Source organism: Callospermophilus lateralis, chromosome 5 (genome assembly GCF_048772815.1).
Source record: "Callospermophilus lateralis isolate mCalLat2 chromosome 5, mCalLat2.hap1, whole genome shotgun sequence".
NCBI lineage: Eukaryota > Metazoa > Chordata > Mammalia > Rodentia > Sciuridae > Callospermophilus > Callospermophilus lateralis.
The window spans coordinates 90,025,485-90,097,573 of record NC_135309.1 but is presented as its reverse complement, the minus strand read 5'-3'; the positions used below and the strand labels follow the sequence as shown (position 1 = coordinate 90,097,573).

Below are 72,089 nucleotides of genomic sequence, written 5' to 3'. Positions count from 1 at the left end.
AAACCTTGCTGAACTATTAGCAGTTTCAAGAATGAGTTTTCCCTCTTACCTCAGGCTATCTCACAGATACATCTCTTGACCTAAAATGTTCCTCCTATCCCCTTCATCCACTCATCTTGTTTATTTGTCAGTCAGACCTCAGCTTGAATATAAGCTCATCCGGAATCATCATACATGATAAATCTAAGCTAAAGCTTTCTTAAAACAATGCCCATTTTATAATGCAAACACTGAGACACTAAAAGTTTCACTAACTTTTCCAAGGTCTTGAATTTACTGAGTGGAAGAGTTGGAATTCAAACCTAAGAAGACTCTAGGATATATCAGTACCTTTTTTTTCCCCATCCAACTTAGATATTTCTTTAAAGCAAGGCTACAAGATTAATGCCTACTGACTAACAATTACAACTCATGTCACATGACACACATTATAAATTTACCTTCTGTTAGATTCCTAACAGCATCTTCATATTTTTTGTCTTGTAATGCTCTAATGCCTAAGCCAATGAGGCCTGGACCACTTTTTGAATTCATTTCCACTAGCTTACAACAATAATGCTGTCCCTCATCAGTAAGATTTCCTAGAATTAAAAGAGAAAAGTTATTAGCGTACATATACCAAGTATCTAAGTACCAAATCATATATACTTAAATCGCAAAAGTTACCTAACACGTCCTTTACCGTATCATGATTCTAGGAATTCAGAACTTAAACTGGGAAATACAAAAATATTAATATTTCATTAAAAAAAACTATACTTTCTTCTTAAATAGTAGAAACCACTTTATCCACAGATACTGAATCTGAAGTCATACTAAAGGGTTTCAAACAAAACACCTATTGCTACTTGCTAGAATGCTAAATTACAGAGCATATAGTTTGCCAAGTCTCTCTTTCCTATTCAGCAGTAACAATTTTAGTTGTTAAATGAAGGAACCCCTGTCAAAGGAGGATATCTTCATCAGTTTCCCCCCTGTGGGCAATAATGAACTGACAAAAACATGACAGCCAGATCCAATGGAATTTTCCAGCATCCTAAAATCAAAAGACAGTGGGCTACTCATCTGAACATTGAACAAAAACTTGGAACAAAGACATAATATTCCTAAGTATATAAACTCAGCAGAACATTTCCACATTTTTCTAAAACTATCTTTTTTCTATGTAATAATTAAGCTTATGTAATAATCATCCGATGCCTACATTTATTTTAAAATTTATTTGGGTAAAACAGTTTAGAAAATATTGACTGCCATTTCCAGAACAGCATGCACGTGTGTACGTGCACACACACTCTCTCTCTCTCTCTCTCTCTCTCTCACACACACACACACACACACACACACACACAGTGATTTGTCTTTAGAATTAATAGTAAATAGCATTCACCACTTCAACAAATTGTTCTATCACATATGGGAGTTCTTAAAATAATTAAGACAGACTATAAAAGCAATAAATATGGGAACAAATAGAAATAATTTATCTGAAAAAAATATACGATGCTTTAATATGTACATAAAACATATGCCTTTAAATCATATATGGAACCACTGTTTCAGTCACAGATGTCAAAGGTAAATTATTTGCATAATACCATTTAGTTTATATATTTCAAATTTTTCAAAACCAGATGCACACCAATGTATAATCTGGAATAGGTAACATAATGATTTTTAAGTCCAAATTAGCACCAAAAATAGAATTCATAATGGCTGAAGAATTGACATTTTAGTACTGTTTGGAAAAATAAGAAAACAAATTAGAGCCGGGCACAGTGGTGTACAGTCTATAATCCCAGTGGCCCAGAAGGCTGAGGCAGGAGGATTTCAAGTTCAAAGCTAGTCTCAGCAACTTAGCGAGGTTCTTAGCAACTCAGCGAGACCCTGTCTGTAATAAAATATAAAAAAGGGGCTGGTGATGTAGCTCAGTGGTTAAGCACCTTGGGTTCAATCCCCAGTATGGAAGGAAGGAAGGAAGGAAAGAAGGGAGGGAGGGAGGGAGGGAGGGAGGGAGGGAGGAAGGGAGGAAGGAAGACAAATTGGAAGAATTAGTAGTTTAATCACAAAGCCAGTTTAAAAAAAAAAAAAAACACTTATTATTATGCTTCCAGACATGAATTTCCTCCTGTCAGTATGTTACTTTTATTGCTTCCATAAACATGAACTTCAGGGATAGATATGCCTAGCTCCATACCTTCTATATAAGGCAGTGGCTTTTTCCTTTCTATCCAGTGATTTTACCTAAACTAGATACTGTCTATACCAAGCATCAGAATTACATGAAAGACTTGTTAAAAATACAATATGCTGAGCTCCACTCTTACAGCTTCTTATTCAGTTGGTCTGGTGAAAGACATGAGAATTTGCATTTCTAACATTTTCTTAAGTGCTACTGACCCAGAGAGCATACTTTAATAAGAGCCATGAGTCTAGAATATTTTAATATCATATAAAACCTTTACTACTAGTTTTAAAACAGATATGCCCTGCCTTTGTTGCACATCTGTAACTAAATGGGAACTTTTAGAGAGTAGAGACTAGCGTAGTTTCTTACATGTTGTAGGTACTCATTAAATACGATGATCCTTTAAAAAATCATCATGAATTGATGTTCAAAAAGATTTAATAGGTACTGAGAATTATTAGAGAAGCCATTCTAAAAAAGAAAAACAAATAGCTATAAAAATTTTACCTTTGATTCAAATTCTGAGTCAAAACTTACTCCATAGAAACATAATGTATGATAGACTACCTTTGCAACATAAACTATATTATAGAAAACACAAGGGATGAAAAGAGGAAAAGTCAATCATGCATCTTTCCTATGATCATCTAAGTACCCAAAACTGCACATGTGGGTAGGTAGTTTCCAAAAGGTGAAATGAACAGGTGCCACTTTTAGAACAGGGTAAATCTTCTTGCCACACATTGCTCACGACAAAAACACTCATGAGTCACTCCAGGGGAACTGGGCTGCACGAAATAACCACACAAGAAACAGAAATACCTTTTTCTTTAGGGATGCTATGATGACTCCTCTGACCTTAAAGGTCCACAGAACATGCTGGCCCCTTTTATTGAGGAAAAGCCATTCAAATAAGGCAAGGGGTCAGGTTTCAAGGGGCTGAGTCTGGCTTCAAGATGTCTGCTGTCAGCAGATTGACTGACATCTAGGAAGGCCACACCCAAGGGCAGGTAAGAGAAGGGGACACACAAAGGACGTTTCCATGGAACATTTTATCCTAAACAGGGCAAAGGGTAATATCACAAAGGAACAGATGAGCTATAGCTGGACCCATGGGGCTGTAGGAAGGCACGCCTATGCCTGAAGACACATTTGGTTGCATTATTTCTACCCTCAAGAGTGGGCTACCATCTTCAGCAACTTAAGAGTAGCCAGATCATTGGGGGCGGGGGGGGGGGGGGGGAGGAGGATGACCATCAGTGCCTCAACCTATCAGGAGAGGAAAAACACTGGTCACATGACGTGATGGTCTCCTACACCTTCTTAAGATATTCCTTTGCTAATGCCTAGAAGCACAATTATAGAAACAAAATGAGATTTCAGGAAACTATATGCATGTTTAACTCTGGTAACATATTCTCTATATATGACCAAGTGGCACTGACAGAAATTATCCATAGTGATCTCAAAAACTAGCAACAGTAATAACAACAATAATGAGTCTGTTTGAAGAGACAAGGAATATTCAGCTATTCCAGCTTCAATCCTCGATCCTCCTCTTCTCCATATTAATTCTTGTTGAGAATTCTAGCTAAATAAATATGTTTGGGGAGAGAGAAAATAGACATCATTGTTTTTAAATAGTAAAAATTTATTTAACATATGTACTCTTTTTAATGTTTAGAGGATTTGAAGGTTTTATGAGTATCCATAAAACATTGATTTTTAAAAAATTATAAACAAATGAAAGATCAGTAGAATTGAGGAAGGGAAATAGAGGAAGGAGGGAGAGAAAAAGGAAGTACTAGGGACTGAAGTGGAGCAAATTATATTCCATGCATGTAAAATTATGTCAAAATGTACTCCAATTTTATATATAACTACAATGCACTAATAAAAACATTTCAAAAAATAGTTTAACAATATTATTTTTATTTCTCCAAAAGGCAATCCAGACTTGAAGTTGATGAATACTAAACACCAAGGGTATATAAAGGATATTCTGAAGGTTGGATGCTATGGTAATACCTACAGAATTCTGTTTCCTGAATTTTACTTAAAAAAAAAAAAAGGTAGAATTTCTTAAAAAACTAATTCATTTCTGACATAACGAAGAAATTGACCACTATTACAGAATTTTTCTTTTAAATAAACCTGGCTTGAGAGAGGAAAAAAATTTAAAGTATGTATGTACATTTCTTTATGTTCATCTGCATTTTCTAATATTTCTAGAGCACAAAACCTTAAAGAAGCTTTTTTCTGCTTGTATTTGAATTTGAAGAACCAAAGTTTCTTATGCTTTCTCATTTCAGCAAGAAAGCAAAATTAATCAAAAAGGTCATTTAGTATGAAAGAACATTTCAATAGATGACAACTGTGAAAGCTATTCACCACTTGTTTTATGAAGCTTTACAAACTGACTCAAGCAAGACAAAGGATAATGAAATATATTTGTTTCCAGTGGAAGAGAACCCAATGATTAACTGTAGTGAAGCAAAAAATTCTGTAGATATTGAAATAATCTGGGGGAGGAAGGGCCAGAAATTTAGAGAGTTAAGAGATTTTCAGAAGTTCTTAATTTTCAGAATATATTACATAAAGTTTGACTTAGAGTAACAATAAAAAGAAAACTATGCCTTCCTACTGCCCTGAATTAACAAACTTTCATCCTCAGAATAATGCTTTATCTTAGAATAAACTTGAACTGTACCATTCCAAAAATTCTTGCAACAATTCAGTAGGGAAAGAATTCTCCCTTGATTTTGCCATATGTGTAAATATTTACCTAGTCACTCCTCTTTGCCATGATATAGACCTACTTTCTTTCAATTCTGCAAAATATCCATTCCCAAATCCTCTTTAACAATGATTTTTTTTCATTTAAACCAATACAATTTCTAATAAATTAGAATAATCCCTTTCTCTCTCTTCTCTCTCTCTCCCCGCCCCCTCCCCACCTCCCTCCCTCCCTCCCCCCCCCTCTCTCTCATGGAGCACGTTGTCAGCTACTGCATTCATAAGTAAAACTTTAGGGTATTTGTTAATTTTATTTCTTCTATTATTTTTCAGGCTTTCTGGACTATAAGGGCCATGTTTACCTAACAAATACACGTTAAAGGCACATTCATGATTATTGAGAAAGCATTCCATCAGTTTTCAAAACAGAAATTTCAAAATATTCACTGGTACCATTTGGCATGTAAGCAGTCCAAGAATATGGGAACAGTACAAACCATTAATAGCTTAATGAGATTGGAGAGAAAAAGAATGATCACCAGTCATTAATTTCTCCTTAGCAACTATACCAGGAGAAAAAGGAATGGAGGGATGGGTTCCAAAGGTCATACAATAAGGAAAATCATTCCACTTATCTTTAGAACCCATTGGATCTTATGTTTAAATATGAAAAAACTGGGTGATTTTGGAATTACGTTTCCCAACAGAGGAAAAATACACACAAAAACCCACACACATGACCTTTATGCTGATAATCTCTTAGCACACCTCATCTTCTTTGGCCTCAATACAGCATTTATAATGTCCAGAAACCCTTTCCTCTTGAAATGCTCCTGCAGGTGACACTACTACAATTATTCTCCTACCCCTCTAAAAATTTATTATCCCCTTCTCACAATTCTTCCTCCTGGCCTTAAATGCAGCAAGTTAAATTTCTGAGTTATTTTTCTTCTTATACCTGCTAACTAACCACTTGTTCCTATTTTTCGCCATCATTACAATCTAAGTTCCACTTCAATTACTTTGATTTAAAGACAGTCTTAATAATTAGGTCTCAATTATAAAATTAGTTGCTTAGTCTGTCATGACAGACCTTAGTAAAATCTCCTTTTTCAACTGCTCTTTCCTTCTATTTTGCTTCCCATCTTGGTCTCCCACCTTCCCCTCTGTTCTCTTCTCCCTTTCTCTGTCCTTTTCCTTTCTCTTCAAATCAGCTGGCATTGCTCAGATCAGTCTTTTTCCCTTAGGTTTCTCTGATGTCATCTACTCCAATTCACTTTTACTTACACAAAAGATGTTTCCATTTTCCAACCTATGTGTCTAGCTTTGTTATTGATCTCACATCTCTCACTAACTTACCTTTCATACAAACCATCATTCCATGGTGAGTCAACTTTTCAGGAAAATTGAAAGTTAAAATTGACTTTTCCTTTCTTTTACCTCTAAGAATCACTTTCTTTCTTTTTTTTTCATTCATGGGTTCCTTTCTATGACTCCCTTTTGTGCTCTGAGTTCATTCATTGCTATTATCAATCTACTTGCTCTAGTTTATCTTCTATACAACTTATTCTGTACACCATGTTAGCTTAAGACCTTATACTTCATCAATTAACTCCCGATGATACTGTTTTCTCAAAGTACTAAAAAATACTCTTGCAAGTCTACTACTGTTATTTCCTTCCTTTTATGTCCAGAAACACAGAAACTGTATCTTACATATTGTAAGCACTAAAATATTTGTTGATTGATACAAACATCACTCCCACACAATCACATAGCTCTAGGACACACAAGATAATAAGGAAGAAATTACCTGATTCAATTAAATGCAAACAGAGCACTTCTAATGGATACTGTATGGTGGGATAGATGTTTATCATTCCTTCACAAGCCTTCTTCAACCTAGCAGTCTCATGAGGAAACTTGAAAATACAAAAGCAAAATAAACTAAACTCCAATAGTAGTAAAATGCATTTGTGAACACTTTCCTGATTAGAAATAAAACTCACTTTAAAGATTTTTTAAAAATTTACTTACTTTCGATAAACACTGAATGAAATGCCTATACAGTACTTGATGATCTTCACTAGGAATCTTATCTGATAAGCCCAGGGCATTCTCAAATGCAGTTAAAAGCTGAAACAAACAAAAAAGGTATTCATGTATAAACTTAAATGACAAATGTGATAAACAGTTGAATGTATAAGACTCCCGTATACAAACTTCAAGTAGCTGCAAAACAAAAAAAAACAAAAGTACATACAAATTTTAGAATATATTTTAACTCTAACTGGCCAGCAGACTACACTAAACTAATAAATGATAACTATAATTTAATAACATTTTTAATTAAATTAAATTAAACATTCTTCCATTCTTTGCTGTCTCCTACAAAGAAATCAACCAGAGCAGTCTTATATGCTAGTATAGCTGTTATTGTTCACATCATTTTGAAACCATCTCTTCTGAAATCATTAACATATTCTTTGGAACATCTCCAGTAGTAGCAAATCTTCAACCTTTAAAAAACAATTGTGGGGAGGGAATATACCTCAGTTGACAGAGTTCTTGCCTTGAATGCACAAGACCCTGGATTTAATCCCCAGCATCACAAAAAAATAAAATTAAATTAAAAAAAATAGAAATTGTGAGGGTGGGATTGTGGCTCAGTGATAAGAGCACTTACCTGGCACATGTGAGGCACTGGGTTTGATCCTCAGCACCATATAAAAATAAATAAATAAAATGAAGGTATTTTGTCCATCTACAACTAGAAAACTTTAAAAAATTTTTAAAAACTGTATATAGCACTTTGCTTCTGAACTATAATGAAATAATTTCTTATAAAGTATTATCTGACTTTGAAGAAAATTCCAAGAGGCCTTTTAAATAAGTCTTGCTCAAGAATAGCAATACTAAAACCCAAGGCAAGCACTTTAAAACACTTTGTAATCATTTATATTGGTTATATAAGTTCTACATCTTTTAATAAATATTTTATGACTTAATTTACTAATGAAGTTTACCACCTCAAATTTTCTTTGGTAAATATGATACAAAGTCTTCATGAATAAGTAAAATTTCAATGCTCTGAAAAAGTTAATGATCTTAACAAAAATGAAGATTAACTAAAAGTTAAAGCTAATGGTTTTTCCAAGAAAATAATGAAATTATTCTAAATAGAAAATGATGACTTTTTTGTGAACACTCTTAACTCAAGGTGAAAATAACCCCTCTCCTAACCTTTTAATCTATTTTTAACAGCCAGAAATTCTTTTTTTATTTATTTATTTGTTTTAATTGGATATGATTGGATTGGATATGATCACTGCATGCTATGCACATATATGAAAAGATCACACTGAGCACAAGTTATATGTGTTAATGTATAAAAAGTACAAGTATAATTGAAGCTGGAGATGTAGAGGATGCTCCTAACATGCACAAAGCACTAGGTTTCTTCCCTAGCACACACAAAAAAGGAAACAACCAAACAGACAGACTGGCAGGCAGGCAACAGCTGGGCACAGTGGTAAATGCCAATAGTCTCATCTACTTAGAAGGGCTAAGGCAGTGAGATCACTTGATCCTAGGAGTTCAGAGACAGTCAGGTCAACATAGCGTAACAATTAATTATCTTTTATGGAAGAGTACAGTACATACAAATCAAAAAGACATTTTGTTTTGATACGTGCTTGGATATTCTGGTACCTTATATTATTCTAAGAAAAATATTGAAGCCATATTATAAAGGTGTGATTTAAGAGAAGCTGGTAAGCTACATTTTTCTTTTGTCACTACTCAATTTCTTCTACAACTGCACCTATGCACAGATTAACCACCATTATCACATAGGGTTTGGATCTTAAATGATCCCAAAGGCCATGTATTAAAATCTTATTTGCCAACTTATGGCACTTTTGGAAGATGGAGGAAAATTTAGGAAACAGAATCTAATACAAAGAGGTTAGGTCAATGGGGATGCCTTCAAAGGGTATATCAGGACCACGGTCCCTTCTTTTCCCTCTTTTCTTCCTGGCCACCATGGAGTAAGCAGTTTTGCTCCACCATGTACTCCCCACCATGATGTTCTGTCTTGCCATAGGCCCAAAGCAATGCAGCTACCTGACCATGAACTGTAATCTCTAAAAGAGTAACCCAAAAATAAATAAATAAATAAATAAGACTTTTCTCCTTTTAACTTGATTTTCTCATATATTTTGTCCTAGTAATGGAGAGCTAACAAACCACACAAAAATAGAGAAAGATCTTATTCTTACATTTTATCCTTAGATCTTAGGACACTACCTAACACATCTACTCAATAAATATTTTCTGAATAAAGAAACAAATTAACGAGTGAACAAAAAAGCAAACACAAGGAAATGAATTTTCTATTCCATACAGAGTCTGTAACTATTAAAAATTCCATTTGGTTTAAAAATTCCATTCAAATACATGAATAAATTGAGTAGTTATTTATTATAATAAGAAATTAGGCTGACTTTTAGACTCACAAACAAAAAAAGTATTACAGAGATATTTTCCAAGTATGGTGTAATAATCAATGTTTTTACAGAAAAAAAAATTCTTTTTTTTTAATTACTTGAAAATCTGCTCCCTAAAAAGGAGTATTATATATATTCTCTAACTAGTTAAGTTGTTAATTCTCAAAGTAATTCAGTACTCAGTTCATAAGTTCACACCTTCAAAGTACAATTTTTAGAAATTAAAAAAAAACAATTTTTACAGTTTTTCCCCTAGGGCATAAAGTTATTGATTTATTGTGAATTTTTATGAATACAAGGGAAGGAAATTCTAATGCTATTGAGTACCAATTCCACTCCCTCCAGACTTCATGAGACTGCAAGCCAATAATTCTAACTTTATCAGGAAGAGCCCCTATGAATGTAAAATTACACTTACAAAATACCTCATCTGACAGGTAGTATTATCCTATATATTCATTATGTTTCCATTTTCTAAATTAAATTAAAGGATTAATTTTCATGATACAAACTGTGAAGAATAAATAAGTTAATACCAATTGCTGGGTTTCATTATTCTGATCTTCCATACTCTCAGCCAGCAACTGAGTCAATTTCCTCCATAGCTGATGAAGCTCCTGGTTGTCTGCACCTTCTTCTTGCCGTGTCTTTATCAATCTGTGCCATGTTCGAGCCACCTATTAAAAAGGAGATTTAAAATGATTGTTATCTTAAATACAATAAAAAATAGATAAATGACAAATGAAAATGTAAAATCTGGAAATAAAGAAAAAATACTTCTTATATCCACTAATATATAAAAACAGCGTAAGCAAAGAATTCCATCTATTATGAAACCTATAAAATATATGCTGATTGGGCAAATCCACAGAGCACTTCCATCAGAAATACGATATGAGATACCAGAGCAGATACAAAACTGATGACCACAGTTCCCAACACCTATAGCTTAAATCATCAGCTATAGAGATACCACAGTGGTCACCAAGTTCCACAGATGACACTTTTAGTTATTTAATTTATAACTCACCCTGTTTCAAAAAGATCTAGAAGTTATGATACCTTAAATTTGAATTGTTTATAATTGCCAAAGCATTGTAATTTACCTCTTAAAGTCTTATGATATCATACCACATATTAATTTTTAATTTTCACTTAGACAAAATGATAGCTTTCTTCTAACAATAGTTTTTATTAAAAGATGTCTAAAACATTAGAAAACCATTAACCAACCTCTAGGTGTTTCTTTTCTTGGTAATAGAGATCCACAAGTTTCTTACAGACATCACACCACTTCTGTTTGTCAACACTTAGATCAAAAACAACAGAAAATGACTTTTTAATCTGATAATGAAAATAATCAAGAACTTAAAGCACTAAAAATTAAAATATCTCAATAATATTATCAGGTACTATTTTATTGAAAAATACCACAATAAAATTTTGTAAAAAGAGTCTTTTGTTAAAAAAATTAAAAAATAAAAAATTTAAGAAATGTCATTTTTCATTATATTGACTAAAAGTAATATCAAAATTCTCAAATTAGTCAATCTTCTTACTAGGAATGTTTTGATCCTATTTTAATCATAATCAAGAGATTCTATTATAAACATTTGAAAGAAAAATGCTTCCCAAATCCCAGTAAATGCTTGGCATACTTCTATATAATTTTTAATCAGTTTACTCTAATTTAAGCTTATAAAAAAAAATAGTCATTCCCTATATATCCATTACCTTTCATAAAGATCCAGGAGTTTTTGGTAAACACCCGGTAAGTCATCCTTAGCATTTATGTGATTACACTTCTCATACAAGCTTGCTAAACCCTAAAAAAGAAATAGTAGCAATTATTTTTATCTAAACATCCGATATTCCTACATTCATTTATTTTGCTAAATAATGTGATAACCTCTAAATATTATTTATAATAAAATATTACCATATTTTACACATGAAATGATATGTGTGGAATTTGCCTCCAAATAACTGGGAGTGGGAGAAAGCAGATGAAAGGACAGGTTTGAAAAAATACTGATGTGGGTGGATTTTTGTTGAATCTGAATGAAGGGCATAAAGAGGTTCATTATTCCATTCTCTTCACTTTTCAAAATGTATTTTAAAGTGTTTCACAATAAAAAAAAAATTTCAATGTGGTAAAAAACATGGCACTACTTTTAAAAAATGATTCAGTATGTTTTGAAACAGCTTTATTGAGATATCATTTATATGGAAAAATAATTTAAGATATACAGTCTGATGTTTTTGATATATGTACACATTGTAAAATAAGCACCACAATCAAGCTAATTAATGTATTCATTAACTATGTAGTTACCCTTTTGTGTATTATGTACAGGTATATATGTACAGGTGAGAAGATTTAATTTTAGATGTGTTTTCAATGACACTACTTTTATGATACAAATTGAAAAAATATTCAAGTAGTTTGTGAAATTTTTCACTTTTGCTTCAAATGCAGCCATTTCTCTAAGGGTATACCAGGTACCCTCACCCAAGTTCTTATTCATCTGAACCTGAAACAAGTTCATACTTACCAGAGCCTACTGCTTCCTATTAATTAGCTTCAAAGATGAAATTGACACATGAAACAAATTCATTAAATATGAAAAAGTTAGAGAATCCAACTAAAAAACATTAAGATTGACAAGAATAAAGAATTTAACTTGGACTTTAAGAGAGGGAAATGAGAATTTGACATTATTTTATTTTTAGAAAACATTTATATACAATTCTTTTCCCCCTGGTAAGCATAAAGAATATTCTAGATATCTTTTTAATGTACTTATAATTATGTTAAAGATTTATATAGTCGATCAACTTGGGTCTTTGCTTTCAGAAATAGTCCATTAGGTAGAATGTTAAATAGTGATACATAGTATTCTTTAGCAACACTTTTTTTAAAAAACTAATTATAGGGCTTGAAAGACCAGTAAATTTAATTTTTTTTTCTTATATGGGGCAAATAGACGTTTAAATGTTTAACATTGTTATTTATACTTTGAAAAATACAAAAACAAATTATTTCCCATGTTATAGGGGAAAAAAACATGTCTACATACCTGCCAAGCTAATAATTGGTTTGGTTCTAGTTCAGCAGCTTTCTTATAGGCACCTTGGGCCTGATCAGGTTGTTCTAGCTCTGCTGCAGCAACACCAATAAAAACCCAGGCATTGTAGTTATTTTTCTCTTGTTTTAAGACTGTCTGATTAAAAACAAAATTAAAAGAAAGTCATTTTATTTTTGAAATTATTGAACAAACAACAATAAAGTAACAGTCTATTAAAAATCAGGAAATCTGCGTCTATCACTAACAGAGTGTCCTGGAATGCTATTTAATCTCTCTAGTTTCAGTTTCCTCAGGGAACTGAACTGCATTAGTGATTGTAAAGGGTTTGGAATATGAGGTATAGATAGATAGACAGATAGACAGACAGACAGAGAAAATTTGGGGGGTGGGGTGATACCAGAGATTGAACTCAGAGGCGCTTAACCACATAGCCACATCTCCAGCACCTTTTGTATTTACTTTAAGATAGGCTCTCACTGAGTTGCTTAGGGCCTTGCTAAGTTGCTGAGGCTGGCTTTGAACTCACATCTCCCACCTTCAGCCTCCCGAACTGCTAAGATTACAGGTATGTGCCAACATGCCCAGCTGAAGTATATATTTTTAAAGCTGCCCAAGTGATCCTGATGCCTCCATCAAATGCCCCCTCCTACTCTTTGAGAATACTGGGTAAGTATAAAACAGCTTGAAGTAGAAAGCAAGGAAAGAAAAACAAAACTAGTTCCTAAAATGAAATTAGCTTCTTAAGGTTTTATATATTCTAGAGAAAATAAGAACTTTACTATGAGTTGAACCAACTTAGGTTTATGTGTATCCACCTAACACTTCCAGCAATCTATCATCAATGTGCTGCACAAGTCCCATTCTATCTAATAATGCTGCCTCCTAAAAAACCATAACAATGAGATAACTACCAAAGTTCAGTTCTAAACTCTGGGCCCTTATTAATGTTTATGTCCCCAACATCAGGTCCAAAGGCTCACCCATAACTGTCAAATAAATGATAAATGGCATAGTCATCTAACAATCAGCAATTACTGGTTTTCAAAATCTGAAACAGATTTTTAAACAGATAATTACAACAACGTGGTGAAAGCAGGTATAAGATTCTGAGAGAACATAGAGGAAAAAATACCTAACTCCATCTGCACAAACTGGAAAAGTCTTCTCTAAAGGGATGATCACACCATATTATAAAGCCCCACAGGTAGACAAGGTGATGATCAGACAAAGCCACAGCAAATACACTAAGAAGCAACATTTCTTTTTTAAAAATTCATTTATTGTCAACCAACATTCTAGGTTACTAAATAAGTAATCAGACATCTGTCACTGATTTAGTCTCCATTTGTGTTTTCTAGTTGAGTACTTTCAGTATAAATAATGAACTAGTTGGTAGAATTCATATCTGAATTTTGCATGAAACATACTGAAGAATGCTATGATGCTGCTGTATATAACAGTAGAAACAGGTTCATATGTGCTTTATTAGTTCAATAAGACTACTGCTTAAGGAAATAGTCCTTCTCCCCTTCTTTCATTCAATCTACCACCCTAACCCAGTATAAACAGATTGCCCACCTTCTTCTGTATTAAGATTAGTACTATCATGGCCTCATATCCCTGCTGGCCTCACAGTCACCACTGGAAATGTGAACTTCACAAAGATATTCTTATCCTATATTTCTCCTAATTTTGCCCAATTCCCTCTCTACCACTCTCCTAAATTCATCAGTGTGCCCTTTGGAATGCCCAATCTGGATCAGCCAAGTTCCCTCCATATTTTCAACCTTTTTTTTTAACTGTAGTAAGTTCTGCCTGGACTGAAACCTGGCTATTCCCTTATCAATCTCTTATGCTGCAGCTAACTTCCTATCTCTTATATACTTAATACCACAGTGCCAGAATGAGAAAGAAGTTCTCCTTGCCTACACTGTTACCAACATTCCTCTTCTGTTTCTCCTTCTTCAAAAACACCACTATCTTTGAGGCTCAAGTCATCCAACTATACTGCAAAAAATACTCTCCTTGTTACTATTACCATCAACAAACTCGTAGGAACTATTCTGTTCTCAAATATTTAAGCAAAAATTTTCTATCCATCTTCTCCTCCTCAATTCCCATATTCATTCTAACATTCATGTTGATGTCCCATTGAACTGTAGCCTCTCAGTTACTTAAGCTTCCCACTTTTCCCCACCATCTAAAAATAAGATTTCCAACATGCTACTATTCTCCCCTTCTCCTGTCTTTCCAGTTCAATTACTATAATGGACTCATGGTAACAAACTTCTGATAACTCTAATTTTTTTACACCACCCCCTTTTCTACTACTTATTACCCCACTTTTAATTTCTCATTCCTCCTTACCCAGTCTGGACTCCATAACCCTTGAGTGTCATCACTCCCGTTCACAACTCCCTCAACTCCTCTGACTCTGTTTCCCCTCTTCTTTCTCACCATCCATAGCTGAACCCCACTCCCATCTCCAAAGGTGAGAACAGACAGTAAAAAATAAATAAATAAGACTAAGAAACAAAAAAAGCCCCAAGCCAGACAAAAATTGGCCTATGTAGAACTTACATTCTTGCAGAGTTGGGGTGCAGATAATAAGTAAGATTAAAAAATAGAATATATAGTGTATTAGAGGTATTCCAAGGACCTCAATATGAAGTAAGAAAAACACATTTAAGTTCACTGTTCACTTTTAATAACATGTAACTTTAAATAGACTCTTATTAGAGCCTTGTAATCCTTACAATTCTTACTAGTAGCTTGTTTTGTCAAGCTGCTTCAAGGCTTCTTTTGTCTCAAACCTTCTATAAAAATCCTTTCTCACTATTAGTTTATACTTCATCAAGAAAACAGAGGCCTGCAGAGGGGAATGCTCTTATCTTCAAGAGCCCTCCTCTCAAGCTCTAGATCCCATCCTAACCTTCCCAAGGACTTCACTACACTAGCACCTTTTATTTCTCCCTCACATTCAATTTCTCCCTTTCGCAGGGACATTCCCATCAGCATACAAAAGAGCTTTAGAATCCTGATTCTCCCATCCACAAACAAAATATAACTAGAACGTCAATATACCATTAAAGAATACAAACTTTAAGATATAAAATAACCCATCAAAAGATATTTATGACACATTCATGTTTTAACAATATGTCTTAAATAATTTAACAACAAAGAAAAAGACAAAATGAAGTGTGGCTTAATTTTTCCTACTAAGGAGTTATTAATTCAACCACTCCACTTGTTCTACTAAATGGTCTTATCACATTTGTTGCATGTAGACAGTAAATGATTCACACCATACAACACTTATAAATGAGTAACATACTTTTATTGTGGAAGAAACAAATATCAGATACCTTGCAATGTTTCAAAGCTTCTTTATATTCTTTGTTTCTAATTGCATCTCTTGCACTTTTTAGAGCAGTCTTCACTTCTTTGCTGGACATCTGTCAAGGCAAAAAACCCAGTTGAATCCACAAGAAATCTAACTAACTGTAAGAGTCTCAACAAACTTAAACATATGAAAAAGGGACCTGTGTTTTCTCTCTACTACCATATAGCTTATTCTCTCACCTCTTCAGATTTTTATTCAAATGTCACTTTCTAACTGAAATCTTCCCAAGATATATAATTTAAAATTTTAAATCTTCTATCTCCCTATTCCCATTATATTCCTGTTAGCCCTCCCCTTACTTTTTCTTCAAAACATATTTCTAATACACTATATATTCTATTTTTTATCTTACTTATTATCTGCACCCCCAACTCTTGCAGAATGTAAGTTCTATATAGGCCAGATTTTTGTCTGGTTTGGGGCTTTTTTTGTTTGCTTTTTTTACTGCCTCATTCCCAGAACCTAGTCTTTGACAAATTATAGATGGTTGATAAATAGGTTGAAATTGAGCTATACTTAAATTATACTCACTTTCCATATTTTTTGGCTAAAATAAAGATGATCTTGTAGGTCAGCACCCAAAATACATACGGTTCTCAATCCAATTTTATAAGCAAGATCCAAAAGAATAAGCCCAAACAGAGTAAAATTTAGTCTTACACAGAATAAGATTTAGTAAATTATACAGAGTAATATTCAGTAAATATGATGGGAAAGTTTAAGGAAGTTTAAGAAAGCATTCTGTTTTAATATTAGTTTCTGAAAAATATAAATCAGAATATCAACTGCCTTCACATACGGATTACTATAAGATTATTTTCTCTAAAGAGAAATAAACACAATGCTTATACATGAATGGTAGCATAATGAATATGAAAAAGGATTATACAATAACTTCAGCCATAAGAAGATACTTCAATTGGTAGACAAAGTATTTCTTCATTTAATGTTAAAAAATATGGCACTGGGCATGGAACCCAAGGGTACTTTACCACTGAGTTACTTTTAAGACAGTGTCTCACTCAGTTGCTGAGAGTGTCCAGGCCAGCCTAGAAGTTACAATCCTTCCATTTCAGCTTCCCAATAGCTGAGATTACAAGCATAAACCACCATGCCTAGTAAATTAATTTGATTTTAAGTAAATTAGCCTATTTTAAGTTTTATAACTTATTCTGGCTTACTAGGAGGCAATCAAATCAATCACAATTCAATACTGAAAACAATAGAAACATTTGCATGTTCTGCCAACTTCATTTATTTCTAATTTCATCAGAAAGGAAAAACAAAATTGAATAAATATTAAGTAGTAATAGACTCTAGATGTTTTAATCAACAAAATGAATCAAAAACATGAATTACTAATATATTACTAATCAACAAAATGAATCAAAAACATGAATTACACTAATAATACTTTATATACAAGGAGGGTGATGTACAAGCCCAAATCCAAAGAAATTTGTGAAGTCAGAGGTTAAAAAAAATATATTTTTGACTTAAAGAAAATAATATAATACATAAAATAATATAAAAATTAATATGCCATAAAAGCAACTTCTTTATAGCCAGAACCAGATTCTTCAAATAGGCAAAAAAAAAAAAAAAAATCTTACACCTAATTATAATAATTACATAATTTAAAGCAAAGTATTTCATATGCTCTTATTTGGAAACTACTGCCTCACCTGAAATTATCTTGGTATTAATTTATGGGTGAAAACTTGAGAAGGATTCTTTTGTAGTTTACAAATCTCAATGATTAGGTAACAGAGTTCAATGCTGATTTCACAGATTTTCATAAACCTGTTTCCTTTGGTAAAATAACCCACAGACTAAAAAAGAGAGAGAGAGAACATCAATGATGATAACCAATCTAGATCAATGAAAAGAAACTTTCAAGTAAAAAAATCAAGAACAAAAGCAGCCTCAAAATAAAACCAAACAAACAAACAAACAAAAAAAAAAAAAAACAGAAGACTACCACCTTTTCAGGATGAAGATCACCATCTCTTCTACAACCTACTATTTAAGTGGGAGCATATACATAAACAGCAGAACCAACTGGCATTAAAACTACATGCAGTCCCCAAGCTATTCACTGCACATGATATTAAAAAAGGTCCCTGTTCTAAAGAATACAATATACATCAAGAGAAAGACCTAAGACATATGAATTACTAGAAAACCAAATACTAAACCACAGATGATTAAGTAGAAGTGCAGTACGAATTCAGAGGAAAAAAAGGTTTGTGATGTAATTGATGGCTACTAAAAGAAAACAGGACTTAAGAATGGAAGAAAGAGGGGGGCTGGGGATGTGGTTCAAGCGGTAGCGCGCTCGCCTGGCATGCGTGCGGCCCGGGTTCGATCCTCAGCACCACATACAAACAAAGATGTTGTATCCGCCGATAACTAAAATAAAATAAATATTTAAAAAAAAAAAAAAGAATGGAAGAAAGAGGGCTGGGGTTGTGGCTCAGTGGCAGAGTGCTGGCCTTGCACATGTGAGGCATTGGGCTCGGTCCTTGGCACCACATAAAAGTATATAAACAAAATAAAGATATTGTGTCTATGTATAACTAGAACAATATTTTAAAAAATGGAATAAAGAAAGAAAATCACTCCACATGTGCCTGTACACATATATAATAACAAATCCCATCATTATATACAACTATAATGCACCGATAAAAAATAAATTTTAATTGCAGGGAAATGGAAGGAGACCCTCATTGCTATACAAAAGTACATATAAGAGGAAGTTAGGGGAAAGGGAAAAAAAAAAACAAAACAAGAGAGAGAAATGAGTTACGATAGATGGGGTAGAGAGAGAGGAGGGGAGAGGAGGGGAGGGGAGGGGGAATAGGAAGGGGATAGGAAGGGCAGCAGAATACAACAGACACCAGTATGACAGTATGTAAAAACGTGGATATGTAACCGATGTGATTCTGCAATCTGTATATGGGGTAAAAATAGGAGTTCATAATCCACTTGAATCAAATGTATGAAATATGATATGTCAAGAGCTTTGTAATGTTTTGAACAACTAACAATAAAAATAAATAAATAAATAAATAAATAAAAATTTTTAAAAAAAAGAAAATTACTCCAGTCAGAAAAAAACTGTATTAGCAAAGAGACAGAAATGACTGTGGCAAGCTTAAGAAACAATAAGAAAATCATGTTGAATGGAATAGAAATGACTCACGAAATAATAGAAGAAACAAGACTGACAGGTAGAGTCTAAGATTACAACTTTTAAAAGTCACACAGACAAATCTGGACTTAAATACAGCAACAAATAGGAAATCATTAAAAACTTTTTAAGTAGATTGTTTCTAAAGATCACTAGAATCAAACTTCACTGTCTCTTGGTAACCCATTCCAGTCTTTCCATATTCATGTGTCTCCATATATAATTACAATTCCTTATGCTGCAGTGCAATTCTCTAGTAGTCTATTCCCATTCCTTCTGTATTTGAAATGACATTTCTCATTGCTTGCACTGAGGCCCTCTCTCTTCATTTAATGCATATATGTATGAGTGTGTGTGTGCACATGCATGCATGCTTATTTAAATTTCAGGAGATTAATTTCTAAAGAAACAAAATATTGGAACCTTAATTACCTAAAAACTACTTCTCTCCTTTTGAGGAGAAAGGAAGCAGATCATTCACTAAGTTTTCAAGCAAACCTTTATTGAGGACTAACCATCCACTGGGTACTATTCAAACCCATTTCCTTTTTTTCTTAATTCTAATTTGTTATATATGACAGCAGAATGCATTACAATTCATATTACACATATAGAGCACAATTTTTCGTATCTGTTGTACACAAAGTATATTCACACATTTGTGTCTTCATACATGTACTTAGGGTAATGCTATCCATCTCATTCCACCATCTTTTTTACCGCCTTCTCCCTTTCCTTCCCACCCCTTTGCCCTATCTAGAGTTCATCTACTCCTCCCATGCTCCCCCTCCCAATCCCATTATGAATCAGCCTCCTTATATCAGAGAAAATATTCAGCATTTGGTTTTTTTGTATTGGCTAACTTCACTTAGCATTATGTTCTCCGACTCCATCCTATGAATACCATGATTTTATTCTCTTTTGTTGCTGAGTAATAGTCCATTGTGTATATATACCACATTTTCTTTATCCATTCATCTACTGAAGAATATCTAGGTTGGTTTAACAGTTCAGCTATTGTGAACTGTGCTGATATAAACATTGATGTGACTGTGTCCCTGCAGTATGCTGTTTTTAAGTCCTTTGTGTACAGACCAAGAATTTTTCTACTACCAACCTAAAACATTTTTATCCAATATAAATCAAGATTAAAAAGTAGCAACTATATTTAAGAAGAATTAGTGATAGTCATGCCAAAAAGGCAATGATATAAATATCCTCAAAACTATCAGCCATAGATAAATTGATTGATATGTCCTAAAGTCCCCAGCTGAGGGGCTGGATTATTTCACTTAGATGATAGTCTCCAGTTCCATTCATTTACCAGCAAATGCCATAAAGTCATTCTTCTTTATGGCTGAGTAATATTCTATTATGATATATACCACATTTTCTTTATCCATTCATCTGTTGAAAGGCACCTCAGTTTCCTCCATAGGTTGGCTATTGTGAACTGTACTGCTATAAACATTGATATGGCTGTTTCACTGTAGTATGCTAATTATCTTTCGGATATATATAGGAGACGAATAGCTAGGTCATATGGTGGTTCCATTCCTAGATTTTTGAGGAATCTCCATATTGCTTTTCAGAGCGTTACAACAATTTGCAGTCCCACCAACAATGTATGAGTATACCTTTTCCCCCACAAACTTCACCAACATTTATTGTTACTTGTATTCTTGATAACTGCTTTCTGACTGGAGTTAGATGAAATCTCAATGTAGCTTTAATTTGCATTTCTCTAATTACTAGAGATGTTGAACATTTTTTTCATATACTTGTTGACCATTCATTCTTCTTTTGAAAACTGCCTATTTTGTTCCTTTGCCCATTTATTATTTTTGTTTTTGATTTTATTTTTGTTTTGTGTGTGTGCATGTGTGCTAAGTTTTTTCAGTTCCTTGTATATGCCCACTTTGAGGAGGAGGTGGAAAAGATTTTCTCCCATTCTATTGGCTCTCTTTTCATGCTCTTAATTGTTTCCTTTGCTGTGAAGAAGCTTTTCAATTTGATGCTATTCCACTTATTGATTTTACTTCTTGTGTTTTGGAGTCTTTTAAGGAAGTCAGTTCCTGAGTTGACATAATACTCTGAAATCTAGTAACAAAAATTACTTTGACCTTGTTCAACCTTACCATTTCCTCGCTGTATTATGATTTACAAAATCTATGCCATTAAATCTTTCTTCTGAAAGGAACCAGTAATAGCAATCATTAAGTAAATATAGACTCTAGATGCTTATCAATAAGCATTTTAGACACTTACCTTTTACCTATTATCACCACCTCTTTCTTCTTCTTGAATTGCAGATTGTTCTTTACCTGTTTTTCATCTGAATTAAATAAAAACAAATAAGAAATAATAATATAAAAGGGATAACATCCATAACCCCAAATATGAATTTTTTAAATATCATATTCACATTAAATTAATAATTTAAAACATGAGAAGTAATCATATACAATTTTTAATCTTCTTTCTCAGTGTGACACTAATCTTAATCTTCAAATGTCTGAATTGGCATAAACTGCATTCCTACAGTCTCAGGTAATGAAAACAAAAGTCTATAGGAGATCAGAAAGATTCTGGAAAAAAAAAAAAATCAGAAACTCAATAAACACCAAGTCAAAATAAAGACTTAAGCCAAAAAAGAATATTAACTATTTCTATGCTATATTGTTTTGAATCTAGGGAAACTGAGGGCACTTATTTACTACAAACTTTCAGCCTAACCATGCTAAAGTGAACCTCATTCTAAGCTATATAAAGGGTTATAAGTATGTAAAAAGCTATCCACATCATGCAACTATATTAGTTTGAAAACTAAGGAAAACATTACCTCATGTGAACATGTCATCAGAAATATTTAAATAGCCATCAAAATATTACTACAAATACACAACTACAAATTCTAAAGATATTTTGATGACATTCTGAAATAGCGTATGTCAAACAAAACTACCTAAAATGCTTCATGGAAAGAATGAAGGTGGTTTGAAAAGCTGAATGAAGTGGAAAATAAACATGCTACTTCAGAATTAGGAAGTGCAAAATGTTAGGAGACACAGATACAGGTGAACAAGGACCAGAAAGTAAGTTTACAAGACCAAAACATGTATTAAAATTTACCTAATACAATGGTCAGTTCAGCAGTAAAGGGTCTTACTGGTAAGAAAACAAAGTATGGTATTCCACACAACAGATGTTGAACATTTTTTCATGTTTTTATTTATGTTATTTCATGTTTTTTATGTTATTATTTTTCATGTTTAGGAAACTAAGATAAAAGTTAAAAACAGACAAAGTAAAATCCTGGGTTTATTCTACTGATTCCTTTAGCCTCCATCCAACAACTGATTACCCACCCCACCCTTGAATTTAATGTGTTACTCAGTCACTTCAACTCAGTTCTTATGAAGTACCACAGATTCTGTCAATCCTACGACTCTGTCATATTTACCTACCATGACTTAACCTGGTTGAGAAGGAGCTTAAGAAATCAACCCCTTTGACCTTGTTCAACCTTACCATTTCCTCGCTGGTAAAGTGAGGATATCACTTACCTGATATGCACATAGATGGAATGCCCGAACACAAGTATATTAATTCTGTTCACCTGATCTGTTATCCTCTCAAGTAACTTCACTACTTTCCTGCCATTCCTAAAATGATTAGTATGATGGTAACCCAGTAGTTATCATAAATTTTTCTCTATATGTTCAAAATTCCCAAACCCTCTGCCACTTTCCTATACCTAGTTCAAGAAGTAATCTTCTTGTTTATCTTACTTAAAAGACAGCTGTCCCCAAACATGAGTATCCTCTTCAAATTAAGTTACTACACAAATACTAGGGCAAAGCCTGCCACCAGGATCACTCCCTCCTCTGAACCACACTTAGCTGAGCCTGGAATTTAAAAGATACTTTAAATTATCCTACATATATATGGCCTGTGTTTCAATTCAATAAATCCATAAATGCAATTCATAAATCTTTGGAGTCTCTTAATATTCAATACCTATTGAGCAATACAATAAAAACACAACAAATAGCTGATGATCTAGCTACAAAACCCTACTACCAAATGACATTGTAATGTTTCAATATTATCTCACATTACTTTTTTTAATCACCCCCAGAGTTTTATACCTGTACATCTTTGCTCATCCCATTCAGCCTGTCCACTGTTTATATTTTCATGCTACACAGAATTCAAGTTCACGAGCTAAGCACGTAACCTTCCCAGACCAATCACACACTAGTTTGAACTTGTATATTTATTACCTATAGGAGCATTTCCAAAAATGTATTCTAAGAAACATTAGCATGCTTAAAGGTATCAATAAATGGCCTAGGAACTTTGTGACTACCATACATAATATATCTCACTCTTTCAAAGTCACAATATATATTAGCACTTTTAAAGTCTCTGAGATGTCCTAAATACCCAAAAATAGTTTAATCAAGCAATTCTGAAACTTCTGTGATCATGGGACTTTTTTTTCCAGTGAAAACCAGATGACATTTTAAAAATGTTAGCATTCTCCAAAAGCATTTGGAATGTCTTGGTTTTCATTTTTTTATTTAGCAATTAATTTGATAACTTTATGTTATTATTAAATTTATGTGTGTATAAATGTGTCCCCCAAAACTAGACCAGAAGTTCCTAGGATAACTGCTATAGGCAGCACACACAGTACTAATGAGAATTTGGACATTAAAAATAAGTACAGGGAATCAAAAATTAGACTAAGACTCTTCAATTGAAAACTTTTCTGAAAAGGAGAGTAATTTACTAAAGCAAGCAATCCCTAACCTAGTAACCTTTAATTGATGATTTTAAGATATATACATATGACAGAGACTATTATGGGCTGAAACATACCCAAAATTCATATCTTGAAGCCCTAACACCAGTACTTCAGAATGTGAAAGTACTTAGAGATAACAAAGGTAATGAAGGCTAAGTGAACTCATAAAAGTGAACCCTAATCCAGACTATCATCTTTTGAAGAAATCTGGACACACCAGTGATACAAATGTATAGAAGGAAAGACCATATAAAGACACAGAAAAAAAGCTGGCCATTTGCAAACTAAGAAAAGCAACCTCAAAAGTAACTAAACCTGCCAACTCCTTGATATTTGACTTCTAAACTCCAGTTATGAGAAAATTAATTTCTGTTGTTTAAACCAACCAATCTAATGTTTTATTATGACAGCCCTTGCAAACTAAAACAGAACCCCTATCCTCACTGCAACATAAATATACACACATGTGCACCTACAAAGTACATTTTCTGACCGTGTGAGTTAGTGATAAGTAAAAATGTTCCATGTTCAGAGGAGAGTGATCAAAACAATGAAGAAATCTAAAATTATATAACTAGCTGAAGAAACTGAGGGAAAGACTAAGAAAAGAAAATTAGTGGAATGGAGGTAAAGACAGTTCAAAGGGAGAGATTACCCATATAAAAGTGGAGAGTAATGAATGAGTGGTTAAAAGTAGAGGCAGACTGACTGCAGTGCAAAAGAATAACTTAAAAAAATTTTTAGTTGTAGATGGACATAATATCTTTATTTTTTTTAATGTGGTGCTGAATGTGGTGCCTCACATGTGCTAGGCAAGCACTCTATCACTGAATTACAACCCTCAAAATAATAACTTTTAATACTTAGACCTACACAAATGTGGAATGGACTGCTCAAAGGAAGTATGCTTCCCATCACTGGAGATGACAAAGCACAAGCTAGATAATCCAATCATCAAGAATGTTGTAAGGAAAGCTGAATGGTCAGTTCAGCAGTAAAGGGTCTTACTGGTCAGAAAACAAAGGACTATAAATCAAGACTATAAATCTTAAAAGATTTTTTCCAGCACTATGTCTCTAGATCCCTGAAACATCTATCTTGTTTGAACCCACTGCAGCATCTGCTTTCACTCAGGCTGCCAAGAGAAGAAAGAGGAAGAATAAGATGTGTTCTTGTAATCCTGTCATCAGAATAAAGGCCTGTATATACAAAGCCATAGAAAGTAAATATACCTCACAGAACCATTACTATGCCATGAAAAGAAGTTAAACAAAAATTTTATGAATCTTAAATTTCAGCAGATATTGTTTCTATGATAATGTTCTACATTCCAAATTAGCCCAAAACAATTTTGGAAACATATTATGTTCTTGAGGGAGTCTACTTGTAATAACTTCCATAATGTACTATTATTTTAGGTATGTTAGGTTTGCTAACAATGTAAGCTCCTTGTGGAAAAATCTAAAGTTTTGAATTTCTGCATGTTCCCAGATCTGATTAGCATGATGCTTAACAATTCTGCTTCATAATACAAAACAAACTTAGTAGGTTGTCAGGAAAATTTGTAATTAATGGTGACAGAGTAGTGAGTTAAGGCACAATTTCCAGTCCTGCTCAGGCTGACTCCCAGTGTGACCTTAAATCCACTCATTTAACCTCTCTGAATCTGCTTTCCTATCAGCAAAATGGTCAAAGTAAGAAAACATTCCTTGTAAAAGCACCTGGCACACAGTAGATATTAAGTATATGCTTAGTATAATACTCAGCACAAAATGCTATGTGAGTTATTAAATATTTAAGGTCTGACTCCTGTCACAATTATTCTATGCAAAAAAAAAAGTTGCAGGATTTTAAAATTGCGTTGGCTTTTCTTAAAAAAAAAAATAAGCTGTACAATTCCTCCTTTTCCTGAAAAAGATTAAAAACAATCGGTGTGATGTGCAATTATATACCTGAAACTATGATAATGAAATGAAGAATCTGGCTCTGAATCAGAAATCTGCTTCTTCCAGAATTCTCCAAAAGATTTAAACAATTAAAAGAGAATAGCTGATTACTCTGTAGCAAAACAACAGTATTTGGAACCTACGTCAATCAACTGAACACGTCACACAGCCCAACATTTGTTCCTTTCAGCTTCTGCTTGTTTTTCTCCTTTACACTCAGAAGACAAGGAACAAGCTAAGCTTTTCCCCGCCTAGAACCTGAAACTTCTTACCAGGCCCCACTTTTCACAATAAATCCTACTGCATAGGCAAAGAGAGGTAACCAGATGAGGTAGGCTAGAATTTTCCTTCAAAAGGGAATGCAGGTGCCCTAAAGTATCCGCACCGCATCTGAACGCGTCCAGGCAAAGCCCCATAAGGAACCGCCCCACCCAACTTAAGTGACAGACGCGCCGCCACCTCATCAACGCCCGGTTCACGCTCTCGCGGAACACTAAGCCACGCATGTTCGGCACAAATCGAACAGCACCGGCCCCGATCCTTTCTCAAAATACCATTTCAACTGCCTTTAGGCTCCAATTTATGCAAAAACGACCACGAACCAAACCCACCTGGGACAGATTCAGCTCCCACACAAACGCCAAGTCTGAAGTGAAGGCGCATGCGCCTTTCCCAGGCATCGCTCACGTGACTGGGAGGGGCTGGGTTAGTATGCTCGGCATTTGATTAAAAGGACTTAACGTGGGTTAAGGAAAGGCGGGGTGTTCCTTCTTTGCGCATGTGCCCGCTTTGAGCCCGATGGAAGTAGTAGTTCAGCGGGTGGAGTTTTGCTTTACTGTGTAGTATGTGGAAACCAAATTGCAAGTTCTGGGAGTTGTTGGACGTCTCCACCCTCTCACACCTGCAGGGAGTTCCAGGAGAGGCGGGCCCAGCAGCCGGCTCTTGGAACCGCTATGCCCATGCTGCTGCTGTGGGTGTCTGTGGTCGCAGCCTCTGCGCTGGCAGCGCCAGCCCCCGGGACAGACGGGCAGAGGCGGCGAGCAGCCCCGGCGCCTAACGTGGTGCTAGTTGTGAGCGATTCCTTCGTAAGTACGGAGAGGGCCGGGTGGACGCGCCGCTCCAGATCTGCGACCTGCTCTAGCCTTGAAGGCTTTGGGGAGCAGTTTGAGACGCTTTCGAACATGTTTATCCCGATGCACAGTTAAGTACATTTTATTGTGAGGCCACGTATATGTACGCACCTACATCACATACATATGCATGTATTTAAAACAATACTTTAGTGAAATGCACTCTAATAGCATCTTTACAATTTTTATTTTTAATGCTGACCTCTACCCACTAAATTATTTTACCACTGTTAATGAATTTTTCGTCCACACCGTTTGATTCATTTGGGGGAAATAACATTCTGCAAATCCATAAAAGAATGTTAGCTTTCCTCTTCGCAGGAATTAATGTTTGGATGAGAAATGAAGGAAGTTAACTTTATCACCCAGGTATCTAATAATCCTGTTAATGCTAATTTAAATGTGTTGATATAATTTGATCCATTCTTTTATATTCCAGAGAAATTGTGTTTATGTAAAATAATAATGATAATAATAACATCATCATTTTTTGAGGGAAGAGTACTAGGGATTGAACCCGGTGGCACTTAATCCTGAGCCATATCCCCGGCTCTTTTTTTATATTTTATTTAGAAACGTGGTCTCGCCAAGTTGCTGAAGCTGACTTTGAACTGAGATCCTCCTGCCTCAGCCTCTTATAAACTTAAATTTCAATTGAAAGTATCAGTGCGATCTCACAATTTATTATCCTCTATCTAAAATATATGTAGTTTCTAGATCTGTACACCAGAAATGTCTAGAAGTAATAAAAACCCTGTTATGGTTTGGATATGAAGTTTCCCCCAATGATTCCAGTGTTGACAGCATGATCCCCAATTCAGAAATGTTCAGAAGTGGAGCTTTTAGAAAATGACTGGATCCTCAGGGCTGTAAAACATATCAATGAATTAATCCATTTGATGGATTAATACTTTGGACTCGTGGGAGGTAGTGGAAACTAAAAGGAGTTGAAGGGAGTGATCCCTTGAGGGCATGCTGTTGGGGACTACATGTTGTTCCCAGTTCTCTCCCAGCTATTCCTGCCCTGAGCCTGGGCAGCTTTCCTCTGCTATACCCTTCCTGAAGATGTTCTGCCTCACCTTAGGGCCAAAGCAATGGATCCAGTCCACTATGAACTGATACATCTGAAACCTTAAGCCAAGTTCTTATCAGATATTTGGTTACAGCAACAAAAATCTGATAAAATACTGATAGTTTCACCTCATATCTTAAATTACGAAGATATATATATGAATATATATATATGAAAATGAGATGGTAATATTATTCCAAATAATGGTAGTCCTGAATGCAACTTAGAGTTTCTTTGCAATTTTTGTTTTAGGTGTATTTAACACTATTCTTTAAGCCAATTTGAAATAATAATTCTGTCTATGGTTATACTATATCAGTTTGATATGCGGTCATATTCTTGACAATATGATTTATCATAGGGCAGTTGAACTAATAATAATTGGGATAAGAAAACAGTACTTTGGTTTTTACTTTCAGCATGGCAACAAAAGGACCACTACCCAGCAGAACTAGTAAAACTTACTTTTAAAAAAAAAGTAGAAATAAAACTACTTTTAAAAATGATTAAATAGCATTTAAGTATCTGGAAATCATCCTAAGAGCAAGTACCAAATGAGTAAACATTTATTCAACAAAATCTGCTAAAACTTGGTAATAAGAGCATGAGTCCATGACAGTGAACCATGGCTTGACAGAGGCTTTACTCTAGGCAAATGTGACCAAGAAGACAGGGCTCCCTTTCCTGTCAACTCTCTTATCACAGATTACAGTATCTCACCAGAAGAGACAGCCGTCCGCATTTTTCATCTCCTCCAAATCCAATGTGAATGGGTTCAATTCCAGGTACTTGCAGCCGAGGTGTTGAGGGTTCCCCTCCTCTAGTCCACATTATTATAGGACAGAGACACTATGCCAGATGCAGGAGGTTGAGAATACTAAATCCCCATTCACCCTTGCTGAAGCTCACTAATATTGTAAAGTATCCATACAGGAGAGATAAGCCAAAAAGACCAGTCAAGCTCCTGCAAGGAGAAAATAATAATAAGGAGCATAGCAGAAATTAAGGAAATAGATAATGGAAAAACAAAAGAGAAAAATCGATGAAACCAAAAATTAATTTTTTTAAAAGATCAAGAAAATTGACAAACCTTTGGCTGCATGGCCAAGGGAGGAAAAAAAAAAGAGGCCTGAATTACCAAAATCAGGAAGAAAGAAGGGACATTAACTTACACAAATAAAAGAATTGTAAGGGAGTACTTATATTTACTTATATTCCCTTATGTAATGTGTAACAAAATATGTCAACAAATCAGAAAACTTAGATGACATGGACAGATTGTTACAAATACACAAACTACTAACAAGAAATAGGACAACCTGGATAGACCCATGACAAAAAGATTGAATTGGTAATTTTAAAACTCACCCATGCCCAAAAACCCTGGCCCAGATGGCTTCACTGGTAAATTTTACTAAACATATAAAGGATATTTAAAGAAGAATTAACACTAATTCTTCATAAACTCTTGTGAAACACAAGAAGTTGGGGAATTAAGAATTTGTTCTTAACAAATCAGTATGTGTTTGATTTGCAAGCCACCCAAATACATCACAAGAAAACCATGGGCCACTATCTCTTAGGAATATGGAAACAAAGATCCTTTAAAACTATTAGCAAATCAAATTTGTCTGAATATGAAAAGTATTAAACATCGTAAGCAAATGAACTTATCCCCAAATGCTTGATTGATTTAATATCTGAAAATCAATTGATGTAATATATCATGTTAACTGAGTAAAGAACAGAACCCATGTGATCATCTCAATAGATGCAGAAAAAGCATTTGACAAAATTCAGTAGTCCTTCATGCTAAAAGCATTCCACCAACTAGAAATAAGAGGGTACTTTCTTAACATGGTAAAAAGCATCTACAAAAAAAGTCAGAGCTAACATTGTATGTACTAGTAAGAGACTGAATATTTTCTGCCTAAAATCAGAAAGAAGACAAGTATTGTGTTCTCAACTGTTCTAGTCAGGAAAAACACTTACAAAACTATTAACCTAATAAATTAGTAAGATTGTAGAATACAAGATCAATATACAATAATCAGTTGAATTTCTATACATGTAATTGATCAAAAACTTAAGAAAAGAGGGCTGGGTTTGTGGCTCAGAGCATACGCCTAACACGCATGAGGCACTGGGTTCAATCATCACTACCACATAAAAATAAAGAAAGAAAATAAAGTCATGCTGTCCATCTACAACTAAAAAAAAAATTAAGAAATTTCATTTAAAGTGGCAATGACCCCATTTGATTCAAATGTATGAATTGTCAAGATCATTGTACTGTCATGTGTAACTAATAAAAAATGAAAAAATAAATAAATAAATAAAGTGGCAATGAAAGGAATGAAATAGGAATAAATCTGCCAAAGAAGTACAATTCTTATGCTCTGAAAACTAAAAAACATTGTTGTAAGAAGTTAAAGAACACCTCAATAAATGATAAGGCATCTCATGTTCATGGAGTAGAAGATTTAATATTGTTAATATAGTAATACCAAGTTGTTTTACAAAGTCAATGCTATCCTTATCAATCTCTCCATGGCTACAGTAATCAATATAATGCATAAAGGTACATAAATATGCAAATCAATGAAATAGATTAAAAAGTTCAGGGAAAAAACCCTCCTTTTTATGGTAAAGTGATTTTTAACAATGGAGTTAAGATCACTTAGTAGGGATGGGAGGGGAGGGGAGGGGAAGGGGGGATAGGAAGGGCAGCAGAATAGAATAGACATTATGATTGCTGTATGTATATAGATGACTGTATAACCAATGTGATTCTGCAATCTGTATAATCAGAAAAAAGAAATTGTACCCAAATTGATTCAAATGTATGAATTGCCAAGATCATTGTAATGTCATGTGTAGCTAATAAAAAAAAAAAAAGAATAGGAAAAAATGAGCTTTTAAACAAATGGTGCTGAGGAAACTGAGTATCTATGTGAAAAGAAAGAAAAAGGTTGGATCCTGCCTTCAATCATATACAAAAATTAGCTTGAAATGAATCAATGACTCAAATGTAAAAGGTAACAAGCAAACGTAGGTATAAATCTTCATAATCTTGGATTAAGCAATTATAAAATGGGCCAAACAGCCAGGGATATGGCTCAGTGGTAGAGTGCTTGCCTAGCATGTGTGAGGATCTGGATTCATCCCCTAGCACACACACAAAGAAAGAAAAGGGCCAAAAAGGCATTTCTCCATAGAAGTTATATAGATGGCTAATCCTCAACATCATTAATCAATAGGGAGAGATTAATTCACACCCATGAGCATGGCTGTGATCAAAAAGATAACTAGAGTTGGCAAGAATATGAAGGAATTGGAACCCACAGACACTGCTAGTGAGCATATAAAATGGTGCAGTCATCGTGGAAAACGGTTTGGTAGTTCTTAGAATGGTTAAACACAGGACTGTCATAATCCTACAATTCTACTTCTGGCATATGCTCAAGAGAAATGAAAACAAATGTCTATACAAAAAATTGTACATGGATTTTTTGGCAATATTATACTAATACTGAAAAATGGAAACAACCTTAAGGTCCATAATTGTTAAATAGATAAAATTTGGTAATATATTCAACAATTAAAAAAAGAATTGCAGTACTGATACATACTAAAATATGGTTGAAAATGGAAGATGTTATGCTAAGTAAAAGATATAAGAAAGGGCCACATTTTATAAGTGCTACTTATATGAAATGTCCAGAGAAAACAAATATAGAGAGATGGAAAGTAGATTGGTGATTACCTGAGATTTGAGAGAATCGAGGATGATGGCTAAAGAGTATGCGGTTTCTTTTGGAGATGATGAACATATTCTAAAAGCAATGCAGTGATGGTTGCTGAGCTTCCTGAATATATTAAAACCATTGAATTGTACAATTTAAATGGGTGAGTTTTATGGATATGTGAACTATATCTTTAAAAACCTATTTCTTGAAAATAAACTCCTCTGCCTGGGTATTGAAACATAGGCATCTCTAAACCCCAACTTCCACTTCCCTTCATCTCCTCAGCACTGCACTTATATTGATTTTAGTTTAGTGTGGAGAGTTTCAGGAGTGGGGATTGGGGACAGGAGTGTATACTAGAGTCTGGTGAAAATGTCTTTTAGTGTGATGGACATTACTGGGAAGAACACTATAAACAATCTTGCCATAACAAGTAGTTGGGTACTTTTAAATTCTTTCATTAGGATGATGCACTGAAATCTAAACTTCTCAGGTTCTCTCTAGTCCAGAATCTTGAGGAACTGAGTACCGAGCTATGGTTCAATCTTGATTCAACAATGTTCAGGAGCAACCAAATCACTGTATCTCAGGATTTTTTTAAAGCCCTTCAATTTGTAAATATTCATGTTTTGTTTAGTATATGTTTTGTCTCTCCAACTAGCTCATAATGGCAGAACTCTATTTTAACTCTTCATGAGAGCAGGACTCTATTTTTTTAATGTTTTTTAGTTGTTGATCGACCTTTATTTATTTATATGTGGTGTTTGAACCCAGTGCCTCACACATATTATACAAACACTCTACTACTGAGTTACAACCCCAGCCGCAGCAGGACTCTATTCTATTCATTATGGTATCCTCAACTCTTGCACAGTGCTTGGCACATAGTTACATACTCAATAAACACTTATATTAGTATTAATAGTATTAATACTATTACTATTATTAGTATTAATAAATACTTTCAATTAGCCCATTATCCCTCAAAAGAACTTTCCTAGAAGTCCTTTAGTTTATTTACTATATTCATATGAATTAAAGTGTAATACTGAAGTTGAGATGTTTATACCATAGATTCCTGTAGCACTTGTTTTATATTTTGAGGTTTAATACAGTCATGTTGAAGTCTTCTGCTATTGTGAATTCCATGTGAAATTAAAGGAAATAATTTTCTTTTTTTAATGCAGTCAATGTTGATTAAATTTCTTTTTTTCCAGGACGGAAGGCTAACATTTCATCCAGGAAGTCAGGTAGTGAAACTTCCTTTTATCAACTTCATGAAAACGCATGGCACTTCGTTTCTGAATGCCTACACAAACTCTCCAATCTGTTGTCCATCACGTGCAGGTATAAACATGTTTGATATGATGAAAGAAAGTGATTACACACTGAAAATATTTATATCCAAAAGTTTAAAATATTATACCCAAAAGTACAATAGTAAAGTCATATAAAAATGTTTAAATAAGAAAAGTCGGTTCTAAGGTATGTATTGGTATTGGAGTTATTAGAATTTCTATTTCTGAGAATAGGAATTTTTGCTATCTAAAATACTGTTTAGTTCATGTGTTACTGTTTCATTTCCTCATGATTGGTGACTAAGAATCTTTTGACTATGAAAGCAAAAGAAGAAATATTCATACTTCCTAGAAGATAACTATTTCCAAGGAAATTTTCCAGTAAGTGGATAAGGGAGGACTTCTGTGGACTTTAAAAAATTACCACCAAGTAATTATAACTTCTCATATTCAAGTTTATTTGAAATTTTCCCTGTAATTCCATATTATCTTTCTCTTATCTTAATTCTCTTCTACCTCATATCTAATTGTTCACTTCTATCATAATAATTTAACAGGCATAGTTTTAATGGCAAAATGATAGTGATCTTAGGCCATGAATAATAAGGGAAAAGGGGAAAACTATCATTTTTATAAATCTGTCTCTTGTGTGACAGTCACTTTCCTTGTCCTCTTTCTGGTCTGTGATTGTCTGCCTTGGGACTCAAGTAGTATTCAGCAATTCAGTTTCAGAGATAACCTCCTGAGATGATTTTCTGTGATTTCAGTACAAATTCTTTTATCTATATTTTAAGCACTCTGAGCTATATAATCATCAATGGTTAAAGTAAACCTAAACTATATTAAAATTGATATTTCAATGATGAAGAACCAAGTATATTAAAATTTTTTTTGCTAATTTATATTGTGGGTTAAGTGAAATGAGCACTGGGCTAGGGCAAAGTGATGACCTGGATCCGGACCCTCAGTAGGCCATCAAGTAAGTCACTAAGTTTCCTTCTCAACAAGACACTGTATGTACTATGCCCCTCACAGCATGCAGAGCACCAGTAGAAATAATGAAATGAGAAAGAGGTCAATGAACTCTAAAGGTCTCAAAGCATTTAGATGATGTTTTTCCTGGAAGAAATAATTTAGAGGAGTTTGAACAAAGAGAAGTAATAATAGTCATAAAAATGAACATTTTTACTGTATCTGGCAATATTCTAAGTGCCTTACATATATTAATTTATATAATCCTCATATTGTTTCCATAAGGTAGAGACTGTTACTACCCCATTTTGAAGATGAAAACTAAAGTACAGAAAATTTAAGTAACTTATCAAGGGCCACTCAGTAATGGTGTAACTATAATTCAAACCCAGGTATTTCTCTAAGCTACCTCTCAAAAAGCATTTTGTTAGATGAGACCATAATGTTTATTCCAATCTACTATATAAGTAAACAGAAACTGGAAAAGGAAAAGAAAACTTTATTGAATAAACAGTCATAGAAAATGAGAGAAAAGTCATAGTATACTTAAATTTTTTGTTAAAAGCCAGAAAAAAGACAAGGAATAGAAGAGTCATTAAGAATATTAGGGAAATTCGGTCTGTATTTAAACTGACTGATGTATGATTTTAAAATTAACAAAGAAATACCTAGAGATTGCTTTTTTATGAGACTAAAGCCACATACATAGGCTTTATATTATTTCTAACTATATTTACCTTATGCAGCTTAACCTCTTAGCCTTGGTCAACTCATTTGTAAAATGGAAACATTGATTCCTTGTAGTTTTCCCACTGATAAAGAGAGAGAACAATCGGAAATGTCTACTAAATTTAGCATCTAATGAAGTTATGCCTTATTCCACAACATGCAGTCTAACCTAGAAAGCAATGCTCTCAGAATAATTACCTTAATAGTTAAAACAAATTGTTAAACTTTAGTTTAATCCCAGTGTCTTTTTTTTTTAACCTCAGCAATGTGGAGTGGCCTCTTCACTCACTTAACAGAATCTTGGAACAATTTTAAGGGTCTAGATCCAAATTATACAACATGGATGGATGTCATGGAAGAACATGGCTACCAAACACAAAAATTTGGAAAACTGGACTATACTTCAGGACATCACTCCATTAGGTAAAACATAATCCTGATAGGCTGCACTGTGCTACAGTATACACCTGTACTCATTTTGACTTTAATATTTTTTATTTTCCACAAAGGTGAAACTAAATCTCTTAATCCCTCAATTGTTAATTTCGCTAAACCATTAGCTTTCTTTAATCTTCTTAAAATGTTAAAATTGCTAATATGCTGGTAATTTTGTTTTTCCTAAACACTGAAGGTCTATAAATAGTATTTTTATATTGTTTAGCCCATAATTTATTTTGATAATGTTTTTGTTATATAATGGCCCCTTTGTTATTCATGTTGTAAAAACCATGGCCACCTTGCTAGTGGACTTTATTGGTTCTCTCCAATTTGAGTCTATTGTGACTCTTTTTTTCCATTCATTTTTAGTAAGCCTTTCAAAAATCAGGCAACCAGCTTGGTTGGGGTATAGCTCATTGGTAGAGCTTAGCATGTTGGGTCACTCTCTAGCACCCCCAAAAATGTAAATCAGGTTCCAAGCATAATGGTTAAGAGTAGAAGGTCTAAACTGGGTATGGTGGCACATGCCTATAATCCCAGAAGTTCAGGAGGCTGAAACAGGAGAATCGCAAGTTTAAAGCCAGCCTTAGCAACTTAGCAAGGCCCTAAATACCTTAGTGAGACCCTGTCTCAAAAAAAAAAAAAAAAAGAAAGAAAGAAAGAAAGAAAGAAAGAAAAGAAAAGGACTGGGGATGTGGCTAAGTGGTTAAGTATGCCTGGACTCAATCTCTGGTACCAAAAAAAGAAAAGAGTAGAGGTCTAAAGGCCAGAAATGGTGGTGCATACCTGTTGTCCTAGCACTCAGGAAGCTTAGGTAGGGGAGGAACAATTGAGCCTAGGAATTCAAGACAAGCTGGGGCAACATAGCCAATCTAAATAAATAAGTCAAATAGCTGGGCACAGTGGCATATGTCTGTGACACCAGTGACTTGGGAGCCCGAACAGAAGGATTCCAAGTTCCAGACCAGCCTCAGCAATTTAGCAAAGCCCTGCTTCAGAGTTAAAAATAAAAAGGACTGGGGATGCAGCTCAGTGGTAAAGCACTCCTCAGTTCAGTCCCAGTACAATAAATAAATGAAACCATGTTCTTTTTAAAATTAGAGTATAGGTCTAGAATTATATTGCTTACTTTTGATTTCCAGTTTCTCTATTTACTACTAAACTTGTAGTGGTATAATCTTGGACACATTTAAGCTAACTGAACTTTAGTTTTTTTGATGTGAAGATAAAACAAAATAATTTGTGCAGAAAAGAGCTAATATTATAGCACTGGAACTATAATCCTTAGAAATACCTGCTTGCAAGCTTTGCTCTTGGCTGGCACCTGGGAACTTGGATTTCTGGAGTGTTCCCATTATTCCCTAACTGGTGAGAACAACTTGGAGTGTTTGTATAGTGTTATTTTGCTGAACAAACTGCTTTTTTGTCTGGGAGTCTAGAATTTTGTCACGAACCTAGCAGAGGGTTGCCTACATTATCAGCCCCCAATAAAAACTTGAGTAGCCCATCTCTAGTGAGTAGAGATAGAATTTCACATGTGTTAAGTAGACACATATCACATATTGTTATGTGATTTTCGATGCTGGTAGAATTAAGCAAGAGTCTTTTGTGACTCTGATTAAAATCTTGTGATTAGTTTCCACTGGACTTCTCTCAAGCACATTTTCCTTTTGCTTATTTTCCTGTGTGTCCTTTTGTAATGAATCATAGTAATGAGTGCAACTATATTCTGAGTTCTGCAATTTCTCCTAGCAAACTTGGGTATAATCTTGGAGTCCCCCAGCCTCTGTGACTCCCAACACAATACAATTAAGACATTAGATTAGTACCTCTTACCTACCTAATGTGTATTAATTGAAGGTGCTGATTATACTAATGATGATGGTAAAAAAAAAGAACAAGAATAAATTAATAAAAATAATAGTGTAGTAAACTGAATAGTGCTCCCCAAAACATCATGACCATCTAGAACTTGAGAATGTGACCTTATTTGCAAATAGACCCTTTTTATAGATGTAATTAGTTAAGCATCTCAAGATGACATCACCCTAGATTTATGGTGAGCCCTAAACCCAATGACTGCTATTCTTATTTGAAGAGGAAAAAGGATGTAGATTCTGAGAGAGGACATGAGGACAAGGAGAGACTGGCATGAGGCAGATACAAGACAAAGTATGTGAAAGAGTCCTGAGAGTCACTATAAACTAGGAGGAGACAAAGGGTTCTTCCAGAGAACCTGAAGAAAGAGTGTGTCCCTGCAGACTTCTAGCCCCCAGAGTTGTAAAAAAATACATGGCTGGTGTTTTAAGCCACCCAGTTTGTGATCATATGTTCTGACAGCCCTAGGAAACAATGCAGCATGTTTTGGCGTAATATACTAATACAATCTAGAATGATTTGAACAGGCATCTTTCTCTTCAAGTTAATGTTAAATTTCTTTCCTCTTCTGCCTTCCAGAATCTAAGATGGCAATAATGGAAATTCAGAACTGATGCAGATATCCCCATTCCCCACTCTGTTTTCTAATCTATCACCAAATGTTAATAGTTCTACTTCTAAATATTTGTCTAGTTGTTTCATTTCTTACTGCCTTCACAAAGCTACTAAAATGATCTTCTAGCTGGATTCTTTTGACTCTGTATGATCTATTTTCTCTAGACAGCCACAGTGATCTTATTAAAATACTATCAATCATATGATTTACCTGCCTGAAATCCTTCAACAGTTCTTCTCTTCAGATTTATTAAAATCCCAAATCCACAACATAGACCCTACATGATCTAGCCCCTGCCTACCTCTATCCAGTCTGATTTTTGTACTACACTCACTCTTTTAGTAGGCACCTGATCTTTTTAAAATTCCCTTAATATGCTTTTTGCTATCTCTGGACTATTTTACAAGCTAGTCCCTTTGTGCAGAATCCTTTTCCTGAACTCTGCCTTTGGAATGTAGCAGAAGGAAAGAGAAGAGGTAATACACATAGTGTGAGGAGCACAGGCTCAGCAGCACAGAGCTAGCTGTCCAGCTTCCCTGATTACCATTCTAGTAATCTTGAGCAAATTACTTGCCTTCTCTTGACCCAAGTGTCAATGCTCTTATCTATAAATTGGAATTAACACCATTGGATAACTAAGTTTTATCTGAGTTAATAAAAGATATTATAAAAGGATTAAATAAGATCATAGGAAGCACATAATAGTGTTTGGCACAGAGTACACATTTATTCAGTTGAAAGATTATTACTATAAAATGGCTTAACCAGAATTACAGTTTAACATTTAGGTAACTCTAGTTTTTCTGAAGTGCTTTGCATTTCTAAATATTTCATGGAGTCTCAAAAATTTATCTTCAAAATCTTTCTTCTTTTTAAATTGTATTTATTTTAATTGAAACATAAAAATTGTGAATATTTATAGAGCACCATGAGATGTTTCGTGCATGTATACACACTATATAATGTTCAAATAAGGGTAAGCATAAATCTCCTCAGACATTTATCCTTTCCTTGTGGTGAAAACATTCAAAATCCTTCCTTCTAGCTTCTGAAACATATTATTGTTATCTATAGTCAATTTATTGTGCAATTGAACAACAGAACTTCATCCTTCTGTCCAACTAAGTAACCCTTGGTCACTTTTCACCATTTCATCCTCCTCCTACTCTCCCCAGCCTCTGGTAACCATATTCTACTCTCAACTTCCACAAAAATCAACTTTTTTAGATTCCAGTATGAATGATACCATGCATGTGTTATTTGTCTTCTGTGTCTGGCTTATTTTACTTAATGTTCTCCATTTCCATCCATGTTGTCACAAATGACAGAATTTCATCCTTTTTATGGCCAAATATTATTCCATTGTATATATACACCACATTTTCTTTACCCACTCATCAGTTGTTGGATACCTGGGTTGTTTCCGTTTCTTGACTATTGCAAATAGTGCTGCAGTGAACGGGGGACTGCAGATTCTTTTTAACATTCTTTTCCTTTGAATAGATACCCAATATGGGATTTCTGGATCATATGGTAGTTCTGTTTTTAATTTTGGGATGAACCTCCATACTGTTTTCCATAGTGGCTGTACTAATTTACATTCTCACCAACAGTTTTCTCCACATTCTCACCAGCACTTGTTATCTTGTGGCTTTTTGATAATAACCATTTTAACTGGGGTGAAGTGCTATTACATTGTGGTTTTGGTTTATATTTCCCTGATGATTAGTGTTGTTGAACCTTTTTTTATACACTTGTTGGCCATTTGTACATCTTCTTTTGAGAAATGTCTATTTATATCTATATCTATTGTCCGTGTTTTAATTAGATTATTTGTTTTTTTATTGAGTTCCTTATATATTTGGATATTAACCCCTTGCCTATACATAGTTTGCAAATATTTTATTCCATTCTGTAGGTTATCTCTTTACTCTGTTGTTTCATTTATTGTGCAGAAGCTTTTTAGTTTGATGTATCTGTTTTGCTTTTGTTCCCTGTGCTTTCAGGGTCTCATCCAAAAAAGTCTTTGCTAATGTCCTGAAGTATTTCCCCCTTGTTTTCTTCTCCTAGTTTCACAGGTTCAGGTCTTATATTTAAGTCTTTAATCCATTTTGAGTTGTAAAATCTTTCCTTTTTTTAGAAAGTAAAGTTAATCCAAAGCAGGATACAACTATTCATATTATCCTATTTGAGATTATTTCCTTTCTTTGTTTCCTCAATCCATCCAGTAATAAAAAGAATATAAGATTGAAATGCCTTCTATTCCTTGTAACTTTCATTCTTGTGTGTGGAATTGTTAAATTATGACTTTTATTCCTCAGCAGGACAATACACTGCTTCATTCACACCTGCCAGCATAGTTCCAAAACATTGTAGGTGCACAATTAAAGGTCTAATGAATGAATGATAAAGTTATATTGATCTACTTACATAGTTTACATATTATTTGATAAACATTGATGTTTTAATCCAGGATCATAGCACTTGCTCATTATTAATATGATGTAATATATATGCATTGTGTGTATATATACTCTCAACTAAGAGCATATCCTGTTTTTAAGGTTTTTAAATATCCTTGATTTTCAGAAGTTCTTTCTTTGTCCTGTAGAATTCTAAAATCAATAGAGGGAAAGAGCTACTTAGATGTTAATATTTGGGATGTCAGTGATGGTTTTCAGCATAATGATAGCTTGCAGAATATTTTTACTTACTCATTCTTACATCACATCTTAGGAAATTAAAGTAAACTACAATACTATTTGTACAAGTGCTGTATGTACTCACACAGCCATTTGGTTTAACAAATAGATCGAGGTCTCTATTAATAGCATGCCTAAAAGGTTATATGAATTATGACATATTATCTTTCAGATTTTTCTGTATAAGTTTAAAAATAGGTTTCAAAAAGAAAGTTCATTATCAAATTTCACAAATTGGGGTATTCAGTACAATTGAGTGTTCCAAATCAAAACTCAAGTTTTTATCATTCTTGCCATTAAAATTAGCTATTTTTGTACCTGCTTATATTTTCAGCCAGAATTACAAGGTTTTTTTCATTAATCACTACAGAACTCTAATCTGCCTTTTTAGGCATCAAGTATTGCTTTCCTCTTGTACTTGTTTGGGAACATTAACCCAGCTGCGTGTCCCTTGCTATGTATAATACACTACAGCATATTGAGAACTCTGTGAGCAAAACACTTGTTTCTTCTGTTTCGTTTTTGTTTTATGTGGTGGTCCTGAAGGTCAAACCCATGCTATATTTGTTGCTTGTGGACAGTGGTTAAAAAGGTACTGGAAATACTACTCATAAAAATCCAACTACTGACTATAAGACCCTAAGCAAATTATTTTTCTACTTAGAATTTCAGTTTCATCACATGAGCTTATACTATATAACCTTGAAAGCTCTTTCATTCTGAAATTCTGTAATTTCAATGAAGTACCAGTTTGTAAATTACTGATAAGTATCTACCCATTCCACATTACATATATTGTACTTATAATAGGTTTAGGTTCAAATTAGCAAGCCAGGTTTAGTTCCTTGGGAAGCTGAAGCAGAAGGACTGCAGGTTCAAGACCAACCTGGGCAACTTAGCAAGATCCTGTCTCGAAGTTTAAAAAAGGGCTGAGAATATATCTCAGTGGTAGAACACCCCTGTGTTTAATCCCCAGTATAGAAGAGAAAAAAAAAATTTTTTTTTGCTGTATCTTCTTATCAATTGAAAGAAAACATTTGTATTTCATTTATGGGGTATTCTGATCATTTTTGCTCAAAGTGAAATTATTTTACCAATGTATTCCCAGTATCTGAAATGGCAGTTCTTAATTAAGCACAGTTTTGCCCTCCCAGGGATATTTGATAATGTCTGGAGCTTTTTTTGTTTGACACCACTAGGGGCTATTACTGACATCTGGTGGATAGAGACCAGGGTCTACAGTGCACAGGACAGCCTTTCCTTCACAAAGAATTACCAATCCTAAAATGTCAAAATTGCAAAGATTGAGAACCTTTGTCTAAAACAGGTATTTTATATTTATCATCACAGCTTTAGGAATGTCACATTTAAAGTAATTATCAACATCTTAAATCTTGCATTTATTCTTCCATATTCTTATTTATCAGACCCCCTTGACACTAGTGTGTCAATTTTTGAGAATTAACAAAGCCAAAGAAAAAAAAATGTTAATTTAGAAATATATAGAATTAGGAAGTAATTGATTTCACATCAAATGTATTTAAAACTAGACTTCTATCAATATAATTTAATTAAGAAATTTTTTAATAAATAAACTTAACATTAAGTAGTATTCCTTAAAATGCTTAAACTAAAAGGTGATCCTTATTCATTCAGGTAATATTTATTGAGCTATCTGCTATGTACCAGACACTATTTTTAGATGACGTGAATATAATAGTACTCAAAATGCAAAATTCTCCAATTCTCAGAACTCACATTCTAATGCTATCAAAAGAGAAACTAAGCAAACTGCTGCCTTGTTTTTTCTAGCTAAAATTTTAAAACCTAAAATCAAGTCCTCTGTCATTTCGTTTTATCATTATAATTATATATGTTCTCTGCTCATGTAGCTTGATGTTTTTCTAAGCCACGTCACAATAGACAATTTTTAATCCTTTGAGACAAATGAAAAATAAAGTCCTCCTTCCAAAATAAGAGAATTGCTATGAGCAGACTCTTAAGCTTGAACCCCTTGGCAAACAACAAAGGGAAATAAATCATGGACTGCTCACACTGCTCTTCCTGTTCCCTCTAAGGCCCCTGACTATTAGTGAAAGCTCTCCAAGTAAAACCAGAGAGATGAAGAGGGAACTAATGAACCCAGAACACTGACCATAGAGCCCTCCTCAGCCCCTCTCAGTTCTACAGCCTAATAAATAAGTCTGTGTCTATCTCATGCTTATCCACTATTATTTTGTAATCTAAGATTATGTATACTTTTAGATCAGTTTTCTCCACCATAAGGAGTTTATTTTATTCCTTTCCTAATAATAAAGAAAGATATCCATTACTTTGGTCATGTTGCTAGCTTAGTTTTAGAATTTTCCACCTTATTATCTTTGTTGAAATTTAGTTTCTGGAACAGCATATATTTTTACAGCTCAGCATACTTTTTTTTTGGCAACAGTGGAAGACCTTGCAGTGCTTTTTGTTTTATTTTGTTTTCCAGAACCCTCACTTCTGTTGACTGGCAAATTCTTAACTGAAGCAGCTCCTAGGACTATCTTCAGATTGCTTTCTGCTGTAACTCTTATACAGTTTCTTAAAACCCACAAATGATTCCTTTGAGCCTACAATCTCATTACAATTCTTGATTTTTTTTTATTTAATTACTAAAATCTAATACATTGTTTCAGCTGTGTGAAATGAAGTTTATCTCCTTCTTTCACAACTTAAAATTTATTAAGCATAGTTTTATTTGCAACTTTTTTTCCTCAACAGTATTTTTTTTTAATGTGTGATCCACAATTAGTAGCATTTTGGAGTTGATGAACTTCACAGAAGTTGAACATCAGTAAGCCCAAATGAAAACAGGAAGGAAAAATTTCTAAACAAGGCTATCCAAGTAGGAAAGCACAAACCTTTTGGAGGGCATTAGATGAACCAAAATTCCTGTAAGGCAGCAATTAGAAGTAAGTCTTTAAAGATTATGCCAGAAGGACTTGATTAACAGGCTGAGAAAGCTGTCAGAGTAACCTGCAAGTTTCATCGAATAAGCTAGATTTGAGAATCTCCATAGTTTTTGTTCTCTAAAAAGAGTAACAACTGTGGACTGGTTCTGCCATACTATTTTCATCCTTGAACATCCGTTTTGCTCTCTGATCAAGTATCATAATTATTTTCAATGAGTTTTTGAGCCCTTGTAATCTCTTATTGCTATTATTGCAATGAAGTTATAGTTACCCTTTTTTCTCTAAGTAATCCTTCCATCCTTCCAGTTGGCTCTTTTCTTGACTGTATCATATTGCAGTTAGCAGTGAAAAAATCTAGTTTTCCTTTAGCACCTCTTTTTCTCTTATAAGGAGAGAGTATAGAATTTCAAAAACAGGCATTTACTATATAAGGAATCTATAAGAATTTTCACATTTCTCTTATAATTTCAAACGAATGTTAAAAAATATAAAAATGCATATGTAAATTAGCATTCCTAACAGCTAAACTAATTATATTTCTTAACAGTGAAATTTTTTAAACTACTTTCAACTATGATAGACAAAAGTTGGACCTTTTTCTAAGTCTTCTGAGACTGAAATTGAATGAGATATTTACTCATTGTAGTACTCTGTACATGGTGATTATTTTCATTACTTTTATTTATTTACTTACTGCAATGGTGGGAATCAAACCCAGTATCTCATGCTTTCTAGGCAATTGCTGTACCACTGAGCTATAATTCTGTCCCCCTCATTCTATTCTTTCAATTGGGAGCCCACCTACATAAGACTGGGGTTTATGCAGGATAGAGAAGATGTGATCATAATATAAGGATTTTCATGCACTAAGAGGAGATTTGGATTATCAGTCTAAGAACAAGGGCAGTCATTAACACTAATGTCAAGTGATGGAACTAGGGAATAATTCTGAAACCCAGTATGGCTTTAACGACCTCAGTAGCAGACAGTAGGTTCTCACAGAACTTTGTACTAGTTCTGTGAGAAACATGACTCATGACTTACTCCTCTACTCTGGGTCTTTATTATTATTACTTTATTTTTTTGGCTTATATATAGGTGATTGACTTTAATTTTAATGAATTATCAGTTTACTCTGGGTCTTTTAACTACTATACCACTTTTACCCATAACTGACCAGCATGACCCTTTTGGGCTCAAATTTCATCTCCTTTGTGACTCTACCTCATAGCTGCATTCTGGAACCCTTTACTGAAATATATTTTTCTTTCTAAATTAAGATCCTGCAAATAAGAATAATAGGTTCAACTCAAATTTCATGTCAGACCCATCATAATTAATGTCCAGGTTAAAGAGATAAGTGACCTAATCCTTAGGTTAGGTACCTATACCTCACCAATTGACAGGCTACACAACAGGGCTATCTAAATCACCCCTTCAGCAAGAGCTAGTCACGCTGCCATGACTCCTCAGTGACTACTTGTGTAAATTCTCTTAACTGGGAATAATTCACCCATTTTGTCCTTTCAGATTTGATGGTATTTTTCTCAGGTAATATTTTCTATCTAAGATTTAAAAACACAAATATAAAATATTATAGTTCCTCAGGTTGATTTTTTTTTTACACTTTAAAGTATAAGAAAAAAATCTTCCCTCCTCTTGATATAAAAGGAGTGAATATGAGCTAAACAGTTTCATAGTCATAGCTAACCTATTTTATCACAGTTGCCTTTTCCACAATATAACATTTGGCTATTTATTTTTAAAAGTACAGTAATAGAAAAATTTTATGCCTGAGTGGATATAAGGTGGTAACACCATTTTGATAACTTAGCAAGTCACATCAAGCACTTGCCTGCCACAATGGATTGTATATATCAGATATTCATTAGCTGTTTCTTGAATAAAATGGAGAAGTCTGCCTTTACATAAGTAAACTCAAACTGTAGCAAAAATGCATAATCTGTCAACGGCTACAGTCATTGTCACCTAGGATTCAAGTTGTAAATATTGCTCCCACAGTGATGAATTGACCAGCGACTAGAAAATGACTAAGTGGGATTTCACAACTTGAAGACCATGAAATCCAAGACCATGAAAAGCTGCCCACTTCTAAATATACACAAATAAAACTTTCATTTTAAATATAGTTATTAAAAACAATATTATTATATGGGTCTGGTGTTGTGGCTCAGCAGTAGAGTGCTCGTATAGCACGTGCAAGGCTCTGGGTTCGATCGATCCTCACCACCACATAAAAATAAATAAACGTAATAAAGATATGTGTCCAACTACAACTAAAAAATAAATATTAAAAAATTATAACAATCAATGATAATGATTATGTGATGGATATATAATTATTATTACTATTTCATGAAGAAATCCATGAATAAATAAGATTAAGGAGCACTAATAACTGTAATTTCACCAAAAAATAAAATGGTTAGAATTAATAAAAGTTAATTAATGGAAAAACATGTATTTATTATGGTATTAGAGATTGAATCCAGGGCTTGATGCATGCTGGGCAAGCACTCTACTTCTGAGTCACACTCCAAGTCTGCTATAATGAACATTTAAATATTGCACATTGAAAAATGGTGCTCCATCTAGAATTTATCAGGGTTGATGTGACTCATTCAATTAAAAGACTATTTGTGAGTGGTAAATATAAAGAAAATAGATGGCAGCCTTGTGAATACTTTTTAAAATGGTATGTATGTTTCTCACAACTTTAAGGAAAGAGCATTCAACAAGAATGAGTCTGGACACTTTTTCCCCTGCAGAATTTATTAGGCTGATACAGAATTTTGCAAAGACATGTTTCAGAATTGTTTTTCCATGCAAGAGACTTAATGGAGACACATTACTACTACAGTTTGAACAATAACAAAAAGACAAATCTTCACAGAACTAAGTCTGAGATAGTTAATTATTAATTATCTTCAGTAGAGTCTTAGGAACCTGAAGATTTGTCTAGGCTACTACTTCATGTTGAAAGAAAGCTGTCATGTTCTCAGAATCAATTTTAATGTGTGATACTTTTTTCAGATGTGATTACTACTGTGTAAATTAATCCTGTGCTAGCTGTGGCTTGACTGTATCCAGTATTACAGCAGAATTTGGCACACTGGCACAGAAGAGCCACACAACAATTACATATATACAAATTCATGCAACAATTAATTGGTAATGTGTTAGGTAGTGTTATTTTCCATTTTTATTATTGAGGAATTCATCACCAATTATTTAGTAAGAAGACAGAAATAAAGCCAACTTTTAGATCTATCCATAATGATAAAACTAGGCCAAAATTAGCTTAATTTCAGCCTATTACTCTTCAAGGAGCCTGGGTTAAAAGAATCTCAGCACCACAGAAAGTGAAAAAACATAGCAAGAAGGCATAAATTTATTACAAGAAAGGTTAAATGAAATCACACTTATTCATTACAGGGGCAAAAGATACAGCCAGCTGGGTTTAATACAGCCATTTTTTATTAGTTCCTTTTAGTTATATATAATATTAGGATTCATTTTGACATAATTATACAAGCATGTAATGTTATTTGCTCTAATTCAGTCCCCAGTACTTCCCCTTTCCTTTCTCTCCTTCCTCTCCCTGTTCCTTTTCCTCTACTCTAGTGATCTTCTGTTTATTCATAGTTGTTTTTTGTTTTTTGCTTTTTAATTAGTGCATTATCTTCCTGTGTCATGGTCTAGTTTCACTCTTGACTGCATCATAAGGTCAACTGGTTAAGTCAGTCATCACATTCAAGACAACAGTCTATACGTGGGTTAATCCAAAGTGGGGGCTAGTTTTACTATAGTACAAGCTTACTTCTTGTAATGATTTCTCAACCATGTTTTTCTATCTTATATACCTACATTGAAAAGAAAGCACTTTGGTTTCTACACATCCTGTGTGAACCTCAGTGTCATGTTCTCTCAAACTCCTTGATTTCTACTACAAGTAGAGTACTGCTAGTGTAATAAACCCCTAAAATCCAACATTAATAGTTGTATAGAGTGATATTTCAGCAAAAGTCTGAGAAAGTAATGTCACTTTGTTTTGATAGCATGGTGAGTTTTGCAAAACTTACTATTTTAGGACTTGCCATCTGTTAGAATTAACTAGAATCTGTTAGATGTGATTCTGCTAAAAATCAAGTTTTCATTATTTTGTCAATATATTTTCATTATGGCTGTTTAACTTTTTTTTACCTGCCTTTAGTAGCAGATAGAAAAAAAATCGTACATTTGGTTCATCATTGATGTACCATTAATCATTTTGTATGAACTGAAATTTTTTTTTAGTGGAGTATTATGTATTAATATAAAATATTCTTTGTGGATTGGGATCTGAATTTTTTAAATTCTTTTTTTAAACCAGAGCTCATATGGATAGAAACATACTTCTTAGAAATGCCCAGGACTGCTTCCTAAACAGTTATGCCAACTGCAAAATTTAGACACTGATAAGAATCAAGTAGTAAGATAAAACAAACTGAAAGTCTTACAGGTATCAAATTGATTCAATCATTAACTTGTAATTCAGCTAATAAAGAAAACATCTCTATAATGGATAAGGATTCTGTATCACTATTAGCTTAGGTAGCTCAGATCATGGTTAAAATTGTGCTTTCAATGAGAAAAGATAGAATGGGAACAATTTAAAATGTGAACTTCAGAAACATGAAGCATACATGGTAGATAGGATTTTTTTTAATGTAAAGATTTAGTGATGAAAAGAAATTATACTGGCTAGGTTTCATGGCACATGTCTGTAAACCCAGTGGTTTGGGAGGCTGAGGCAGGAGGATCTCAAGTTCAAAGCCAGCCTCAGAAACTTAATGAGACCCTGTCTCAAAATAAAAAATAAAAAGGGCTGGGGATATGGCTCGGTAGTTAAGCCCCACAGGGTTCAATCCCTAGTAGAAAAAAAGAAAGAAAGAAATTATACTAACTTTGATTAGAAATTCTATCTTCTGATTTAAAAAAAAAAGGAAAAATGCTAGAAAATTCAATGCATAAGGAAAAATACTAAGACTCTGAGAAATTTTTGACAAAATATCTTGCTATAGGAAAAAGTTCAAAGTAATTGTCATAGTTTTAAAGAACACATAAGCAAATATTCAATTCCTGGTTTTTTTTTTTATGATTGATAACTGGTTTTTGTTTGTTGTTGTTTTTGTTTGTGTGTGTGTGGTGCCAAGGATCAAACCCAGGGCCTTGCACATGCTAGCAAGTGCTCTAGCACTGAGCTATATAACCCATTTCTCAATAACTTTTTGATTGAGATTTAACGTAGTTATTTACACAGCTGAGTTCAAAGACTGTTTTCCATGTTGTTTTCCTATATGTATGTTTAGTAGTTTTTCAAACTTTTTAAAATACCTTTCAGCGTACCTGTCTTTTTACTCCCTCAGTAATCGTGTGGAAGCATGGACAAGAGATGTTGCTTTCTTACTCAGGCAAGAAGGCAGGCCTATGGTTAATCTTATCCCCAACAAGGCTAAAGAAAGAGTGATGGAAGCAGACTGGAGGAATACAGACACAGCAATAAATTGGTTAAGAAAGGAAGCAATTAATTACAATAAACCATTTGTTCTGTACTTGGGATTAAATTTACCACACCCTTACCCTTCACCATCTTCAGGAGAAAACTTCGGATCTTCAACATTTCATACATCTCTTTTTTGGCTTAAAAAAGTAAGTGTCTTATGTGTTCAAAAACAGAAATAACATTATGTCTGTAGCTTATTAGTATTAGCTCATTGTTTCTACTTCACTCTTAAAGAAAATCACATATTTAAAACTGACTGGTTTAATAAAAACCATAGAAGCAGTTTTACAAAAACAAAATGTGTTAAAACTCAGAAACCTACTTCTAAGTTGAAAATATTTGTATATGATATTTCTATAAAAAGAGAAACTAAAGGACATTGTCTTAGGAGTGCGGGTAGTCCTTACTTTGCACAGTTCAGGATAGGAAAAATGACCATGTGGTCTCATTATATACAATGCTCTTAACTTTCAATACCAGAAAGGAGCATTTTTTTTTTGATATTTTAAAAACATTTGTCACAACATGTAAAATGCTCTTTTTTTTTGGTTATAATTGGAAATAGGTAAATAGTAAAATTACTCAGTGCAGTGTAATGAAAATAATAGAAACATTAATATTAAGTATTTTTAATTTGGGGTTTTATTTAAAAAATTTTATTGAGAGAGTTAGTATAGTGTTTGTCTTCTCATGGTATTACATAATATAGAGCAAGAGTCCTCTTTATGACTTGGCAAATTATCATATTGTTATCTAAATTTGGAACATCTTCCAACATTTTATCTTCTGTACTTAGAATGTCATGGTATACTTCAAGTTCCTTTAAGTGACATTTTTATCAATGTCACTTTCTCTTGAACATGTTTATCCTTTTCACAATGATATTCCTCACTTATGTCAATAATTTGCCTTCCCTTCCTCTAGTTACCTATCTTGTCTTTGGAATGGTAGCAGTGTCCACATTCCCCGATCAGCCATTTCTTCTATAACTTCATTTACATTTACTATGAATTTCACTGCTAGCCTTATCACTTTTCATTTCTTTACTGCAGATTCGTATTTGTTGACCAATTCCTCTTTGATTATCCATTTTTGTAAAGTGTCTTACATGGATTTATCACTGGGAGACAAGGAGGCAGGCCAAGTATACACTTAGCTTACAATGCATGTTCTGAATAACTAACTCCTGACATACTTGGAAAGAAAATATATGATTAGTCACTGAATGTGATGTACATCTGTTATCACATCGTGAATTGTAGACTAAAGAGTTAGCAACATATTGGTGTGAAGTTTGTAATTTATGTAGTTACTCAGTTAATATACATTGGCAACTGAAATTTGAACCCTGTTGTCAGGGACATGTTAATTAAACCATGATAGTTGAAATTTATGCATATTAGAACCATGTGAAGCAACAACTACCTGTATTTTGAAATGTATAGACTTAAATGTAAGTTACTTTAAAAGCTCTAAACAGAAACACTATTTACTGTTTTCTTTTTTCTTTCTTTTTTTTTTTTTTTTTTTTTGCTGTTGTTTTTGTTTTTTGCTTTTTGGTACTGGGGATTGAACCCAGTGGTGCTTTACCACTGAGCTCTATCCCCAGCCCTTTTTATTTTTTATTTTGAAATAGGCTCTTCCTAAGTTGAATCGGGACTCACTAAGTTGCTGAGGCTGGCGTTGTACTTGTGACTCTTCTGCCCCAGCCTCCCAAGTCGCTGGGATTATAGGCTTGCACCACCATACCCAGCTTTCACCTTGTTTTAAAAGAAATAATGTAGTTTTAGATATTCATATCTTCTTAAAAAATTCTAAGTGGCTCCATTTTCAAAAATATGTCCAGAATTAGGAAAATGAGTTAAAATTCAGCTAAATAGTAGATGTTTGAACTTTTTAAAAGTTACTTAACTAAAAGATGCGTGTGAATTAAAGATTTAATCTTAATTGCTTTTGCCAACACATGTTATCTATATTAAAAAGTTGTATTTGTTTTTAACAAACATTTAGCTATCTCATTAGATTCAGACAGTTTAGTTCAAAATTCACCAGTGAATTATGGGGAGAAAGAATCTAGATTCTTAAGTTATTGATTCTGAAGTTTTGAATTGGTCACACAACTACATATTAAAGTGGTTCAACACTTTTCTGGGTTATAATACTGCCTAATATAGCCAATATTCTTCATTAACTTGTATACTTCAAAAATAATTTTTCACAACTGTCTCACTATATATCCACATATTGATATGTACCTTTTTATGTTACTGGGAATATAAGTTGAACGTTGCTAATTCAAAAATCCAAAATCTGAAAAACTCTCAAACTTTTTTAAATGCCAGCATAACACCACAGATGGAAAATTCCACACCTGATCTCATGTGATGGGTTATAATCAAACCTCAGGTGTACTAAATATCTTATGTAAAAAATTACCTTAGGCTGTGTTTATAAGATATTATGAAACGTAAATGAACTCTGTGTTTTTTGACTTGGATCCCATCTCTAAAATATCATTATGTACGTGCAGGTACTTCACAATCTGAAAGATATGTAAGATCTCAAACTTTTCTGGTCCCAAATATTTCAGATTGGGCTGGGGATGTGGCTCAAGCGGTAGCGCGCTCGCCTGGCATGCGTGCGGCCCGGGTTCGATCCTCAGTACCACATACAAAGAAAGATGTTGTGTCCACCGAAAAAAAAAAAAAAAACAACTAAAAATAAATATTTAAAAATTCTCTCTCTCTCTCTCTTTAAAAGAAAAATTTCAGATAAGGGATACTCAACCTTTATTAACAATTAATTCCAATTTTCTTTACTATTTTCTTTACACACTTTGTCACTATTTTTTTCTACTGTTCTAAGTAATTAGCATTGTGTAATTCACCACAGTTGTTAAAAGAGAGAACTTTGCTAGCTTAACTAAGTTTTTTCTCCCCTTTTTAGGTATCTCATGATGCCATCAAAATCCCCAAGTGGTTGCCTCAGTCAGAAATGCACCCTGTAGATTATTACTCTTCTTATACAAAAAACTGCACAGGAAAGTTTACAGACAAAGAAATTAAGAATATTAGGGCGTTTTATTATGCTATGTGTGCTGAGACAGATGCCATGCTTGGTAAGTGGAAAAATTAATAAGCAATTACATGAAAAAGTATATTTTTCCAACAAACTATGACCATGCTGGTTGGAACTTACATGAACATATTCAGATATTTCTTAGAACAGTTACTAAGATACTGCAGACTTAAAACTATAGGAATCTTGACACATAAAAGTGGGATAACGCGTTCATAGTGAATAAGAAGCTCTAAACTCTCAGATTCATAAATGCTCAGATTTGTTCATACATGAAAGGTCACAGAAAACTATCATCTGCTAGAAACCATATTTTTTTTACCTACTTTAAACAGAAATTGGCATTTAGCTGAACACAGGTATGCACATGACAGATAATTAATTATAAGATAGCTTAGGTTCTAAGAGATGAGAAGGACTTGTAACACCTGCAAAACAAATCCATTCTCCCTAGGCCCTTGAGTACAGGCTTAACTAAGGCTGAAATCAATTTCCCTGTGTGTATTCTGGACCAGATTTACATTGAATTTCCTGCTCTCAATCAGATTCAAGGCTGACTTAAAAACTAAACCTGTCTCCATAAGATGGCTGTCAAGAGAGTTCTGCTATTCACTATAGAGTTATGGCAGTTTCTGGTCCTTATGTGAAGAAACAAAGTTTGTTTTAATAGCTATTTCTATATTAAAAGTTATTTTCATATCACCATGTCATTTATTTTACTTCATTTGGGAGTGAAGCATAATTTCATTAGTGAAGTGTGGTTATCATCTCTGTATAAGAGGAATGGAAACTTTCCAAGTGAATGGTGGGAGAAAGGGCATTCTACACAAAAGCAGAGTATGGACAGAGGCAATATAGTGTAAACTAATATGGTATGTTCGAGGGATTCTAAGCAATTTAGGATTGCTGAAAGGTAAAGTTTCAGCAGGTAGCTGAGGATGCTGAGGCTGGAGGGTAGACAGGGGCCTTGTACATCACAGGAAGGATAGACAGTAGAAAGATGTGAAAAAGTTTTAAGTGGGGATATAACATGATTAGATGATTACGTGTTTTAGAAAAACAGTGATGCCAAGGGATACTAGAGGGGAAAGAGGAGTGAATACAAGAAGACCAACTAGGAAGCAATTCCAGTTGCCCAGTTGACAGATGAGGGTCTCCATGAATAACTCCACAGAACAGTAAGTCTCAATTCTGACTGAATCTCAAAATATATGGGGTTTTAAATTATATAGATCCAGATTCAGGAACTGCCAAAACAGAGATGACTTTTCTATCTGGACTGTGCCTTATTGTGATTCTCTTAATTATAATGAGGACATTAAGAGATGGGACTGGTCACAGTTTTACTATCCATCTAGCTATTCACTATCTAAGAATATGCTAAATCATTCTCATATACCATCTGTACTGCCTTCTTCAAAGGTCACATTTCCATAACCTCCCAACTTCATGAGCATGAACTGATGTTGCTCAGAGGTTTAGGAGAAAAAAATAACAGGGGAGAGGAGTTCTAATTGCTCTTATCCCTTTCTATTGTATAGATACTGTGGGTCAGTGGCAATACCAATCTTTGTGTCATCTGAGACATGTACAGTGCCAATGTCCAGACTTACCTTACTTTTCTTATTTGAGGCACTAAGGGGAATACTTCCACCCCCAATTCTCTGACAGAAACATAGAAAGCAGGCCTGCATGATCTCCAGATAAAATAGTTTTGAGGGAGATTTCCTATGGATATATTTTTTCTTTTCTTCTATAGTCTGTCAACTGAGGATCAAGCACATGAAACTTTGGATAATATTGAGATGTTAAGAAGTATCCTTTGATAGAAGCTTTAATAGGGTAGGGTGGTTATACATGTAATGTGATAGAATACAACATGAACTAAAAGCTAATTACTAAATTTAATCTTAATTTTATTGTAGGTGAAATTATTTTAACTCTTCACCAATTAGATCTTCTTCAGAAAACTATTGTCATATACACTTCAGACCATGGAGAGCTGGCCATGGAACATCGACAGTTTTATAAAATGAGTATGTATGAAGCTAGTGCCCATGTTCCACTGTTGATAATGGGACCAGGAATTAAGGCCAACCAACAAGTATCAAATGTAGTTTCTCTGGTGGATATTTACCCTACTATGCTTGGTAAGTAGTGTGTTCAATGTTTATCTTTATTAATGTTGGAGAATAAATAGACCAAGTAGTTAGAGGTTCCACTAACTTATTTTAACCTTGAGCAACTCATTTAACTATGAGTCAAATTTATACTCTGAAAAAATGAGGATAATATTCCTCCATTTCCTGTAGTCATCACTCACTTTAGTCTTTTCCAAAAGATTCACAATCAGGATATGACTCTAAAGTAATAAATATATATTCAGGTTCAGATCTTTACAAATGACTTGTACATCATTTGATTCTCTCTCACATCCCTAAATATGAGCATTTTCCACTTTGAAACATTACCTTTTTTCAATGTTGGAAAAGTCTTTTAATCCTATACTGTAAACATCTCTCTCCCAAACCCTTTAGATACTATTTGCTTTAATAGCTTTTTAACATCTATAGGCATAGCCATAGGTCTAGAATAACAATATTTGGAGTGAGATAATTAGCAGTTTTCCTTGAAGATACTAGAATAATGACATCATCAAATTCAAAGAAAATTATGTAAAACTCTAATTTTTAAACAAAGTAATTTTAATTCATTAACATTTAAAAACTGACTTTGGATTTTTGGAATCCAACAATTGCAAAAGTACCATCAATTCATAAATTTTGGTAAGACAAAAAGATAACACATTTCTCTAATTTGAGAAATGTTAAAATATAGAAGAAACATCCATCTTAAAAATCAAAGAAATAGGGCCTGGCACTGTAGCTTAGTGGCAGAGTGCTTGCCTAGCATGTGTGAGGCACTGGGTTTGATTCTTAGCACCACATAAAAATAAATAAAATAAAGGCATGCTGTTCATCTACAACTACAAAAAATAATAATAAATAAAAATCAAAGAAATAAAAGTTCATTTTATCTTCTTCCTTCTAGTACAGTCTTTCCCTTTACTTAAATAAGATTCTTTAGAGTTAATTTAACCCAGTACCCTTTCTTTTTCTCTTTATTTCATATCATTTGTTGTATGTTTGAATATCTGTCTAGTTCCTTGAATCTTTAATCTCTTCAGTTGCTTAGTCATCATGTACTGGTTTCCTTTTATCCCAAAGCAGTCATCTCATTTATCCATAACTCTGCCACTTTCTCACTTCATCAATTCCCAGACCTCTATTTCCCTCACTTGTTTTTTTAAGCATATATATAATTAAGTGATTTGTAGTGCTGGGGATCAAACCCAGAGTTTTGTGCACATTAGGGAAGCACTTATCACTGAGTTACATCCCCAGCCCATCTTTGTATGTTCCTATGTGTCTATCTTATCATCTATTGAATCTTGGAAATATATGCTGATATTGACCCTTTTTTATACTTTCCTCCCCTAATTTTTCTTTATGTAGAACTCTCATTCATTTTGGGGTCATCATTTTGCTTGACTTTTTAACTTTGTTCTCTTTCCTTGAGGTACAGTGACTAAAACTATAAAAAGTTTACTAAAAGGTTATAGAAAGCTGGGGTGATCCTTTCTCAGTGTGTCCCTTTCTCAGTGTGTCCCTCAATATACTTTCTAGTGATATTCGGCTTTTTTTTTTTTTTTTAACTCTGACAGCTTAATTGTCCAGTAACTTTGGGGAGCTGTCCAAAGTGAGCTGTCCTATTCCCTTCATAGAATTACAGAATGTCACCTTATGTATATTAGTTGATTAAGATGCATGGTTTAACTTCCATTTAAACATTGTTTTATATTTGCTTACAATGCAAATTTTGTACTCTATAATCTTGAGTTACTATTATCACTACTTGTCATTTCTTTTTTTTTTTTGGTGGGGGAAGGAACTGGGTACTGAACCCAGGGGAACTTAACCACTGAGTCACATCCCTAGTCCTTTTTATTTTTTATTTTGAGACAGGGTCTTGCTAAGCTGCATAGAGACTAGGTTGCTGAGGCTGGCCTCAAACTCCTGCCTCAGCCTCCTGAATTGCTGGAATTACAAGCATGACCCACCACACCTGACTAACTTGTCATTTTATATAGCATAAAAATTAAGGGTCATTTGTAGACTAGTAGATGACATATGTATTTTTTAGATAATAACATTAGATACATTATTTAGATATATACATCATTGTAATTATTTCATAATATATTTATCTAACAGATCATGTAAGAAAATACTGATTGGCATGGGGGAATTTTAGAGGGGGCACCTGCCTAGTTTATGATACTTAACAATAAAAATTTCTTTAGCTAAGAGAAAACATTTCCAGAATCACCTTTGTCTTTCCATCTCTGCTCTCTTGGAAATGGTTCTCTACAATTATCGGGGTTTTTTCTATAACTTGTCTATTACAGTTTTCTAAAATTTGAAGATTTATATCGATTTTTATTTATTTTTCTCTTTTATAAGATTCTTGGTAATAGAGTCCTTCTAAGTTACATTTCCCAGAAAAAAATAATATATTTTATTAGCAGCATTTAGATCAGATGGTGATTAGACACCCACAAAAAATAAAGGATGCCAAAAATAAGTCCCACTCCAGTTCTATATAAACTGGAAATTATATTAATGTCTTCAAGGCTTAGCACATTTTAAAATGTGCTTCATAATAAATATTCTTTTGTCATCAGAAGGGGAAAAGCTACATTTATATTATTTTTGGTGGGGGGGTGGGAAAAGGGAATAGAAGAGGATGCCTAGAGATAAGGTGGAGAGAAAGGTACAAGGGGGTAAAACAAAAACCTGTGTTGGAGCCAGGAAAAAAATGTTAACAGTGTTACTTTTTAAAAGTAAAATGATAAAGGTTTGACATCTATAAAGTTCTTTTCTTTTTGTGCAAGAAAAAGAAAACTTCCCTGTTAAATTAACCAAAAGATATAAACAGGCAGTACATAATAAGAGATATACAAGATATTTTTAGATTCAGTAGTCATAAAACTATTAAAACAAGAACATATCATTTTTCTTTCACATATGGAGTTTACAAAGGTTAAGAAAAATTGCAAAATCTTATATTAGAAATAGGCTTTCTCATATGCTGTTGCTGGGAATATAAAATGGCACAAAGTGTTTGGAGACAAATGTGGCATTATGTTTCACATTTCTTGGAAATATGCATACCTTTTGACCTAGGAATTTCCATTTTTAAGAAACAACCTATATGTGGGAAGCCACTCCTGAGCTATTTTAGCATCTTTACTGGCCTTGAGCCAAAGATATTTTGGTTTGGCATTGCAAGTCATTTTGTGGCTCCTCGCACTTAATGGATTACACACTGCATGTGACCTCAGTCTTACCTGTCATAGCTCCAGAGTTGGCGTAACCCATTGGGCCTGGACAGCCCACCTTCTACCTTAAATGGTGCAGAAAATTCTATGGAAAAACCTTTGATGTTTCCTCCACATAAATAGACCAAACGTGGGTTCTCCTGCTCTCTCTCTTCCCAGTGTGGTAGCTCGAAAGTGGAAGAGCTTTCTGATCCTCGCTTTCTGAAATTACTTTCTGTGTAGTGTAGTTTTTTTGCTGTCTTCTTTTCTTAGCTTTATGTCACAGCCAGCTCCAGCTCACTCCATGCAGCAGAAACCCAAATTCCACCGCCTGCGCTGGACGTGGGCGGTATATATGTACCCATATATGTACCTATTTTATCTCCATGCATATTTATTAAAATATTAAGAATTATCAAACAGTGTGAATGTCTAGAAGTAATGGATTAGGTTTTAAAAAATGGAAATAGTTGGTTCTGTTTTTAAAATGAAATGATGTAAAAGTGATATTTTATTAAAAATAAAATATAGGCTTTCAAGTTGTATAAACAGATATTTTTGTTGCAGTAGAGTATCCATCTAATTTACTGTTCAGATTAGCATACTTTTTAGAATAGAGGGTATTATTAATAATTATACCAGGTTTTACAGGTATACACTGAGTCTGTTCCCTTGTTTAAAAGCCATAATAGTCAACAAAGCAAAGATAATACTGATGGTCCTATATTTAACCTGGTGTTTAATTCAACCTTTTAAAGCAAAATTCTTCAGAGTTGAAAGAATTTAAAACTACTTTAAAAAGTAGGGATTAATTCTAAAAGCATACCTGTGAGATAGGATGTTCTACTTACCTCTGCTTAATACATGTTTTGATATAGTATCTACAAAGATCTTATTTTGTGATTCTTCTAATCCATTAGAAGCTTAAAATAGTTATGAGTAATCTATTCTTAGAATTCTAAATTTAAGTTCTTTATTAGTTTAAGTGTACCTATATTATTTTTATCAATTATGTTTACATGTGAAGAATATGGGATTGAACTTCTCAAATTAAAGCTTCCAGCCAGCCTTCCTCTTCGCTTCCATTCTATGTACCTAAGAAGATTCTTATAAGAAATGGTGATTCAAAAACCTTCAAAAGGAAGAAACTGGATAGAAAAACTCAACTAGAATTTCTGTTCTAATACACCTACCTTAGTTTCAAGAGTCTGTTGAAATTTCAGTGCTTCTATTTAAAAGTCTGAATTTATAGATAGCTTTTATATGATATTTTTAAGTGTTCTTTTTCTATAGAATATTTTATGATAAAATAGAAAACACATAAAAAATATTCTTAGTTTATTTATCCTTGTAGGTCCTTTATAGTTTCATAGTAATGTTTACTAATATTAGCAGAAAAATGCCATTTTCATGAGTAGGAATTCTTCATAGTATTAAAGTTCATACTTCAGAAGTTATTCTATAAAAATTACTCACCAAAATATTTTCTTCTTGAATGCCTACTATTAGCATCCTTTAGCTCAGTGAGAAATAAAGACAATCTCATTTTGAAATTAAAATTGTTTTGATTTTCCCTTTTAAACTTAACTTCCTATGAATTTTTTTGTTGTAAATGGACAAAATGCCTTTATTATATTTATTTATTTTTATGTGGTGTTGAGGATCAAACTCAGTGCCTCACAAGTGCTAGGCAAGCACTCTACCACTGAGCCACAATTGCAGCCCCCTGAATTTTTTTATTAAATTTATTTATTCCCCATCTGATTCAAATGTATGATATGTCAAGATCATTGTACTGTCACGTGTAACTAATTAAAACAAATTTAAAAATTATTTATTTTAATTTGTTATATATGACAGCAGAATGCATTTCAATTCATAGTACACATATATAGCACAATTTTTCATGTCTCTGGTTCTACACAAATCAGAGTCACACCATTTGTGTCTTCATACATGTACTTAAGGTAATGATGTCCATCTCATTCCACCATCTTTCCTACCCCCATTCCTCCTCCCTTTCTCTCCCTCCCCTTTGCCCTATCTAAAGTTCCTCCATTCCTCCCATGCTCCCCACCCATTCCCATTATGGATCAGCATCCACATATCAGAGAAAACATTCTGCATTTGATTTGAGGGGGTGGCTTGCTTCACTTAGCATAATATTCTCCAACTCCTTCCATTTACTTGCAAATACCATAATTTTATTCTCTTTTAATGCTTAGTTATTTTCCATTGTGTATTTATACCACATTTTCTTTATCCATTTGTCTACTGAAGGGCATCTAGGTTGGTTTCACAGTTTACCTATTGTGAATTGTGCTGCTATAAACATTTATGTGCTGAGTCACTGTAGTATTCTGTTTTTAAGTCCTTTGGGTATAAACTGAGGAGTGGAATACCTGGGTCAAATGGTGGTTCCATTCCAAGTTTTCCAAGGAATCCAAATTGGTTGCACCAATTTGCAGTCCCACCAGCAATGAATGAGTATGCCTTTTTCCCACATCCTCTCCAGCACTTATTGTTGTTTGTATTCTTTTTTTAATATTTCTTTTAGTTGTTGATAGACCTTTATTTTATTTATTTATATGAGGTGCTGAGAATCAAACCCAGTACCTCACACGCTGGGCAAAAACGCTACCACTGATCCACAACCTGAGCCCCTGTTGTTTATATTCTTAACAGCTGACATTCTGAATGGAGTGAGATGAAATCTTAGTTTTGATATGCATTTCTCTACTTGCTAGAGATGCTGAACATTTTTTCATGTATTTGTTGATTGATTGTATATCATCTCTGAGAAGTGTGTGTTCAGTTCCCTGGCCCATTTATCGATTGAGTTGTTTGGGTTTTTTTTGGTGTTAATATTTTTTATTTCTTTATATATCTTAGATATTAGTGTTCTATCTGATGTTTGGGGGGTAAAAATTTGCTTCCATTCTGTAAGCTATCTCTATTCATCTCACTAATTGTTTCACTTTGAATCCATCTCATTTATTGATTTTTTATTTTATCTCTTGCGCTATACATGTTTTGATATAGTATTATTAAGGAAGTTGGGGCCTAATCCAACATAATGAAGATTTGGGCCTACGTTTTCTTCTATTGAGCACAGGATCTCTCGTTAAATTCCTAGGTCCTTGATCCACTTTGAGTTAAGTTTTGTGCATGGTGAGAGATAGGGGCTTAATTTCATTTTGCTGCATATGGATTTCCAGTTTTCCCAGCACCATTTGTTGAAGAGGCTATCTTTTCTCTAATATATTTTTAGTCTCCTTTGTGTAATATGAGATGTCTGTATTTATGTGGGTTTTTCTCTGTGTCCTCTATTATGTAGAATTGGTCTACAGGTCTATTTTGGTGCCAATACCATGCCGTTTTTGTTACTATTGCTCAATAGTATAGTTTAAGGTCTTGTATAGTGATGTCACCTGCTTCACTCTTTTTGCTAAGGATTGCTTTGGCTATTCTGGGTCTCTTATTTTTCTGGATGAATTTCATGATTGCTTTTTCTATTTTTATGAGGAATGTCATTGGGATTTTTATTGGAATTGCATTAAATCTGTATAGTGCTTTTGGTAGCATGGTTATTTTGACAATATTAATTCTACCTATCCAAGAACAAGGGAGATCTTTCCATCTTCTATGGTCTTTTTAAATTTCTTTCTTTAGCGTTCTGTAGTTTTCATTGTAGAGGTCTTTCACCTCTTTCATTAAGTTGATACCCAAGTTTTTGTTTGTTTGTTTAGTTGGTTGGTTGGGTTTTTTTGTTTTGTTTTGTTTTGTTTTTAGGCTATTGTAAATGGGGTTGTTTGCCTAGTTTCTCTTTCAGAGGATTTGTCACTGATGTACAGAAATACATTGGATTTATGCATATTGATTTTATATCCTGCTGCTTTGCTGAATTCATTTATTAGTTCTCGGTTTTCTGGTGGAATTTTTTGAATCCTCTAGGTATAGAATCATATCGTTGGCAAATAGTGATAGTTTTAAGTTCTTCTTTTCTTATTCTTATTCCTTTAATTTCTATCTAGTTGCTCTGGCTAGAATCTGAAGAACCATGTTGAATAGAAGTGGTGAAAGAGGGCATCCTTGTCTTGTTCCAGTTTTTAGAGGGAATGCTTTCAATTTTTCTCCATTGAGAATGATGTTAGCCTGGGGCTTAGCACAGGTTACTTTTATAATGTAGAGATATGTTCTTGTTATCCCTAGTTTTTCTAGTGTTTTGAACATGAAGGGGTGCTGTATTTTGTAGAATGTTTTTTCTTCATCTGTTGAAATGATCGTATGATTTCTAAGTCTATTGATGTGATAAATTAGAGTTATTGATTTCCATATGTTGAACAAACCTTGTATCCCTGGGATGAACTCCACTTGATCATGGTACACTATTTTTTTGATATGTTTTTATATATAATTTGCCAGAATTTTGTTGAGAATTTTTGCATCTGTGTTCATTGGAGATATTGGTCTGAAATTTTCTTTCTTTGATGCGTCTTTGCCTGGTTTTGGAATTAGGGTGATATTGGCCTCATAGAATTAGTTTGGAAGTCCTCTCTCTTTGTCTGTTTTATAAAATAATTTGGTAAGTATTGGTATTAATTGTTCTTTGAAAGTCTTGTAGAACTCAGCTGTGTATCCATCTGGTACTGGGTTTTTCTTGTTTGGTAGGCTTCTGATGACATCTTCTATTTCATTGCTTGAAATTGATCTGTTTAACTTGTGTATATCATCCTGATTCAGTATGGGCAAATCATATGACTCTAGAAATTTGTCGATGCCTTTGATATTTACCATCTTATTGGAGTACAAATTTTCAAAATAATTATCTTCTGTGTTCCTTTAGTGTCTGTTGTGATATTTTCTTTTTCATCATGTTTGTTAGTAATTTGATTTTTCTCTCTCCTTCTTTTCATTAGCATGGCTAAGGGTTTATCGATTTGATTTATCTTTTCAAAGAATCAACTTTTCGTTTTGTCATTTTTTTCAATTGTTTCAATTTCATTGATTTCAATTCTGATTTTAATTATTTCCTGCCTTCTTCTGCTTTTGGTGTAGATTTGTTCTTCTTTTTCTAAGGCTTTGAGATGTAATGTTAGGTCATTTATTTGTTGACTTTTTCTTCTTTTAAGGAATGAACTCCATGCAATGAACTTTCCTCTTAGTACTGCCTTCATAGTGTCCCAGAGATTTTAATATGTTGTAACAGTGTTCTCATTTACCTCTAAAAATTTTTAAATCTCCTCTTTGATGTCTTTTACAACCCATTATTCAATCAATAACATATTATTTAGTCTCTAGGTGTTGGAGTAGCTTCTGTTTTTTATTTTATCATTGATTTCTAATTTTATTCCATTTTGATCTGATAGAATGCAGGGTAGTATCTCTACTTTTTTGTATTTGATAAGGAGTTGCTTTGTGACATAATATATGTTCTATTTTAGAGAAGGATCCATGTGCTGTTGAGAAGAAAGTAAATTCACTTGTTGATAGATAAAATATTTTATATATGTCTGTTAAGTCTAAGTTACTGATTGTATTATTGAGTTTTATAGTTTCTTTTGTTTGGGAGATCTATTCAGTGGTGAAAGAGGTGTGTTCAGACCACCCATAATTATTGTGTTGTGATCTGTTTGACTCTTGAACTTGAGAAGCGTTTGCTTGATGAATGTACATTCTCTATTGTTTGGGGCATATATATTTATAATTGTTATGTCTTGTTGATGTATGGTTCCCTTAAGCAGTTAATCCCTTTTTATTAACTTTGGCTTGAAGTCTATTTTATTTGATATGAGAATGGAAACCCTTGCTTGTTTCTGCAGTCCATGTGAGTGGTATTTTTTTTTCCCAACCTTCATCGTCAGCCTGTGGATGTCTTTTCCTATGAGATGAGTCTCTTGCAGTCAGCATATTGTTGGGTCTTTTTTATTTTTGTAATCCAAACTGCCAGTCTATGTGTTTTCATTGGTGAGTTGAGGCTATTAATATTCAGGGTTATTATTGAAACATGATTTGTATTCCCAGTAATTTTTGTTTATTTTTGGTATTTAACTTGACTTGGTTTCTCATTTGATTGGTTTTCCTTTTAGTTTAATACCTCCCTTTGCTGATTTTCATTGTTATTTTTAATTTCCTCCTCCTGGAATATTTTGCCGAGGATGTTCTATAGTGCAGGCTTTCTAGTTGTAATTTCTTTTAACTTTTCTTTATCATGGAAGGTTCTTATTTTGTCATCAAATATAAAACTTAACTTTGCTGGATATAAGATTCTTGGTTGGCATCTATTTCCTTTCAGAGCTTGGTATATGTTGTTCCAGTATCTTCTAGCTTTCAGAGACTGGGTTGAAAAATCTGCAGATATCTTAATTGGTTTTCCCCTATATGTAATCTGATTCCTTTCTCTTGTGGCTTTTAAAATTCTCTCCCTATTCTGTATGCTAGGCATTTGCATTATAATGTGCCTTGGCGTGGATCTATTGTGATTTTGTACTTTTGGTGTCCTGTAAGCCTCTTGTATTTGATTTTCCAATTCATTCTTCATGTTTGGAAATTTTCTGATATTAGTTCATTAAATAGATTGTTCATTCCTTTGGTTTGTAATGCTATGCCTTCCTCTATCCCAATAATTCTTAAATTTGTTCTTTTTATTTTATCCCATAATTCTTGAATGTTCTGCTCATGGTTTTTTACCATCTTCACTGTATGGTCAACATTCTTTTCAAAAATTCCACATGTAAGAACTTCCCATAGTCATGAGCATATACCAGTTGGCCCCTGCTTCCCATGATCCTCAAAGGCTTCTTTTCTGCTGCTCACTAGTGTTGGTGACACACGGATACCCTTACACAGCCTTCTTCCTTGCTACTTACTTCCTCTCCTTACAGTGAACAGACCACTGTCTTGGAGCTCAATTTCATTTTAGGCCATCCCTTTCTCTCATGTACATCCTCTTTAAAGTCTTCTCTCCTGATAGTTTTTAACCAGTTATCTCTGAAATACTTCTATCCTCTTTCTTTAGGAATCAAAAACATTCCTAATTGTGATTGATTGGTGGAAGATCACTAAAATTATGCCTCTTTCAAGGGAAATGAACGATACAAATTTTTAAATGGTCATTTGTAAAGCAAGTATCTGAAGAAAATTTATAGAGTGAAAGGAAAGTGACCAAGACACTCAAAGCGAGCAAGAGATCTTTACTGCAGCAGTGAGAAAGGGAAGAGAAAGAGAGAGAGAGCCCGGCAGGAGAAGGTTTTTATAGCCCTTCTGCTGTGCTGCCTAAATCTAATAGGGTCTATGGGTTTGCAAGCTGCCTTGTTGGCATAAGGGGGATTAAGTGTTCAGCCTTGAGAGGGGATGTGGGGAGTGGGGAAGTGTTCAGGCTTGAGCAGGGGGGGTGAAACGTTCAGCCTTGAGTGGGAGGTTTGAGCGGTTAACTTGAGGCAAACAGGCAATAAAGAACCAGACAGATGGGGGTTTGAGTGTCCAGATAATCCTGCAGCTAACATTCATTCAGCCTGCCCTGCACCTAACATAAAGGACTTTGCTTCCTTATTCTCATTAAATAATTTTCTTACTCAATTTTGTTTAGTTTCTAACATTAGAGATATAATGCTATTTTTCATAGGGAATATTTAAATTTACATAGAAACCTGAGCCACTGAAATCAGAAAGGGGTGTGGAGCAAGTAGACTCATTTTTAAACTATCTTGAGTATGCAGCAATCATTAACTAATTTTCTACAGGGAAAAGGCATATGTTAAAACCAATTAAAAAAAAAACTCTTTTTAAATTGAATATTTCTCATGCTATTGGTCTATATGTATATATTTGATAGGTAAAAATTTACTTTTCCCTAAATCAGTATAATCCAGGATTCCACAAGGAATATTTTTACAAAATACTAGTCCTTAAGATGTTCCTTAAGAGTGAAAAAAAAAAATCTTTATCATCAAATAACTTTGGTAGGGCTCTTTTTGACCAGGTATTGTTCTCAGAATTTTTCATAAATTATCTTATTTAAATCTGAAATGAACTTATAAGATACAAGTATTATTGGTTTTTTTTGGGGGGGGGGTGTTTTTATTTTAATTTGTTATTTATGACAATGCATTACAATTCATATCACACATAACAGAACACAATTTTTCACATCTCTGGTTGTACACAAAGTAGAGTCACAACATTTGTGTCTTCATACATGTACTTAAGGTAATGATGTCCAACAAGTATCATTATTATCCTTCTTTTACAAGTAAAGAAACTGGGGTTCAGAGAATTTAATAACTTACACAAGGTCACATGGCTAAAGCAGTAAGCAAGCATCTGAATCTAGGTAGTTCATTTACAAAACCTATATACAGTCTCTAGTCTGTGATCTTTAATGGGGGAAATGTAAATTATGTCATTTATGAATGTTCAACTAATGAAAGGATGCATTGTGTTTTAATATTTTATTATTTTTGTTGCAAAGATATTGCTGGAATTCCTCTGCCTCAAAACCTTAGTGGATACTCTTTGTTGCCATTATCATCAGAACCATCTAAGAATAAACGTAAAGTCAAAAACCTACGTCCTCCATGGATTCTGAGTGAATTCCACGGATGCAATGTGAATGCTTCCACCTATATGCTTCGAACTAACCAATGGAAGTACATAGCCTATTCTGATGGTGTTTCAGTATTGCCTCAACTCTTTGGTAAATTAATTGATGTGTTTTTAAGTATAATTTTATGCATGAGCTGACCTACATAGCACTGCTCAAGAGCTTCAATAATTATTGTTAAATAAATGAAAATCTGCTGCTTCTCCTCATGAGACAGGCTAGAGAGGTTGCCCAAGGGAGGAGCAGCTTCCTTGCCAATTAGCACGTGAATATTAGAGAAAGTGCTCTAAGTCTTTGAATCTGGGTCTTACAATTGAAACCATCGCTTTCCCCAATCAGGGATCTTTTAATGCTCATTGTTCCATTTCCCAATCAGCAGTCACCACCTTTTCATTATCTATTCTGAAGGATCAACACTTATCTCTTATGGACTAGACATTCTACATGTATTATATAACGTGCATCTCAACCCTACAATATAGTACCATTCTCTTCATTTTACAGAGGAGGAGTCTAGGGGGGTCAAAGAAGTTCAGACACCTGTATAAGATCTCACAACTAAGAAGCAGCAGAACTGAAAGGTCAACCCCAGTCTGATTCTAAAAGCCATTTTCCTGCCACATTCTAAAAATGGCTGCTAGCTTCCCTAGTCTATGAATTAATTTTTAAACAACATTTTTAGATTTAGGATTTTACTTATACTCTGTCCCATTTTAGCCATTCTTAATATTTATTTCTGCCTAAATTTCCTTCCTACTTACAAATGTCAAAATTATTAACTCAAAATAATTCTTCACTGGCCAAACCTGAGTAACTTCCTTAACTCTAAAAACAGGGGATTCTTGGCTTCAAAAAGTCCTTAAATTTTCATCATGACAAATAATGGCCTCTTGCTTGTTCACTGGTCATTGTTAAATAAAATTTATGGGAACCCATTATTTAGGCTGAACTCCTGCATTAGATTCAAAAACACAAACCAAAACAGATTGGAGTCACTAATGCTAAGTGCCACATAATCAAACTGAACTTTAAAACAGGCCAGATTCCTAAAGAGAGATTCACAGAAACCAATCAGAAAGGGCCCATTTTACCTGATCCAAATGATAAAGAAGTTCCTTCTGTTTTAAACCTATATGAAAAGTAACTTTTTAACCACCAATGTTTTTTGCTCCTTGTTTATCCTTCCTTCATGCTTTTTCAGCTTACAAAGCTCACCCCTCTGTTCAGTTCATTGAAGCACCTTTTCTAATTCTTTAGATGGGATGCTGCCCAACTCATGAATCATGAAGTAAACATCAATTAGATTTTTAAACCAAATTTGTTGTAATTTTGTTTTTTTAACACTGTGTTCTGCAAAGTTCAGATGTCATTATTAAAGGACCAGTGGAGAAGCCATTCTTTCCTATCTTTTCTAGGGTTTATTCACAGACCTCCCTTTCCTAAAAGTTATCATGTGAAGTCTTCTATCAAAGTCATATATGTGTTCAGGGGTCTCCTGCCTAATGCATTTAAATAGCTCTCATAGTGGTTTTTGTTTGAACATACAGTGTTCATTTACTATTTTGAAGTTGTCGTAGATCTTTTTTTTTTTTTTTAAATCAGATTGGTATCTTATATCCCCTGTCTTCCCACAATATATATAAAAAGCATTTATGGATCTGAACATTTATCTTTATTTTCTTACTGGTAGTGACTGAGAGAAATTTTTCATTTCCATAATTCTTAGATAAAATGGGAGTATTTATGAATCTAACTTTCAGAAATCCAAGTATAAGATGCTAATATATAAATAAAACTAAGACTGAATGAAATTGCAGGAATATGACTTGTCTATATAAAAAAAAAATCTTACAGCTGCAAAGTTTAGGGCTGTTGAAATGAAACAATACAAATACAGGGTTTTTTCCTCTTCATGTCAAAGGAAAAAAGGCATCAGAAACAGGAAGAATTCATTTTAAACCAACTTACTAATGATAAGGGTCTTACTGTTTCTGGCATCTAAAAGTAGATAAGAAGAAGAATGGGATAGCAGGAAAGAAGATAATTTGGGTATATGTTACAGGAGTGTTTAATTTTTGGCATATATTGCTTAATGATGGGAATGTGTTCTAGGAAATGTGTCATTCTGCTATTTCATCAATGTGCTAACTTCAGATAGCATACTTATACAAAAAAGAAGATTAAGGTATCACTAGGCAATATAATTTTATAGGACCACTACATATATGTGGAGTGTTATGCAGCACATGACTATATACTGCCCTTCATTTTATTAACTGAAAGGATCTGAAAATAAAATCTAATATATTATCTATTATAATGACATTCTAGAAAAACTTTTAATAGGTAACCATTTTGATAGTTTTACTTTTTTTCTTTCAGATCTTTCCTTGGACCCAGATGAATTAAATAACATTGCTGCAAAATTTCCAGAAATTACTTATTCTTTAGATCAGAAGCTTCGTTCCATTATAAACTACCCCAAAGTTTCTGCTTCTGTCCACAGATATAATAAAGAACAGTTTATCATGTGGAAACAAAGTATAGGACAAAATTATTCAAATGTTATAGCAAACCTTAGGTGGCATCAGGAGTGGCTGAAAAATCCAGAGAAGTATGAAAATGCCATTGATCGGTGGCTTAAAACCCACCCTGCTTCACAATTTGAATAAAAATAAGAAAATAATGTTCTAAGCTACTTACAAATATGTTCCTATGTATTTTAAATGAAACAATTTAGTAATTACTTTTAAAGAATGTATTATATCTAAAAATGACAGTGATTATAGAATTACGTATTTTCAGAAATGACTAAGTTGCTTAGGGCATTGCTATGTTGCTGAAGCTGGTTTTGAATTTGTGATACTACTGCCTCAACTTCCCTTGCCACTGGAATTACAAGCCTGTACCACCATGCCTGGCTATTCTTGCAGACTGCTAAAGATTTAATGGAAATATCAAAAGGATGACAGCAACTACTATACTATACAGTTGTTAATCTGATTAAATACAGAATATAAAATATTTTAATAACTATTATTAACTTGCAAACCATAAAATAATATGTATTTGACAGCGTCTGAGTTATTTGTATTTGATGGGATCATTTGTATTTAATGAGAATATTAGGATTCTTCTAGTGTTTTCTTAACATGTAGAAATTTGTACTTTCATGTAACCAGTTTTATGACTCTTTATACCCTGTAAGTATATGCATTTATAATCTGTCAATTAAAATAATATTAATTTTAAAATTTATGAATCTGCTTTTGTATCTTTGAAATTTTATGTCATGTTTAGAGTTTAGTGTTTTTAATATTTAAATCTCTGACCCATCTGATTTGTATTACATATCTAACGTATTACAGACTAACTTTAGTTGTTGCCCCCACCATTTTTTAATGACTACCCAATGGACCTTTTATTAAGTAAATTATCACTTGTTTCATTGGTTAAAATGTTATTCATTACATGTTACCCTGGAATTAATAAATTATCTTATCCCTGCTGATTTCAAATGCCATTTTATCATATACCAAAGTCCCACTTACACTTATGTCCTTTCTGAACATTTTATTTTGCAAAGAACTCTTCTATTTATTAATCTGGTAGCCAATATCTGGTCCCTTTGCAACCCTTTCCTTTTTTCAAAACTGTCCTAAATATTCTTGCTTACTTGATTTTTCCATATAAATTTAGAATTTCTGCCTAATTATAAAAATGAAAAATCTTGTTAGTCTTTTGTGAGGTAATTAAATTTATAGCCCTAGACAGCAATGAACTATTTATTATATCATTATAAAGAATACTGTCTTATTTTTCCTTTGTTCATGTCTCTTTTTATAACCCTCAGCAGTATTCTAAATTTTGTTCAAGTAGATAAGTTTCTCTGGAGGAATTTTTGTTTGTTTTTAAGAAAAAACTGATTTATTATGATCTAACATTACAGGTAATTATTATTTCAGGTGTATTATTCCATATAGCAGTATGCCTATATTTCCCTTTAAATGTATCTTTTATACATTGGAATAGTGACTATGCATTATATTGCTATTAGGATTTTTTTTACTTGTTTTTTCCCCATATTTTTATTGGTACATTATAGTTGTATATAATGGTGGGATTTGTTGTTACATAATCACATATGCCCACAACATAACAATGTAATTTGGCCAATATCATTACCTGGTATTTCCCCTTTCCCTCTTCTCCTTCCTCCTCCTGGTCCCTTTCCTCTCCTTTACAGATCTCATTTCAATTTTCATGAGATTCCCCTTACCACTTTTCTTTTCCCTTTTGCTCTCTAGCTTCCACATATGAGAGAAAATATACCATCTCAGCTTTCTGTGTTTGACTTATTTTGCTTAACATAATGTTTTCAAGTTCCATTCATTTTCCTGCAAGTGACATTTCATGCTTCCTTTTTGGATGCATAAAACTCAGTTGTGTGTATATATACCACATTTTCTTTATCCATTCATCTACTGATGGACAACTACTCTGGTTCCATAGTTTGGGAATACATGTATCACTGTAGTATGATGACTTTAATTCTTTAATAAATACTGAGTAATATCATTGGTGGTGTCACTATGGGCAAAAGTGCGACATTTGCAGTTGAGAGGAGTGATGAAGAATGTCCGTGCATTTCTGCCCTTTTCAGTGTTTTATTCACTCAAATCACTTAATATAATTTCACTCTATAGGTTCTTAATCAAGAAAATGACAATCCTTAACACTGGGCAGTGCAACAGACATAATCCATTCAAAACAAACAATTCAAGGTTAACTTCTAAGCACTGCAAACACACTTAATCATGACAGACTTATTACAGACATTCCCTCTACATGCTAAGCTTAAGTGCTATATTCAAAGTCTTTAAGTTTTAGATCTTAAGTCCAGTGGATGCACATTCACTCAGAGTGCAATGACCAGGTCAGGAATTGATAGAAGCTTCTCCTGGAGTGGAGTTGATGGCTGGCTGAGGAGACAGTCATAAGGAGAAATCCTTTTCTCACTGGAGTCAAGAGGTTGCTGTAGAGTTTGAGAATAGTGAGGATGATGCAGAGGATCAGGCAGATGAGAAGAGTTGGGAAGCAGTCTAGGTCCTCATCAGGCTCTCAGGCTTGTGTACATCAGTGTCTGCAGGTTGAATGTCTGTTCATTTGCTCCAATATTTATATTAAATTTTGGGAGCTTCTGCCCACCCTTTGGGTCCCTATCAGCTGTTACCAGGTTTCTTAATGACATCTTTTATTCTTAGACTTAGGACATGTGGTTTGATGATTTCCGCCCTGATGTTACACTTCTGACTCTCATCAGGGTTATGAGAAATGACATGTGACTTCACCCTGACTCTTACCTGGGTTGTGGAAAATGACTTGCTTTTATCAGGCTATGCCTGATTGACATATTGGAGGGTTCCATGGCTTGCCTTGTGAGACTGCAGGTTTATTTTAAAATGGAGTTACTTAGACTAAGGCCCTTAAGTTAAGGCCATCCTTACAGGTGGTTCCATTCCTATCTTTTGAGGAAAAACCATACTGATTTCCATAGTGGTTGTACTAATTTACAATCTTACCAACAGTGTAAAAATGTTTCTTTTTCTCCACATCCTCTTGGGACCTTTAAGGAATACCACCCAGGCCCCACCCTATACCATTTGAATTAGAACTATAGGAGGAAGCCTGGTTACTGTTTTGTTAGTTAAACCTTGTAGCTAATGATCCTAATGTGTAGCCAGAAGTGAATTTATTCCTTATGTTTTATCATTTATTGTTGCTGCTATTTTAAGTGAATCTTCCATTATATCTTTTAATCAGTTGTTTACAATATACAAACTGTTTCTATATATGTATTGTGCATTGAAACACTTTATTGTTTGTAATAGCTTTTCAATCAATATCTTTTATTTTCCATGTAAAATGCTTATCTGCAAATAATAATTTTTACACTTTTTCAAACTGTCTTTAAAGTTTTCCTCATGAGCCAATCCATCTCCTTTCTTTTATTTATTCTTTAGTGACTTTATGAATTCATCTT

The 72,089-nt window shown here is 33.7% G+C and overlaps 2 protein-coding genes across 4 annotated transcripts in view; one reads left to right on the top strand and one right to left on the bottom strand.

The window, feature by feature from the left end:
* The window catches only part of Skic3 (SKI3 subunit of superkiller complex), a 90,030-nt gene extending 68,569 nt beyond the window's left edge, over positions 1–21,461 (bottom strand). For 2 of the 3 annotated variants that reach the window (XM_076857007.2, XM_076857010.2), the window contains exons 1-10: positions 21,392–21,461; positions 17,613–17,759; positions 15,890–15,979; positions 12,513–12,656; positions 11,167–11,258; positions 10,666–10,741; positions 9,969–10,109; positions 6,962–7,060; positions 6,738–6,846; positions 441–581 (exon numbers count right to left, since the gene is read on the bottom strand). In XM_076857007.2, coding sequence (XP_076713122.1) covers positions 441–581; positions 6,738–6,846; positions 6,962–7,060; positions 9,969–10,109; positions 10,666–10,741; positions 11,167–11,258; positions 12,513–12,656; positions 15,890–15,979 — 892 coding nt within the window. In that variant the 5' untranslated portion in view covers positions 17,613–17,759; positions 21,392–21,461. The remainder of the gene's footprint in view (positions 1–440; positions 582–6,737; positions 6,847–6,961; positions 7,061–9,968; positions 10,110–10,665; positions 10,742–11,166; positions 11,259–12,512; positions 12,657–15,889; positions 15,980–17,612; positions 17,760–21,391) is intronic. The other variant, XM_076857009.2, reaches the window with a different exon arrangement.
* A 5,210-nt stretch (positions 21,462–26,671) lies between these two features.
* On the top strand, positions 26,672–69,627 carry Arsk (arylsulfatase family member K). Its single transcript, XM_076856021.2, has 8 exons — positions 26,672–26,967; positions 33,051–33,180; positions 35,096–35,255; positions 48,850–49,132; positions 51,933–52,104; positions 53,990–54,214; positions 65,915–66,139; positions 68,429–69,627. The coding sequence occupies exons 1-8, from the start codon at positions 26,836–26,838 to the stop codon at positions 68,716–68,718; spliced, it is 1,617 nt and encodes a 538-aa protein (XP_076712136.2). The 5' UTR covers positions 26,672–26,835; the 3' UTR covers positions 68,719–69,627.
* The last annotated feature ends 2,462 nt before the right edge of the window (positions 69,628–72,089 follow it).

What these genes read in the sequence shown, in the direction of transcription:
- Arsk (XM_076856021.2), top strand. Translation starts at nt 26,836, where the DNA reads ATGCCCATGCTGCTGCTGTGGGTGTCTGTGGTCGCAGCCTCTGCGCTG. An exon ending in CTCTTTTTTGGCTTAAAAAA is followed by an intron (nt 49,133 to 51,932) that starts GTAAGTGTCTTA and finishes TCCCCTTTTTAG; the next exon opens with GTATCTCATGATGCCATCAA. An exon ending in TATTTACCCTACTATGCTTG is followed by an intron (nt 54,215 to 65,914) that starts GTAAGTAGTGTG and finishes TTTGTTGCAAAG; the next exon opens with ATATTGCTGGAATTCCTCTG.